This window comes from Coregonus lavaretus (genome assembly GCF_964263955.1).
Source record: "Coregonus lavaretus genome assembly, chromosome: 34".
NCBI classification, from domain to species: Eukaryota; Metazoa; Chordata; class Actinopteri; order Salmoniformes; family Salmonidae; genus Coregonus; species Coregonus lavaretus.
The window spans coordinates 1-72089 of NC_140021.1; the positions used below are offsets into that span (position 1 = coordinate 1).

The window sequence follows — 72089 nt, forward strand, 5'->3', positions numbered from 1 at the left end:
CAATTACACTGGATTCTCAATGTCTTCAAGGCCTGTCTCCTCCCTTTCATCTGCACTTGATTGAAATGGATTTAACGGTGGACATCAATAAAGGATCATAGCTTTCACCTGGAGTCACCTGGTCAGTCTCTATGCCATGGAAATAGCAGATGTTCCTAATGTTTTGTACATCAGTGTATAATCAACATAATCATTTCCTGTTGCTGCAGGATTCTTTTCTGCTGGAGCAAACTTTAAGATCCTACATCTGTTGTATTAACACCAGGTACACCCATAACCCTCCTCTCCTCTTCCGTCTCATCAGGTATGGTCATATTAACACCAGGTATACCCATAACCCTCCTCTCCTCTTCCGTCTCATCAGGTATGGTCGTGTCAACACCTGCCAGCGTCTGCTGGAGACCATCCCAGACTCCCGCCTGCTGAACGAGGGGGACGAGAGAGGCTTGACCCCGCTACACCTGGCCTCTGGAGGGGGACACACCAAGGTGGTGGACCTGCTGCTTCGTAAAGGAGCCCTCTTTCGCTGGTACCAACACTAACAACATCTGTACATTAATAGGCCTACTGTTCATAGTTATGAAGACAGTTGCTCTGGTTTTTTGGCACGTATTTTCAAATCAAATCAGATGTTATTTGCCACATGCGCCGAATACAACAGGTGTAGACATTACAGTGAAATGCTTACTTACAAGCCCTTAACCAACAATGCAGTTTATGACAATTTTTAAAAAGCAAATATTTAAAGAGCAGCAGTAAAATAAAATAACAGTAGGGAGGTTATATACAGGGGGTACCGGTACAGAGTCAATGTGCGAGGGCACCGGTTAGTCGAGGTAATTGAGGTAATATGTACATGTGGGTAGAGTTAAAGTGACTATGCATAACTAATTAACAGAGTAGCAGCAGCGTAAAAGGATGGGGTGGGGGGGCAATGCAAATAGTCTGGGTAGCCATGATTAGTTGTTCAGGAGTCTTATGGCTTGGGGGTAGAAGCTGTTAAGAAGCCTTTTGGACCTAGACTTGGCGCTCCGGTACCGCTTGCCATGCGGTAGCAGAGAGAACAGTCTATGACTAGGGTGGCTGGAGTCTTTTTAGGGCCTTCCTCTGACACCGCCTGGTGTAGAGGTCCTGGATGGCAGGAAGCTTGGCCCCAGTGATATGCTGGGCCGTATGCACTACCCTCTGTAGTGCCTTGCGGTCAGAGGCCGAGCAGTTACCATACCAGGCGGTGATGCAACCAGTCAGGATGCTCTCGATGGTGCAGCTGCATAACTTTTTGAGGATCTGAGTACCCATGGCAAATCTTTTCAGTCTCCTGGGGGGGAATAGGCTTTGTCGTGCCCTCTTCACGACTGTCTTGGTGTGTTTGGACCATGATAGTTTGTTGGTGATGTGGACACCAAGGAGCTTGAAGCTCTCAACCTGTTCCACTACAGCCCCGTCGATGAGAATGGGGGTGTGCTCAGTCCTCTTTTTTTCCCTGTAGTCCACGATCATAATTGGGTCTCTAACTGTTTGCAACCCACATTCAAGTCAATCTGTAAATATTGTCTTAGGAGTTGGGTCACCAACATTTCTGTAAATGTCCCAAAAGTCCCTGGTTATCCAGAAATCCCAGTTGGAATATTACTAGAATCAGGAGGGAATAAACAGAAAATCTGGCAATTCTTCAACCAGGATTTATGGGAGACCTGTGAATTTTGAGGAAGTTAGTTGACCATAGAAATAGAATGAATAGAACTGGTGTCCCCATTTAAGTCAATGATGGCATAATGGGTTGACTGGCGGTGTCACGATCGTCTACGAGAGAGGACCAATGCGCAGCGTTGCAGGCACACATACTCTTTATTGAGTGAAAACACGATCAAAACAAACAAAGACGGTAACGTGACAGTTCACGGTGAAACTAAACCAACTAGAAACAAGAACCCACAAAACCAAAGGAAAAACCGACAGATTAAATATGGCTCCCAATCAGAGACAACCAGCCGACAGCTGACACTCGTTGCCTCTGATTGGGAGTCACACCGGCAAACATAGAAAATAGACAACCTAGAACACCCACCAAAGAAACAGAAAACATAGAATGAACACACCCTGGCTCAACATAATGAGTCCCCGAGCCAGGGTGTGACAGGCGGCCATTGCAGTTACCCATAACTCTGAGTATGGCAAACTGCATACTTGGAGTGTGTCTGAAAGTGGGCGTTGCAAAAGAAGTGGGTGGATCAATAGTGATCGGTGTGACATCAGTGGGTGGATCAACAGTGATCGGCGTGACATCAGTGGGTGGATCAACAGTTATGTGTGTGACATCAGTGGGTGGATCAACAGTGATCGGTGTGACATCAGTGCTCCATTCTTGGTTAGACCGGCCATAGCCAGGTGCACCGCAGGTCAGCTTAATATTTATATAATAGGTTAAGAGAACTAACGTAGCAGGTTACATTTACATTTACGTCATTTAGCAGACGCTCTTATCCAGAGCGACTTACAAATTGGTGCATTCACCTTATAGCCAGTGGGATAACCACTTTACAATATGTATTTATTTTTTTTGGGGGGGTGGGGTAAGGGGGGGTAGAAGGATTACTTTATCCTATCCCAGGTATTCCTTAAAGAGGTGGGGTTTCAAGTGTCTCCGGAAGGTGGTGAGTAACTCCGCTGTCCTGGCGTCGTGAGGGAGCTTGTTCCACCATTGGGGTGGCAGAGCAGCGAACAGTTTTGACTGGGCTGAGCGGGAACTGTGCTTCCGCAGAGGAAGGGGAGCCAGCAGGCCAGAGGTGGATAAACGCAATGCCCTCGTTTGGGTGTAGGGACTGATCAGAGCCTGAAGGTACGGAGGTTGCCGTTCCCCTCACAGCTCCGTAGGCAAGCACCATGGTCTTGTAGCAGATGCGAGCTTCAACTGGAAGCCAGTGGAGTGTGCGGAGGAGCGGGGTGACCTGAGAGAACTTGGGAAGGTTGAACACCAGACGGGCTGCGGCATTCTGGATGAGTTGTAGGGGTTTAATGGCACAGGCAGGGAGCCCAGCCAACAGCGAGTTGCAGTAATCCAGACGGGAGATGACAAGGGCCTGGATTAGGACCTGTGCCGCTTCCTGTGTAAGGCAGGGTCATAGAAGGTTAGGATAATTAACGTGGCATGTTAGGAGAATGAGGTTAAGGTTAGGAAAAGGGTTCGCTAAAATGCTACAGTTGTCAACAATCGACTCGTTGTGCAGCCCAATCAGCCTCTCAAAACAGTTGAGTGGCAACAAATCTGCCCAGTTAGCTGATTCGCTTTCCATACACCCACTTCTGTTGACAAGCCCACTTCATTTGAACAAACATTCTACATTACCACGGAAATGATTGCATCACAATACCAGGCAGCCATTGGGACTTTACCCATGAGTTCACCAGTCAAACAGCCAGGGTTAGGGGCTCCAGTCTCCATTCTATGCATTTGATTTCTACAGTTGCAACCCCACATAGGAGGATGTCAGTGTGATATTGTAACTAAGTCCTGCTGTATTTGTCCTCAGTGCTGTCTGTATGTCTGTCTCTCTATTCCTTAGTGATTACAAAGGGTGGACCTGTCTACACCATGCCGCGGCGGAGGGGTACACTCGGACCGTGAAGATCGTCCTGGCAACCAACATCAAACTACTGGACAAGCTGGACGAGGATGGGGTTCGGACAACCTTTATGTTTCATTCAGACTACCTTTATGTTTCATTCAGACAACCTTTATGTTTCATTCGGACAACCTTTATGTTTCATTCAGACCACCATTATGTTTCATTCAGACAACCTTTATGTTTCATTCAGACCACATTTATGTTTCATTCAGACCACCTTTATGTTTCATTCAGACAACCATTATGTTTCATTCAGACCACCTTTATGTTTCATTCAGACAACCATTATGTTTCATTCAGACAACCTTTATGTTTCATTCGGACAACCTTTATGTTTCATTCGGACAACCTTTATGTTTCATTCGGACAACCTTTATGTTTCATTCAGACAACCTTTATGTTTCATTCAGACAACCTTTATGGTTCATTCGGACAACCTTTATGTTTCATTCAGACAACCTTTATGTTTCATTCAGACAACCTTTATGTTTCATTCAGACCACCTTTATGTTTCATTCAGACAACCTTTATGTTTCATTCAGACAACCATTATGTTTCATTCAGACCACCTTTATGTTTCATTCGGACAACCATTATGTTTCATTCAGACCACCTTTATGTTTCATTCAGACCACCTTTATGTTTCATTCGGACAACCTTTATGTTTCATTCAGACCACCTTTATGTTTCATTCAGACAACCTTTATGTTTCATTCGGACAACCTTTATGTTTCATTCAGACCACCATTATGTTTCATTCAGACAACCTTTATGTTTCATTCAGACCACCTTTATGTTTCATTCAGACCACCTTTATGTTTCATTCAGACAACCATTATGTTTCATTCAGACCACCTTTATGTTTCATTCAGACAACCTTTATGTTTCATTCAGACCACCTTTATGTTTCATTCAGACAACCTTTATGTTTCATTCAGACAACCTTTATGTTTCATTCAGACCACCTTTATGTTTCATTCAGACCACCTTTATGTTTCATTCAGACAACCATTATGTTTCATTCAGACCATCTTTATGTTTCATTCAGACAACCTTTATGTTTCATTCAGACCACCTTTATGTTTCATTCAGACCACCTTTATGTTCCATTCAGACAACCATTATGTTTCATTCAGACCACCTTTATGTTTCATTCAGACAACCATTATGTTTCATTCAGACAACCTTTATGTTTCATTCGGACAACCTTTATGTTTCATTCGGACAACCTTTATGTTTCATTCGGACAACCTTTATGTTTCATTCAGACAACCATTATGTTTCATTCGGACAACCTTTATGTTTCATTCGGACAACCTTTATGTTTCATTCGGACAACCTTTATGTTTCATTCGGACAACCTTTATGTTTCATTCAGACAACCTTTATGTTTCATTCAGACCACCTTTATGTTTCATTCAGACAACCTTTATGTTTCATTCAGACAACCTTTATGTTTCATTCAGACAACCTTTATGTTTCATTCAGACCACCTTTATGTTTCATTCAGACAACCTTTATGTTTCATTCAGACAACCATTATGTTTCATTCAGACCACCTTTATGTTTCATTCGGACAACCATTATGTTTCATTCAGACCACCTTTATGTTTCATTCAGACCACCTTTATGTTTCATTCGGACAACCTTTATGTTTCATTCGGACAACCTTTATGTTTCATTCGGACAACCTTTATGTTTCATTCAGACAACCTTTATGTTTCATTCAGACAACCTTTATGTTTCATTCGGACAACCTTTATGTTTCATTCAGACAACCTTTATGTTTCATTCAGACAACCTTTATGTTTCATTCAGACAACCTTTATGTTTCATTCAGACCACCTTTATGTTTCATTCAGACAACCATTATGTTTCATTCAGACAACCTTTATGTTTCATTCGGACAACCTTTATGTTTCATTCGGACAACCTTTATGTTTCATTCGGACAACCTTTATGTTTCATTCGGACAACCTTTATGTTTCATTCAGACAACCTTTATGTTTCATTCGGACAACCTTTATGTTTCATTCAGACAACCTTTATGTTTCATTCAGACAACCTTTATGTTTCATTCAGACCACCTTTTTGTTTCATTCAGACAACCTTTATGTTTCATTCAGACAACCATTATGTTTCATTCAGACCACCTTTATGTTTCATTCGGACAACCATTATGTTTCATTCAGACCACCTTTATGTTTCATTCAGACCACCTTTATGTTTCATTCGGACAACCTTTATGTTTCATTCAGACCACCTTTATGTTTCATTCAGACAACCTTTATGTTTCATTCAGACCACCTTTATGTTTCATTCAGACAACCTTTATGTTTCATTCAGACAACCTTTATGTTTCATTCAGACCACCTTTATGTTTCATTCAGACCACCTTTATGTTTCATTCAGACAACCATTATGTTTCATTCAGACAACCATTATGTTTCATTCAGACAACCTTTATGTTTCATTCAGACAACCTTTATGTTTCATTCAGACAACCTTTATGTTTCATTCAGACAACCTTTATGTTTCATTCAGACAACCTTTATGTTTCATTCGGACAACCTTTATGTTTCATTCAGACAACCTTTATGTTTCATTCGGACAACCTTTATGTTTCATTCAGACAACCATTATGTTTCATTCAGACAACCTTTATGTTTCATTCAGACAACCGTTATGTTTCATTCAGACAACCTTTATGTTTCATTCAGACAACCTTTATGTTTCAGTGGCGCAGTGGTCTAAGGCAATGCATCACTGTGCCACTAGATCCTGGTTCGAATCCAGGCTCTGTCGCAGCCGGCCGCGACCGGGAGACTCATGGGCGGCGCACAATTGGCCCAGCGTCGTCCAGGGTAGGGGAGGGAATGGCCGGCAGGGATGTAGCTCAGTTCGTTTCCCACGGGGGGCCAGTATAAAAAAATATGTATTCACTAACTGTGAGTCGCTCTGGATAAGAGCGTCTGCTAAATGACTAAAATGTAATTGTGTGTTTTGCAAAGTTCAGGACAAAACTATTTAGCATACGTAATTCCGTTTTTAACCACCATGTATACAAAATAAAACAAAACAATCATGATATGTAGCCTAGCCTGACATTCTAACAGCAATAAGCACCCTCTTTGGAAACAAAACTATTCTTCACACACTTCTTAATGAATGAATGGATAAACGTGCCTGGTGATTGTGTTGGTTTGGTGATGATTTGAATTCACAAATGGTGTTGTTGTTGTTGTTGTGATCAGAGCACTGCGCTGCACGTGGCAGCCAGGGAGGGCCATGTGGCTGCAGTCTCACTGCTGCTGCGGAGAGGGGCGGAGATCAGCCTCAACAAGAACCACGCCTCCTTCTTCCACGAAGCACTGCAACATAGGAGGAAGGACGTGGTTAACTCCATCATAGACAGTGACAGGTCGGTCCAGAAGACAAAATACTCTATCGATCCAGTCCACGGAAATTATTTATAATGTTCTTGGGTCCTTCCAGATAAAGATATGTTCATGTGTATGTGTTTGCTGTTTGTGTATTACAGATGTACTCACATCCTGAGGACGTTCAAACATGAAGCTGGCCAACGTTGTCCAGTGTTGGACCTGGTTGACTTGCTGCCAGAGTCTTGCAAGGTTTGCTCCGACTTTCTTGGTAAAATAGGGGTTAGTGATGATACGTTCGAGCATCGACTTTTTTAGGTAGGTGAAGGAAGAAAATATATTGAGAAAAGAGAGCAACGTAGCAATATGCCTACTGTATGTAGTTATCATGGGTGTCCTGAGAACAAATATATTAGATCCCCATGTCATTGCTGAAAACTAGAAGTTCAAGTTCTCAGTCAACTTACTTGATAAAATAAGGGTTCATGATAATATGCTTGTGCGTTGACTTTTGCAAATACATAAATGTGGAGGAAAATCCCAAGTGACCATTAGGTTAACCAGGTGATTAACCAGGCGATTAACCAGGTGATTAACCAGGTGATTAACCAGGTGATTTCACCTCATCTCCCTGTACCTGTTAAGCGCCTACTGGACCGCTGCATCAGAGAATCAGACGACGACATCAAAAGTCCTGATTACCACGTGAGTATATTCTACACATTTAATACCAGGGATGCAAAATGACAGTAACTTGAAAGAAATTCCCTGGTTTTCCAGAAATCCGGGTTGGAGGATTCCCTGTTTCCCCTGCCTATTCCCTCTAGATTCCGGGAATCTTCCAACCAGTATTTCATGGAAAACCTGAACAGTTTTGGGAAAGTGAATGGAATTTTGCAACCCTACTGTACGATTGCAGTTTGGACATTTCTTACAATTTGAAATGTTTTTTATTTTTTATTTTGTGTAGATCGAGTACAATTTCCAGTGGCTTCAGGCTCCAATAGCACTGAAGAAGCATGCGAAGATTAACAAAAGCCTGAAGATCCAGCCTCTGGCAACTCTGAATGTAAGAACAATACACGTACATTACACTATTTTACCTCAGCTTTACTGTAAAATCAAGCCTATACTGTTCAGAAACAGTGAGCTCCCGTGGCAGCGAGAGATCTAACGAGAACGAGTTTCACCTCGCTGTAAAACAGCCCGGTGAAGGTATATTAAGACAGAAATGTCGGGGGTACAAAAGATCCATTAACTGTTGGAAGCATCAAGATCACCAGTGTGCTGGAGTTTTCTTTTTAATTAAGAGAGAGATTATTATCCGATACAGTGATCCAAATAATCGCCAACCTGTTATTCTCTCTCTCAGGCCATGGTGAAATATAACCGCATAGAGCTCCTCTCACACCCCGTCTGCAAGAAATACCTGCAGATGAAGTGGTCAGTATTCAGAGTAATCTAGGACCCTGTTCCATATAGCAGGGGTCGGAACTGAAATTATTTTCCCAATCGTTTCGTTTTGAACAGAACCACCATTTTGTTCGTTCCTTTCCACTGTTCCGACCAGCAAAATAAAGTTATGAACTGGTTAGAACCCAAAAAAAAAAAGTACAGGTTTAAATCAGTCCTTTTTAATCTAGGAAATCATTTTTTAAAATTACATTTAGCTCATTAAACTACCTCAGCCAAGCTGGTTGTTTACATGCGTGATGGACAGACAAGTGTAGCCTATGGCGCAAGATGCGACTGACATTTTGAGGGTGGGTAGAGAGCGAGAGAGGGTTGAGGAGGAGGCTTGAAGCGCTGCGCATCTTGTTATGACATGCATTATCTGAATTAGGTCCACAGAATTATACCTTGGAGGAGCGGCTTCTATGGAGGAACTTTGAATGTCCTTTGAGCTAGCGAGCGAACAAGCTTGTGTGTGCAGAGCGGCACCAGAATTAAAAACACCTCTTACCTTTTTGTAGTTAATAAACTAGGACTATAGTATCCTTAACTAGCATTGAAAAAGTTAATCCCATTCTTCTCTAGCCAATAAAACATCTCCACATCTTCTGAATCACGATTATAACGTCAGTACAGTAGCCTATGCTTCGGAGGGGGGAGGGGCAGTTAGCCTAAACACGCACACACTGGCAAAGATTTTCAATTTGCAGACACTGGTTTTGCATAGGCGCTTTATTTCAATTTTTTGCGTGACTTTATGCCTGGAACGTTTTATTTATTTAGTATTTAACCTTTATTTAACTAGGCAAGTCAGTTAAGAACAAATTCTTATTTACACTGACGGCCTCCAAGAGGCAAAAGGCCTCCTGAGGGACGAAGGCTGGGATAAAAAAATAAAAAAGTAGGACAAAACACACATCACAGCAAGAGAGACGCCACAACACTACATAAAGAGAGACACCACAACACTACATAAAGAGAGACACCACAACACTACATAAAGAGAGACACCACAACACTACATAAAGAGAGACACCACAACACTACATAAAGAGAGACACCACAACACTACATAAAGAGAGACACCACAACACTACATAAAGAGAGACACCACAACACCACATAAAGAGAGACACCACAACACTACATAAAGAGAGACGCCACAACACTACATAAAGAGAGACGCCACAACACTACATAAAGAGAGACACCACAACACCACATAAAGAGAGACACCACAACACTACATAAAGAGAGACACCACAACACTACATAAAGAGAGACACCACAACACTACATAAAGAGAGACACCACAACACTACATAAAGAGAGACACCACAACACTACATAAAGAGAGACACCACAACACTACATAAAGAGACACCACAACACTACATAAAGAGAGACACCACAACACTACATAAAGAGAGACGCCACAACACTACATAAAGAGAGACGCCACAACACTACATAAAGAGAGACGCCACAACACTACATAAAGAGAGACGCCACAACACTACATAAAGAGAGACACCACAACACTACATAAAGAGAGACACCACAACACTACATAAAGAGAGACACCACAACACTACATAAAGAGAGACACCACAACACTACATAAAGAGAGACACCACAACACTACATAAAGAGACACCACAACACTACATAAAGAGAGACACCACAACACTACATAAAGAGAGACGCCACAACACTACATAAAGAGAGACGCCACAACACTACATAAAGAGAGACGCCACAACACAACATAAAGAGAGACGCCACAACACTACATAAAGAGAGACACCACAACACTACATAAAGAGAGACGCCACAACACTACATAAAGAGAGACACCACAACACTACATAAAGAGAGACGCCACAACACTACATAAAGAGAGACGCCACAACACTACATAAAGAGAGACGCCACAACACTACATAAAGAGAGACGCCACAACACTACATAAAGAGAGACACCACAACACTACATAAAGAGAGACACGACAACACTACATAAAGAGAGACACCACAACACTACATAAAGAGAGACACCACAACACTACATAAAGAGAGACACCACAACACTACATAAAGAGAGACACCACAACACTACATAAAGAGAGACACCACAACACTACATAAAGAGACACCACAACACTACATAAAGAGAGACACCACAACACTACATAAAGAGAGACACCACAACACTACATAAAGAGAGACACCACAACACTACATAAAGAGAGACACCACAACACTACATAAAGAGAGACACCACAACACTACATAAAGAGAGACACCACAACACTACATAAAGAGAGACACCACAACACTACATAAAGAGACACCACAACACTACATAAAGAGAGACACCACAACACTACATAAAGAGAGACACCACAACACTACATAAAGAGAGACACCACAACACTACATAAAGAGACACCACAACACTACATAAAGAGAGACACCACAACACTACATAAAGAGAGACACCACAACACTACATAAAGAGAGACCTAAGACAACAACATGGTAGCAATACAACATGACAGCAGCACGACATGGTAGCAGCACGACATGGTAGCAGCATGACATGGTAGCAGCACAAAACATGGTACAAACATTAGAGAATGTTATTGACCGGTTCCAATGCTTTTAAAATAACGTTTCTGTTCCGGAACAGTATGGATCACTTTCGTTCCAGGTTTCGTTCCTTGAAAAATGTTGTTATTTTTCCGGTTTTCGGTTCTGTTCCCTGAACCGGTTCCAACCCTTGCTATACAGTACACTGATTTTTGACCAGGGCCCATTAGGCTTTTATGATTCTTCTGTTCCCAACTGCAGGGTGGCCTACGGGAGCGCTGCTCACCTTCTGAACCTGTTCGTGTACCTGCTTGGCCTGCTTCCTCTCACCCACCTCATAGTGAGCCTGAGACTGGACTACACCGGCCCTGACAACACCACATCTGTCGCCATGGTGCCCATTTCCTTCAGAGAGGTACCGTACGCTGATACTCGCTGCATGGCTGTCAGATTCCAGGTGCTGTGGGCTCCGCTGTAATGGTATGCGTGTGTGTCAATTGTAATGAAAGGAGCAGATGCTTTGTGTTAACAAACAAAAGAAAGCGAGTGCATGGGGGAGACCTTGCCAAAAATGGATTGGCTAGTGAATAACACAACCTGTATCAATTTACTAGTGGAAATAAAAATGACCTGATTCTCACAATCGGCCTTAGTAAAGGTCTAGTGGTCAAACAGTTCAATGGAGGTGATTTGCATTATGCATTCGCTTGTATATTGTATATAAACAACACACTGTTGTAGAACAGGGTTTCCCAAACTTGGTCCTGGGGACCCAGAGGGTTGCACATTTTCGATGTTTACCCCGGCACTACACATCTGATTCGCTGAACGTTGCATCTGAACGCTGCTATAGAAAGACAGATTCCGTTTAGTCAAGGTTACAGGTTATTGAGGCGATTCGTACAGTACATTACAACTGTCCCTATGTATTGCACTATATAGGGAATAGGGTGCCATTCTCTGGTCTAAAGTAGTGCACTATATAGGGAATAGGGTGCCATTCTCTGGTCTAAAGTAGTGCACTATATAGGGAATAGGGTGCCATTCTCTGGTCTAAAGTAGTGCACTATATAGGGAATAGGGTGCCATTTGGGATGCAACCCGAAGGTCTCTGGTCAGGGCCCGCAGGTCTCTGGTCAGGGCCCGCAGGTCTCTGGTCAGGGCCCGCAGGTCTCTGGTCAGGGCCCGCAGGTCTCTGGTCAGGGCACGCAGGTCTCTGGTCAGGGCCCGCAGGTCTCTGGTCAGTGCACTATATAGTGAATAGGGTGCCGTTAAGGACACAGCCAGTTTGCCTTTGACAAGTTTGTACTTTTCCACCTAAAATATTTGTGATTATTGTATATCATTATTTTATGTAGCCGACTGCCACAGCAGCAGAGAGTTAGAGTCAGTTCATATGCATTGTCGCTGAAGTGCTTGCTACACACATGCAGTAATGTAAGGTTTGCTGCAGTAGTTTGTACATCGTATTTACTATTTCTAATTGCTACTAACCATCTTTTGCATCTCTATGTATCTTTTACCGGAAAACGGTTACATTTTTTTATTTATTATTTTACCTTTATTTAACTAGGCAAGTCAGTTAAGAACAAATTCTTATTTACAATGACGGCCTACACCGGCCAAACCCGGACGACGCTGGGCCAATTGTGCGCCGCCCTATGGGACTCCCAATCACGGCCGGTTGTGATACAGCCTGGAATCGAACCAGGGGATCTGTAGTGACGCCTCAAGCACTGAGATGCAGTGCCTTAGACCGCTGCGCCACTCGGGAGCCTTCTTCCCTTGATTTCCTTTATAAAGTGCAGCCAGGGATCGAACACCAGCCTGCTCCTACAACCGTCTCTGTTTCCACTTTGTATAACTAACTTTACCTGCGATATTCCTAACTCTATCAACTTTCGCACCAGCTCCTTCTCCCACCAAATAAAACTGACGTCAAGCTCCATTTAAGGGCATATTGTGACCAGAGTGTACCCCACGAGGGCACACATGCGCAGTTGTTACCCATCTCCACTGCTGTGGCAGTCAGCTACATAAAATAATTATATAAAATAATCGCAAATGTTTTAGGTGGAAAAGTACACATTTCCTGACTCAAAACCCATAGTACAAAAATAGCTAAGTCGGCCGCAAGCTTTCAATAAAACAATGAATTTGTCCACAGTCGCGGATTTGTGAATCATGCATTCACTGACAACGGAGCAGAGCGGGGTCCTGCATCCAGCAATGTCATGAGTCACATGACCCGTTTTTGCAGCTGTCTCAGTTCTGCACTCCAGGGAGAGAGAGAGGGGGAGGGGGCAAACTCATACTGAACTAGTTTCAATACATGGAATCACTTGGGAGTTTAGGTATTTTGGGTAAACTTCTCCTTTAAATCTGAAGACCTTTGACCTTTGTTGACCTTTTCCCCACAGCAAGGCTCCTTCCTGTTCAGCTGCATGGTGATGGTGCTGGTGATGAACATTTATTCCATGGGGAAGGAAGTGATGCAGATGTACCACCAGGTAGACCTCCATTTACATCTCCAGGCAGACATACAGACCATCGCTGTTGATGGATCAGGGGATCTCTTATTTAGACCTGTGACCACAGTAAAGATGTGCAAAAGACGAACGTTTACAACTGCAATGATACAGGTTACTGGTGCCAGTTACTGCCTGTAACTTGCTAGTTGCTATTTATTGGTGGTGTCAAGAACATTGTAGGGCTTTTATGCAGAAGGCGCTGGTTAAACAGTGGACTATTGTCAGTTCTTCCGTGTGTGATCAATTGGGCTAATACAAAAGCAACAATCTTTGCAGTAGGCTTCATAATTTGAATACTCACTCAGCTCAAGTAAAGTTTTGTCAGTCTTGCATTAAAGTCAATTGGAGGCTCGTTCTAAAATGAGAGTTCCAGCCGTGTACCTGACACTCATGTTTTCTCTCCATAGCGTTTGAGTTACTTCAAGGACCCCTTTAACTGTCAGGACTGGGTGGTGGCGGCCATCTTCTCTCTTCTCTTCGTCATCCCCCTGTACTTCAACGCTGAGGGGTCCTGGCACTGGCAGGCTGGGGCAATGGCAGTCTTTCAATCCTGGATTAGCTTCCTCCTCTATCTGCAAAGGTATTTACCAACTGTCCAAAAACAATGTAGCTGACTTTTCCTCGGTCTAGACTCTAGACTGACAATAATGTTTATTTTTATTTTTTGACTGTCGTTTTTTTGACTATTGTAAGTGGTGCACAAATCAATGGAGTTACTTGATTGATTGGTTGACATATCAAATGTTTTTAAAATCCTTCCTGCGTTTACTCTGTCCAGGTTTGAACACTTTGGGATCTACGTGGTGATGTTTAACGAGATTGCGAAGACATTGTGGAAAATCCTACTGCTGTTCCTCTTTCTGATGCTGGCTTTCGCCTTGGTCTTCCACGCCCTCATGCTCAACCAGGTGAGAAGAGACATCAGAAACACTGGTCCCACTTTAAATGACACAACGTTTTTTTAAAGGTCAACTGCCCTTGACAACCAACTTCTCCTTTTTGATAACGGCCTCGATGTGGCATCGATATGAGTCAGAAACATTTATTCTAGTGTCAAAAATTGACTAAAAAAGTGTAATAGGATAATTTTGGTCATTAAGTCAGCCTCGTCCAAAACAGAGTTTTGTAAGTGAGTTCATCACGACTTACTGGAGGGTTTGGGATTACTTACATACCCACTTTTGCCAACGATGACCAATTGCCAAGAGACAACACGTTGTCAAGTCTGCATAGGGGTGCAACGCACGCATATTCTCTCGGCAAATGGTCCTCTGTAGCTCAGCTGGTAGAGCACGGCGCTTGTAACGCCAAGGTAGTGGGTTCGATCCCCGGGACCACCCATACACAAAAAAAAAAATGGATGCACGCATGACTGTAAGTCGCTTTGGATAAAAGCGTCTGCTAAATGGCATATTATATTATTAAATAAGAGTGAAAATGGGCTTCCATAAACTTGGTGGAAACTTCCAATGCATTTCAACAATGTTGCCAGATGGCCAGTAATGGATTACATCCGACACGGTCAGTTCTGCTGCCTGTCAACCGTCAAGTTGTTATACAACATTTGATAATGCCAGCGAGCCAAGCTAGCTATGATACCACAGATGAAAGGAGAATGATACTGTAGCTATCTAAATACATCAAGCTAACATGTAATGTGATTTAGAATGTCAGAGGAAGATGTGCTTAGCTCACATTAGCTAGATGCCATGCTAACAACAGCTAACTGTAGCCCATTGGCATTTAGAGTCAATACAGGTCAGGCACTTGGATACTATATAGATTGCAAGCTAATCATAGGATGTAGCCAGCTTGCTTTCAATCATTTTTCAACTCGAACTGGCTAGCTAATGTTAGAAAGTTATTTTTCTCGCTAAATGTTTATTGAGTGATTATATATTTGATTTCATTCACAGGCTATGTACGGAACCTGGTGGGAACCCCTCTAGCATATCAGGAGCTGCCCCAGAAGACTGAGGCAGTAACCAGACACCAGACCCGCTTCAGAGTACTGGAGGACACCTGAATCAGGTTGGTCACATTTTGATCTGGTCAATGGTCAAAATACTATCTGTCCTGGAAATTACCTAACCGCCACTGATAATGTAATCAGTGCTGTGTGTGTGTATATGTGTGTCTTTGTATCTTGTAAGGAGGTGCCCCCTTCCACTGTGCCAATGGACAACTCCAAGGCAGAGTGAGTTATGCCAACCAGTCAGTGCCATGCTGGCACGTGTCCCTTGTGAATTAGCTGTGAATCAGGATCTCTGTTCAACCGTGTATTTACTGTTGGTCTCCATGACTGTATGGTGACAGCTGGGTCGGATATATGAGGCTCCTTCATGACCAGTATCTGCCGTGACGAAAGGGGCCTGAAGCTGATCTATGCTTCCATGCCCACCAGGCGAACACTTCAGAAGGGACAAAAGGCGATTACTAATAAGCCGTGTTGTGTTGGAGACCACCTAAAGCGAGACCGATTCAAGACCAAGACCGGAGGGAGGGGGAGGGGGGGGGGGGGACTAAGTCAAGACCGAGAGGGGGACGAGACGTCTGAGACCGAGTCAAGACCGAGAATAGAAAAATGCGAGTCCAATTCAAGACCATGACTGTAATTTTGTAAAATCGTCACCATAATAAATGTTCAAAATGTCCAGTATTTCTGTGTCCATATTTCAGAAGAACATTTGGATTCTTTAGACATTCAGAATGGTAAAATAATGCATGCGGAGGGTAAATTGAGCCACTACAAGTTGTTACTAACCCAAACACAGTGGGGAACAAGGAGGGCCTTCTACACTTTCAGAGAAAGGCTAATGATTTATACAATTATACAAATTATTATATTATTTTCAATTATGTTTTGATTTAATCTCTTCAGTTTTTGTTAGAAAGGAAAAGGTTAACATTAAAGAGAAAACAAATATCCAATCAGGATTTTTCTTTGGAGGTCTCTGGGGAGATAAATCTAACTAGCTAAGTCAGCCATTGGCTAGGCCAACAGAAGCTTGATAGAAGGCATCTGTCATTCAACTGTTTTAGGGCAAAATGTTGGAGTGAGTGGAATCAGCCAATCACATTGACTTGAAATGGCCAACATTTCGAAAGGCCAACAGGTCACTGTGCAATAGAGAGCAGTAGTTTTCCCACGGTCTAGCTAGCTGGCTTTTGATGTAAGCTAGTTTACAGCAGCTGCAGCAGGTGTTATCGAAGAGGATGTTGTTGCTAATTTGTTAGCTTCTCCCTTTTCAAGAATAACTTCAGCAAGAAGTTAAGTTTCAAATGATCATCATCTGGTGAGTGGAACTTTGTTTTTTATTGCAGCTCGCATTGCTGTTGTTAGCCATCTCTTTGAAAATAACTTGTGTGTGAAACATTGTTGCATTTAAACTTCAGATCACCGGTTACTTTGTGTGCTAAACGTGAAATGTGTTTTTGGGAAGTAATAGCTGTTTCTATTGGGAAATGTTTAGCCTAATGGTTGTGTTTTTGTATTCTTGTGATTGGGATCCACTGGCTTATTATGTCTGAGTTGATGGACTGCTGTCTTTCCATCGGCCCTTTGCCTGGAGAAGTGGATCCTGTGTGAAGGAAACACGCCCTATGTGAAAAATCTTGTTTTCCTATAGATTTTTCAGATATTCTCCAAACACTTTTTCAAATAAAGAAAATGACAAAGATGTTTTAAATCCACAACAAGCTTAAACCACATCAGGAGATCATTTTTGATCTGATGTTTTAAATCCACAACTAGCTTAAACCACATCGGGAGACCATTTTTGATGTGATGTTTTAAATCCACAACAAGCTTAAACCACATCAGGAGTTCAATAAATTGTGACAATAAAATAACAACAAAACGTATAAGCAGTAGAATGGCAAAAGTCTTACTAGACTTGATAAATATCCATCAAACAGGGTTTATTAAAAATAGACACTTACAAACAAATAAAAGAACATGTTTCAGTTTAATACAATATGCAAAAAAAATCTAGATTTATCAATAATGGCTGTTGATGCCGAAAAGGCTTTCGACCATCTTGAATGGCCTTTTCTATTCAAAACTTTGGAAGCTTTCAACATTCCAACTGAAATAATAAATGTAAAACAAATATTTTGTGTTAATGTCCTAAAGCTAAAATATACACAAATAATACATTATCTGATGAAATTGCTTTAGAAAGGGGCACAAGACAGAGATGTCCCCTCTCCCCCTCCTATTTGCCCTGGCAATTGTACCGCTTGCAGAAATAATTAGACAGGAGTCAAACGTAACAGAAATCATTATTGGTAAACATTAATCTAAACTAAACTTATTTGCAGATGATCTCCTGATATACCTGACCAATATTGAAAACTCAATGCCCCCTCTGCTAAAGATATTTTCAGAATACTCTAAAATCTCAGGATATAAAATGAATGTGGGAAAAAATGAAATAATGGCAATAGGAAAATATAAATAATAACTCATCTGATGATCTACAGATATCCTTAAGTGGACCACAACAAATATTAAATACTAAGAATACTTAATACAGTGGGGGAAAAAAGTATTTAGTCAGCCACCAATTGTGCAAGTTCTCCCACTTAAAAAGATGAGAGAGGCCTGTAATTTTCATCATAGGTACACGTCAACTATGACAGACAAACTGAGAAAAAAATATCCAGAAAATCACATTGTAGGATTTTTAATGAATTTATTTGCAAATTATGGTGGAAAATAAGTATTTGGTCAATAACAAAAGTTTCTCAATACTTTGTTATATACCCTTTGTTGGCAATGACACAAGTCAAACGTTTTCTGTAAGTCTTCAAGGTTTTCACACACTGTTGCTGGTATTTTGGCCCATTCCTCCATGCAGATCTACTCTAGAGCAGTGATGTTTTGGGGCTGTCGCTGGGCAACACGGACTTTCAACTCCCTCCAAAGATTTTCTATGGGGTTGAGATCTGGAGACTGGCTAGGCCACTCCAGGACCTTGAAATGCTTCTTACGAAGCCACTCCTTCGTTGCCCGGGCGGTGTGTTTGGGATCATTGTCATTCTGAAAGACCCAGCCACGTTTCATCTTCAATGCCCTTGCTGATGGAAGGAGGTTTTCACTCAAAATCTCACGATACATGGCCCCATTCATTCTTTCCTTTACACGGATCAGTCGTCCTGGTCCCTTTGCAGAAAAACAGCCCCAAAGCATGATGTTTCCACCCCCATGCTTCACAGTAGGTATGGTGTTCTTTGGATGCAACTCAGCATTCTTTGTCCTCCAAACACGACAAGTTGAGTTTTTACCAAAAAGTTCTATTTTGGTTTCATCTGACCATATGACATTCTCCCAATCCTCTTCTGGATCATCCAAATGCACTCTATCAAACTTCAGACGGGCCTGGACATGTACTGGCTTAAGCAGGGGGACACGTCTTGCACTGCAGGATTTGAGTCCCTGGCGGCGTAGTGTGTTACTGATGGTAGGCTTTGTTACTTTGGTCCCAGCTCTCTGCAGGTCATTCACTAGGTCCCCCCGTGTGGTTCTGAGATTTTTGCTCACCATTCTTGTGATCATTTTGACCCCACGGGGTGAGATCTTGCGTGGAGCCCCAGATCGAGGGAGATTATCAGTGGTCTTGTATGTCTTCCATTTCCTAATAATTGCTCCCACAGTTGATTTATTCAAACCAAGCTGCTTACCTATTGCAGATTCAGTCTTCCCAGCCTGGTGCAGGTCTACAATGTTGTTTCTGGTGTCCTTTGACAGCTCTTTGGTCTTGGCCATAGTGGAGTTTGGAGTGTGACTGTTTGAGGTTGTGGACAGGTGTCTTTTATATTGATAACAAGTTCAAACAGATGCCATTAATACAGGTAACGAGTGGAGGACAGAGGAGCCTCTTAAAGAAGAAGTTACAGGTCTGTGAGAGCCAGAAATCTTGCTTGTTTGTAGGTGACCAAATAATTATTTTCCATTATTGTGATTTTGTGATATTGTGATTTATTGTGATTTTCTGGAAAAAAAATTCTCAATATGTCTGTCATAGTTGACGTGTACCTATGATGAAAATGACAGGCCTCTCTCATCTTTTTAAGTGGGAGAACTTGCACAATTGGTGGCTGACTAAATACTTTTTTCCCCCACTGTAAGTGACAACAAGATATATATAAAGATAATAAATAATAATAATAATTAATAAATCTTACAGCTAGAATAAACCTCTTTAGAATGGCATGGCTACCAAAGTTTTTGTATTTATTTTAGGTAATACCAATTACCGCATCGAAGACATTCTTTAAACAAGTATACTCGGTGATAACTTACTTTATATGGGCAAATAAAATTCATAGAATAAAAATAAAAGTCTGAGGGTGATTTTTAACCTTCCACCCTTGGTATTGTATCAACTCGCTACCCAAGGCTTTTACTTGTGACATATAGTTAAATCCACTAAAGAGGAACAATGGGTAACATATTGAAGATGCGCATGCTCATCCCCAGTATCTTTTTACGTGTCTATTTTCAAAAGATAAAGCTTAGAACATTAACAACTTCACAGTTAAGAACACATTAACAATATGGAAGATAATGAAACATATTCTACAAGAACCAAAATCACTCCCTTAAAACACAACCTTATGGAACAATCCTTGGATAGTTTTTCAGAATTCACTGATAAATTGGTCCACGTGGAAAACTAAAGACATAGAAACCGTATATGACTTGCTAACAGGAAATATATTTATTTCCATGACAGAATTAAAAAGTAATTTTGGACTGACCAATGTAGATAGTTTCAAATAAAACTTAACAGTTACATATCACATTATTTCTATTTGAAATCTTTTGAACATCATAGCAACCTTGAGGGAATCCTATTTGAGTCAGAAAAGGATGCTCATATGATAGGGAAAATATACAAAACCTTGCAGACAGCATATCCAACTGACAATCTCTTAAAAAAAAAAAATATATATATATATATATATATATAACTATTGGAACCAAGACTTAAAAAGAACTGATGGCACAAGATGGAGGGCATGTTGGAACATAACTAACTAAATTACAGTTAACTAAAATGTACGCTTAATCCAGTATAAACTACTGTATAGAATTTATTATACAAGATACAAAATTCACAATTTCTACAGCACAACGGCAGAGTCATGTCTTAAGTGTAAAACTAATAATGACTCAATAATCCATGCTTTCTGGGAATGCTATAAAGTCCAAACGTTATGGGCGGAGCTAGAAAGTTGGCTGTCAGAAGTACTACAATCCGTCTGTCTGCATATTTCAAGACATGGCACATGGGGGTGTAGTGAGATAACCAATCGGCTGGATGATTCTTTTCTCATCATTCAACTAGAAAAAACATATACTAAGAACTAGGAAATCAATCAATCTGCAATCATTAACACAATGATTTTATTATTTTAATATTGAAATAGCATGGGCGACCGAGGGAAAAAAACAATTGTACAATTTAAGGCCATGTGGCAAACAACAATGCAGACATTAGTTATGGAGCTGTGAGCATGTGGGTCTGGGCAGGGATGGGGGGTGTGAGCATGCAGGTCTGGGCAGGGATGGGGGGTGTGAGCATGCAGGTCTGGGCAGGTATGGGGGGTGTGAGCATGCAGGTCTGGGCAGGGATGGGGGGTGTGAGCATGCAGGTCTGGGCAGGGATGGGGGGTGTGAGCATGCAGGTCTGGGCAGATGAGATGTAGTCATTGTTTGTGTGTGTCTGTAAGTTGTTGTTCGTATGTATAAGTTTGTATATGGAGTAATAAAATTAAAATGGGAAAAAAAAGGAAAGAAGAAAAAATATATTGAAAGAAACAAAACTAAAATATTGACACCATACAGAAAGGTATGACGACTGACATGTTTGGCAAGATAGCCCCAGCACCACCAGACAACATGTCGATAGGGTACAATATCTGTATTGGCTGTGAATGACAAAAGATGAAATAAAAGTGTCATATTTGCACGTTGTTATATTAGAGGAACTCTGCTTCTACAGTGTTATGTGAAGTATGCTCTATTCTACACCTGGTACACTTGAAAGTTATCAAAACACTTTGTTTAGAATATCTACATAAGTTCAGCAATTTCATTCTCATATGTCCCTGCAGGCTACTCGGTATGAGAAGAGGGCCATACCTGCTGGACCCATGGGTAGAAGCAAAGCTCGGTCATATCCAGGAAGGAGTGTCGTGCACATTTATATTTACGTCATTTAGCAGACGCTCTTATCCAACCCCTCCTGCCACCTGACTGAACCTGTCCATAACATTTACATTTACATTTACGTCATTTAGCAGACGCTCTTATCCAGAGCGACTTACAAATTGGTGCATTCACCTTATAGCCAGTAGTACAACCACTTTACAATGTTTGTTTTTACTTTTTATTTTTTAGGGGGGGGGGGGGGGGGTAGAAGGATTACTTTATCCTATCCCAGGTATTCCTTAAAGAGGTGGGGTTTCAAATGTCTCCGGAAGGTGGTGAGTGACTCTGCTGTCCTGGCGTCGTGAGGGAGCTTGTTCCACCATTGGGGTGCATTACATTGATGGAATGGGACTTCATCACCCACTGGAGACTTGAAGACAGACGAATCCTTAGATTTTGGGCAGATAGACCATAGAAATCTAAATTCCATTCTAGTTCTGGTTAGACAGCTGAAGTTGTACTCTACACATAACATTATTTTTATTTGTTATGTAAAGTGTGGTATACGGTCTATAAGCACATCAATTAGATAGCTACAACAGAACATGTTTTGTCTTTAACGCAAACATCGATTTTAGTTGTATCTACACTCAAGCTGGGCGATGTTTGTGCAATGTCCACATGTAGCCTACACCTGTAAGGATATTAGTTCTGGGATTATGTCAACATGTAGCCTACACCTGTAAGGATATTAGTTCTGGGATTATGTCAACATGTAGCCTACACCTGTAAGGATATTAGTTCTGGTATTATGTCAACATGTAGCCTACACCTGTAGGGATATTAGTTCTGGGATTATGTCCACATGTAGCCTACACCTGTAAGGATATTCGTTCTGGGATTATGTCAACATGTAGCCTACACCTGTAAGGATATTAGTTCTGGGATTATGTCAACATGTAGCCTACACCTGTAAGGATATTAGTTCTGGGATTATGTCAACATGTAGCCTACACCTGTAGGGATATTAGTTCTGGGATTATGTCCACATGTAGCCTACACCTGTAAGGATATTAGTTCTGGAATTATGTCAACATGTTGCCTACACCTGTAAGGATATTAGTTCTAGGATTATGTCCTCATGTAGCCTGTAATCTGTAAGGATATTAGTTCTGGGATTATGTCAACATGTAGCCTACACCTGTAGGGATATTAGTTCTGGGATTATGTCCACATGTAGCCTACACCTGCAAGGATATTAGTTCTGGGATTATGTCCTCATGTAGCCTGTAACCTGTAAGGATATTAGTTCTGGGATTATGTCAACATGTAGCCTACACCTGTAAGGATATTAGTTCTGGGATTTGTCCCCCAGGACAGATCTAACAGCAGACGTGAGGAGAGACAAGAGCAGTTATAGAATATTGTGCAAGGTGTTGTAGAACGAGTGTCTTATGAAACTCATTCCAGTCACTAGCTCTTACTATCTAGCCTTAACTGATTAATATAGACATAGAAATATAATCTAGATAGGATCAGGGCTGTGGCGGTTAACGAAATTTCGTCAGCCGGTGATTTGTCAAGCAAATAACTGTCGGTCTCACGGTAATTGACGTTAATGAACATAAAAACATTTTAGCATCTCCTGGCTTCCACACACAGTCTACAAGCCATTGATGCAGACCTTTGGAACATCTACATTTAAAATAGTCTAATAAATCCATGTAATATAGCCTACACCTTCACAATAAATCCATTGTTTATTTTAGACAGGTCTAAAGAAGCATGATATGAAGTTAATGTAGTCCATTTCAGAAGAACAGAATAGCATACTCTTGAGTTGTCCTGATGTTAGTTCCTTATCTGGCTATGCGGTTAACAAAGAAATAGGTCCTCCTATATGCTTAATTTAGAGTTATTAATGTAACTTTAGTTGTTCTACAAACGTTGGGCTATATGTTTTGATTTTTAATACATTGTAAGACTGCATGATGCGACTTATGATCATTTGAAAAAAGTCACTTGAAAGGAATGAGCGCTGCTTTGTTTTTTTCCACAGGCTGAACACACTTTATCAGTCTCTCATTCACAACTTGACAAGCATAATGATGATGCCTCGAATTTCACGGTGGCGTCCCCTTTGTGTGGCCGTAATGCACCATAAAAGAATCCATGCCTTTTGCGGCCAGTGGCTGTTGTGCCCTTGGCCCGGAGTGCTGCGTTATCATAGGACGGCCAAGCTACGCTAGCTAGCTGCTGTCCGCTTGGATAAACACAAGGTCAGCGCAGGCTTTAGCCTACACCAGGGTTATTCAATTCCGGTCCTGGAGGGCCGAAACACTTCTGTTTTTTATTTCTACCTGGTAGTTAATTGCACTCACCTGGTGTCCCAGGTCTGAATTAGCCCCTGATTAGAAGGAGAGGATGAAAAACAGAGGTGTTTCAGCCCTCCAGGACCGGAATTGAAGAACCCTGGCCTACACATAGAACTGACCATGTTGAGATGGGCGAGTCAGTCAGGAGGGGAGAAGTCCTCAACTTCAAAACTTTGTTCTCTCCATAGCAAAGCTAGTTTAGCTTACCTGGCCGTATTACCTGGCCGTATTACCTGGCCGTATTACCTGGCCGTATTCACTACTGAATGGCAAAGACACACCCAAGAAACCCCCCACATCAAGCCACACCCACAAGACAACTCTTGTTTGCCTTCAGTCATGGCCGCTAGCATTTTCTTAATGAGCATGGATGGAAAAACAAATCAGGAAGTGCAGTCGCTCTTTAAGGCCTAATGACGCATTCATTAAACCCTTCATAAGGCCTACATAGTTCATTTTGTAATTTCATCAAATCAATGAAGATATCTGAGCTGGAAGTAAGACCTGCTTATGTTAAGTCCTCTGTCATCACATTTCTCTTGCTCTCTTTTGTTGTTTCAGAAAGAGTTTGAGCGACTGGACCTGTCTGTGGTCCAGATCTTTGTGATGATGGTCGGAGAACTGAATTACCAAAGCAACATTCTGGACAAATACCTAGACGACAAACTTCCATTTCCCTTCCTCACTTTCCATATGTTTGTGATGCTTGTTATCCTCATGCCCATCCTGCTGATGAACATGATGGTAAGCATCTCCATGACCTAAAGCGTGTCCAGCTCATTCACTGGAGGGACCAATGTCTCAGGGTTTTCACTCCTCCCGTGTACATGATTGGAACTCCCCTCACCTGGTTATTTAGGTCTTAATTAGACACAAATTGAAAAGAAATAACAAAAAACAGCACACACACGGCCCCCCTCCATGGAATGACCTTGACACCCCTGGTCCATCTCAACAGTCCAAAATGGCTTCCCTCTCCTTGTCTCCTTTCCTGTTGACGAATGGAAGGAAGGATGAGGCGAGAAAGCCACTTCAGATTATTGAAATGCAGCCTCACATTTCACAGGAAAGAGGGTTCTTATTTGGTTGTGTTGTAGGCAGGTCTATTGGGATGTCTTATCCTGGAGGCAAAACTGAGCTATTTCCACTAGATGGGTCAGCTGCAAAGTCAAAATTGGATATATTGTAAAAATTCATGAAAACAAAAACTAGCTTTTTGGTCTTCATTTAAGGTTAGGGTTAGGCATTAGGGTTAGCAGTGTGGTTAGGGTTAGGGTTAGGTTTGTATGACTTTGTGGCTGTGCCAGCTAATGACCACTCTGCAGAGCTGCCTCCATAAACAAGATTCATGACTAAAAACGCTAACCTACGTGTTGTAGATCGGTTTTGCGGTCGGAGACATCGCTGAGGTACAGAGAACCGCAGCTCTGAAGAGAATAGCCAGGCAGGTATGTAGCTGACCCTCAGTCCTTTTATTAAGATAAAATTACACACAGAATACATAACATCTAATGGATTCTTGTTCAGTGTGTTGCATCTTTCCTCAAAGTCCTCATTTTATCAAATCCCTTTAGATGTTCTTCACTGACGTGTATTGTAGTATTGTAAAGTTGTTCTGATGGGGTCAATATCACTTCATCATACTGTAGCTAATTATAGACTTCAAAATATTCCTTAACCTTTCTTCAATATAACAAAATGCCATTCTTCCTGATTTTGTTGACTGAAGGCGTTGATGTATTTATGTCAGATTGAGCTCCACACCAATCTGGAGGAAAAGATGCCATACTGGTTGTTGAAGAGAGTGGACCAGTCATTCATCACCATCTACCCCAATCACAAGTGCTCCAAGTTGGGTATGGCTCCTGGTTAGGGTTTCAAAACGCTGGTAACTTACCCAAAATTCCCAGGTTTTCCAGAAAACCTGGTTAAAACATTCGAGGAATCAGGAGGGAACAAGCAGGATTCTTCAACCAGGATTTTGGTCAAGTTACCGTCATTCTGCAACCCTATTACCTGGTGCTTACCAGTGATGTGGTGGAAAGAAAAAGGTTGGTAGGAATAAATGCTGATCACCGTTTGAGGTGAATAAAGCAATGCTCCCTGTCTTTTCAATGCATTTTTACGCTCGCACAAAATACAAAAAATTGTGTAAACAGCGTTCACCATCCCAGTGTGGAAACTAAAACAGTGTTCACCCTCTACCAACATAAGTGAATGGTGTGTAGATTGATGTCACCCTCCAATATCCCACTATAGGTGAATGGTGTGTAGATTGATGTCGATTGGTGTCTATGTCAATATAGAGATAGAGGTTGGTATATATATATACAGTATACTGTATATAGTGTATATATAAGACTTACTGTGCTCAATCTCTATGCTAAATAATAACAGAACTGTGTAGAAGGCAGGGTTTGGAGTGATCAATGGTTCCTTGTTCTTTTTTCAAAAGGCCTCAATACTTAATTATTTCTGGAGTCAAGGAGAAGCAAACGAAGTGCGTACTCGTCTAATGACCAACTCATCAAATTCAACCCCTGTCGAAGCTCAACTACGCAAACACAAGTACAGGTGAGTCGCACACACACACGATCAGAGATCTGGATTGTTTTGTATGGTGCGTCAGCAGCCTCTAGTGGTCTAATGTAAAAACCAGTGTCTCTCTTCGAGGTAGACTATAGCCACAGCACAGGTTGATTTGACCAAATGTTGCTTTTTATGTTTGACCTGTTTTTAAAAGCAACTCAGTTTGTAAGAAAGGGCATGTATGCTGTTAACACTAAGAGTATTGTAACTAAGCAGAGCAACAAGGAAAGCTTCCTTACTGTAACTAAGCAGAGCAACAAGGAAAGCTTCCTTACTGTAACTAAGCAGAGCAACAAGGAAAGCCTCCCTACTGTAACTAAGCAGAGCAACAAGGAAAGCCTCCCTACTGTAACTAAGCAGAGCAACAAGGAAAGCTTCCCTACTGTAACTAAGCAGAGCAACAAGGAAAGCTTCCTTACTGTAACTAAGCAGAGCAACAAGGAAAGCCTCCCTACTGTAACTAAGCAGAGCAACAAGGAAAGCCTCCCTACTGTAACTAAGCAGAGCAACAAGGAAAGCTTCCTTACTGTAACTAAGCAGAGCAACAAGGAAAGCCTCCCTACTGTAACTAAGCAGAGCAACAAGGAAAGCTTCCTTACTGTAACTAAGCAGAGCAACAAGGAAAGCTTCCTTACTGTAACTAAGCAGAGCAACAAGGAAAGCTTCCTTACTGTAACTAAGCAGAGCAGCAAGGAACGCTTCCTCACTGTAACTAAGCAGAGCAACAAGGAAAGCTTCCTTACTGTAACTAAGCAGAGCAACAAGGAAAGCTTCCTTACTGTAACTAAGCAGAGCAACAAGGAAAGCTTCCCTACTGTAACTAAGCAGAAACCTTGAGAAACCAGTCAGACTGCTAAAACCACACGTTTCTATATGTTCCAAACTGAAGGAGATACCCAATGTGTAAGTTTCTATGTTCAAAACCATATGTATATTTCCATATAATCCTATACAGACTAAAGGAGATATCCAGTGTGCTGGAGAAGCAGCACGACCTGATAAAGCTGATGATCCAGAAGATGGAGATCACCTCGGAGGCAGACGAACATGACGGGCCCACAGAGGTCAAAGGTAACAGGCAGAGGTCAAACTGGGGCCAAGCAAAGGGCTCCAACTGGATCCCGCTGATGAAGGTCCTCGAGCGCAAGAAAGTTTGAGTCCTTCACCTTACTGGTGACTAGGGTTGCAAAATTCCATTCGTCTGTTTTTCAGAAATCCTGGGTGGAAGATCCCCGGGATTTGAAGGGAATAAACAGGAAAATCAGAATCCTCCAACCAGGATTTGTGAAAACCAGGGGAATTTTGGGAAAGCCCAGAATTGCGCATCCTTATTGATGACCATCTGACAACTAAGATATTAATGCTAGTCAACATAAGCCATATTATTAAAGAATACTTAAAATACAGAAAATTGTCATCTTTATATATATACAATACTTGAACTGATATTGTTTTTAAAATGTACTGTAGAAAACTATGATTAGCATGAATGACTTATCAGTAGGGATACTAGTGCTGATGCACTTTTGATGATTAATTATGGAACTCTCTCTCTCTCTCTCTCTCTGCAAACGCTATACTTGTATTTTTCAATGCGTTGATAGATTTTTGTATGCATGTAAGAATAATTGCATGTGATTGAAATAATTTGAATATTCTCTGTATCTTTTATCTTATAGTCTGAAACGTATTGGAACTGAATGGTTGTATTTTGGATGGAACCAATAAAACAAAAATCAAACCATGCTTATATATGTGTGAGGAAATCACACGACAGAACTATTATCCACAAACTAGTCAGCAGCATAAACACATTTCTTATAGACCTAGTGTTGCAGAAATCTGATAACTTTTCCAAAATTTCCAGATTTGACAGAAATCCTGGTTGTAAGATTCCTGGAATCAGCATGGAATAAGCAAGAACTCTGGGAATCCTCCAACCATGATTTCTGGAAAACCTGGGAATTTTGGGAATTTTTGCAATCCTATAACACCCCAGAAACTTCCTCCAAAAGGGACAGGCCTTGGTTTTGTGTGTATAATGAGATTAGGGGGAAGCCCATGAGGAAGATATGGATATAGGTCAGCAGTCCTGTGTGACCGATGGGCCTTCTCCGGGCAGATTGAAAGAGGAAAGCCTTAAACCGATCCACACTAACCACAGCAGCCTTAAACAGATCCACACTAACCACAGCAGCCTTAAACCGATCCAAGCTAACCACAGCAGCCTTAAACCGATCCACACTAACCACAGCAGCCTTAAACCGATCCACACTAACCACAGCAGCCTTAAACCGATCCACACTAACCACAGCAGCCTTAAACCGATCCACACTAACCACAGCAGCCTTAAACCGATCCACACTAACCACAGCAGCCTTAAACCGATCCACACTAACCACAGCAGCCTTAAACCGATCCACACTAACCACAGCAGCCTTAAACCGATCCACACTAGCCACAGCAGCCTTAAACCGATCCACACTAACCACAGCAGCCTTAAACCGATCCACACTAACCACAGCAGCCTTAAACCGATCCACACTAACCACAACAGCCTTAAACCGATCCACACTAACCACAGCAGCCTTAAACCGATCCACACTAACCACAGCAGCCTTAAACCGATCCACACTAACCACAGCAGCCTTAAACCGATCCACACTAACCACAGCAGCCTTAAACCGATTCACACTAACCACAGCAGGAACACATTTACAATAACTCCTGAGAAGAGTATCTCTCTCTCCCTCTGTGTGTGTGTGTGTGTGTGTGTGTGTGTGTGTGTGTGTGTGTGTGTGTGTGTGTGTGTGTGTGTGTGTGTGTGTGTGTGTGTGTGTGTGTAAAGAAACACTGCTCTGCTGAGGGAACCTCTCAACACTTTCTTTTGAAGCGAGGGATGTGAAAAAGAAAAGAGAGAAAAATAGAAAAACCTTGTACAAACAAGATCAGATTAGCCTTTACCCAGCCCTACTCAAAACCCAACATGCTAACAGACTAGCCTTTACCCAGCCCTACTCTAAACCCAACGTACTAACAGACTAGCCTTTACCCAGCCCTACTCTTAACCCAACATGCTAACAGACTAGCCTTTACCCAGCCCTACTCTTAACCCAACATGCTAACAGACTAGCCTTTACCCAGCCCTACTCTAAACCCAACGTACTAACAGACTAGCCTTTACCTAGCCCTACTCTAAACCCACCATGCTAACAGACAAGCCTTTACCCAGCCCTACTCTTAACCCAACATGCTAACAGGCTAGCCTTTCTTTACACCAGCCCACACCCCCTGGCTCTCACCCAGCTCCAGTCTTAACCCAACATGCTAAAAGGCTAGCCTTTCGCTACACCAGCCCACACCCCCTGGCTCTCACCCAGCCCGGCTCTGAAGTGTGTGAGAATAGTAGCACTCAACAACTGTGTCAAGGCTCTGGAATTAGACCGGATTCTCACACGCACACACCCCCAAAACCAAAAGTGGTTCACACACAAAGTAGGCAAATACATGAAGACGTGTCTTTGGCAATTGTAATGAGTTTTTATCAGGAAAATAGTTCATTCAGATGTTTGGCTTACATCCTTCTACAGTGTGAAATGCTCAACATCTGTGTGTAGGGTTTCTCTTTGTCAGACCCCCTCGAACCAACCTGACCCTTAAACACAGAGTGAGTCCTCAAACCGGGATTGCTGTGAACCCTGGGAATGTTGGTAAAGGTACAATGTAACATATTAAGTGGTTTGTTAAAAAATAGATTGGTCAAAGCACAATACATCTTAAAGTTGACGACTAAACCATTTAAATCTACATCAAAAATAGCTTGGTCAAAGCGTAATAGCTACATCTTAAAGTTGACTACCAAACCATTTTAAATCTGGTCTCTAACACAGGATGACTCTGTTAAAATGAGTTGCAGATATCCTCCTCACTGATTCCATGGCTGGGACCTAAATGACACCCTATTCCCCATAGAGCTATTCCCCATAGAGCTATTCCCCATAGAGCTATTCCCCATAGAGCTATTCCCCATTGAGCTATTCCCCATAGAGCGAGCTATTCCCCATAGAGCGAGCTATTCCCCATAGAGCGAGCTATTCCCCATAGAGCGAGCTATTCCCCATAGAGCTATTCCCCATTGAGCTATTCCCCATTGAGCTATTCCCCATAGAGCGAGCTATTCCCCATAGAGCGAGCTATTCCCCATAGAGCGAGCTATTCCCCATAGAGATATTCCCCATAGAGCTATTCCCCATAGAGCTATTCCCCATAGAGCGAGTTATTCCCCATAGAGCGAGCTATTCCCCATAGAGCGAGCTATTCCCCATAGAGCTATTCCCCATAGAGCTATTCTCCATAGAGCTATTCCCCATTGAGCTATTCCCCATAGAGCGAGCTATTCCCCATAGAGCGAGCTATTCCCCATAGAGAGAGCTATTCCCCATAGAGCTATTCCCCATAGAGCTATTCCCCATAGAGCTATTCCCCATAGAGCTATTCCCCATAGAGCTATTCCCCATAGAGTAGTGCCCTCTAAAAGAGAATAGGGGGACATTTGAAGACGCATCCCTTCTCTCTTATGGCCGTGCGTTTAGCTGTTGTCACACATCATTCGTTCCACCCTGCAGCTGTGAAACCACCTCGGTGACCATGGAAACCAAGAGTCGGTTGGTGGGAGGGAAAAACACAAAATGGCCACAGCTGATGTCATAGCCTGGGAATTGCACCTGTCTCCTCCATCTATCAGGCACACTACATCGAGTGGACTGGCCTGTGTCCCAAATGACACCCTATTCTGTTTACCACCCTACTGTCGATAGGGCTCTGGTGAAAGGTAGGGAATTTGAGACGCACAAAAGGGCTTCGATGGAGGTCACAACCTCTGAGAGACCATGTTGATGGACAAATGCTAAAATGTCCCCTTCAAGCCATGATTCCCATGGCCAAAACAATAAGCATGTAGTCATCCATTATCCGGATGGTTTGGGACCGTATTTGAGGGATTATTTAGAGTTATTATTGTTTTTTTTTACTTGACTAAATAGAGTAACAAATGATAAATGCATTCCACATGGTTTCAGATAGCCTTATGACGTCGCTCTCTGACTGGAATGAATGTGTGCATCCCAAATGGGCCCTGGTCAAAGGTAGTGCACTATATAGGGAATACACTCTCAGAAAAAAAGTTGCTATCTAGACCCTAAAAGGGTTATTCGGCTGTCCCCCTATAGCCTAACTCTTTCTATAATCCTTTTTGGTTCCGGGTAGAACCCTTTCCAAAGAGGGTTCTACATGGAACCCAAAAAGGTTCTACCTAGAACCAGAAAGGGTTCTACCCGGAATCAAAAATGCTTCTCCTAGGGGGACAGCCAAATAACCCTTTTGGAACCATTTTTTCCTAAGAGTGTATGGTGCCAGTTGGGACAGAGACAAAGTTGTGCTTGGGCTGAAATATGCTCCTTGTAGCCAATACCTTTTCAAGCTATTTTGAAAAATATGACAGTGAACCAGATGATACATAAATCCTATTATAAAAGATGAAATCCCAGCTTGCACTTCTCTGGTTGAGTCAGTGTGTTGAATCCCTGACCCGGTGGATGGATGGTCCTGGTGGAAGACAGACTGCAGGACAGACGGTCTACCAAGGACAGAGGAAGTCAATGTCTCACCATGATATACAGACATAGGGTCAGATGTTTTTTATTCCCAAAAAACGTTAACCTATTCATGTTTCACTATGTATAGCAGGGATGGGCAACTCCAGTCCTCGGGGGCCTGATTAGTGTCACAGTCTTGCCCCAGCCCCAGCTAACAAACCTGACTCCAATAATCAACTAACTAATCATGATCTTCAGTTTAGAATGCAATATGTAACTTTTTGAAGTAGTAGATCTGTTCTATGTGCCCTAATTTCTATGCTTCCCTTTCTTTGAATCTTCTACTTTAGGTTTTGTACTCTAGCTTCAAACAGCTAAAAAGACAATATCTTTGGTTATTGAAAAAAATATATTTCACAGCGGTTTAGATGGTACAATGATTCTTGCTTGTTTTGCCACATAAACTGAAATTAGGCTATAAGAATTTTAGCAACCAGGAAACAGCAGAGAGATTTCTGCTCATTGCACCTTTTTAAATCAGCTGTGTTTGCTAGGGATGAGGAAAAAGGGTGATACCACACCGGCCCCCTGAGGACTGGAGTGGCCCATCCCTGAGCTGGGTGTAGAGCAGAATCACAACGTGACGTACAGACATAGGGTCAGGTTTAGCAGTCGCTAAGTGAACAACCCCTATTCACTTGTCACTATGTTTAGCTAGATGCATAGCGGTATGATAGAGAATTACAGCAACACTTATTCACTTGTCACTATGTTTAGCTAGATGCGTAGCGGTATGATAGAGAATTACAGTTAATAACACCTCTATTCAGGATTTAGATTGGAGCTATTGTGAAGGGAAGGGAATTGAACACTCTACATTCAACTCAGCCATCAGGTCCAGAATAGGAGGAAGCGTCAGAGAGTAGGATCAATTCCCCCCTGTCCATGTCTAATCTTATTAATCTAATTAAGCCTAATCTTATTCTTTACAATCTAAAAGGCAAAACCGATCCTAGATCAGGCTTTATGAACACGGGCCCAGAATCAGGAACGTGTCATGTTAATGTTCAAGGGTGAGCTGGACAAACGATATTCCCGAAGGTCCCTGCTGATGGGAAGTTTTCATGTGGAAAACGGTCCCTGCTGATGGGAAGTTTTCATGTGGAAAACGGTCCCTGCTGATGGGAAGTTTTCACGTGGAAAACGGTCCCTGCTGATGGGAAGTTTTCATGTGGAAAATGGTCCCTGCTGATGGGAAGTTTTCATGTGGAAAACGGTCAGAGAATAAGTAGGGTTAACGGAAGCATGGGAATGGTCCTGGATTAAGGAACATTCCTGACCAATGAGAGAGAGGGAAATGTGAGAAATACAAAGTGGAGGGAGAGAGATGGCAGGAAACGTATGCCCTCTCATTGATACCATGAATGAATATGTGTGGTGACCTTGGAGACAAAAGGACAACATGACTGTATATAGGCCTAAAGGGCAGGAATAGGGTTGACAATATTATTTTTGGGGGGGCTACCGGAATTTTACAAACTCTAAAACAAATGTTTACACTAACACTGTGTTGCTCTGTGAAGTTCCTATGTTCCCAATGGAACGCTCTGTCACAAGAGGCAATTCACTGGTACATTGGAGAAAATAAAGGAACTGACAGCAACCACTCACATAGGCTTAATTAATGAATGGTGTGTCTATGAATTCATCCGACTGTATTTTAACCTATACAAGTACAGATAAATTAGATCCAGATACAGTGGGGAAAAAAAGTATTTAGTCAGCCACCAATTGTGCAAGTTCTCCCACTTAAAAAGATGAGAGAGGCCTGTAATTTTCATCATAGGTACACGTCAACTATGACAGACAAATTGAGAAAGAAAAATCCAGAAAATCACATTGTAGGATTTTTAATGAATTTATTTGCAAATTATGGTGGAAAATAAGTATTTGGTCACCTACAAACAAGCAAGATTTCTGGCTCTCACAGACCTGTAACTTCTTCTTTAAGAGGCTCCTCTGTCCTCCACTCGTTACCTGTATTAATGGCACCTGTTTGAACTTGTTATCAGTATAAAAGACACCTGTCCACAACCTCAAACAGTCACACTCCAAACTCCACTATGGCCAAGACCAAAGAGCTGTCAAAGGACACCAGAAACAAAATTGTAGACCTGCACCAGGCTGGGAAGACTGAATCTGCAATCGGTAAGCAGCTTGGTTTGAAGAAATCAACTGTGGGAGCAATTGTTAGGAAATGGAAGACATACAAGACCACTGATAATCTCCCTCGATCTGGGGCTCCACGCAAGATCTCACCCCGTGGGGTCAAAATGATCACAAGAACGGTGAGCAAAAATCCCAGAACCACACGGGGGGACCTAGTGAATGACCTGCAGAGAGCTGGGACCAAAGTAACAAAGCCTACTATCAGTAACACACTACGCCACCAGGGACTCAAATCCTGCAGTGCCAGACGTGTCCCCCTGCTTAAGCCAGTACATGTCCAGGCCCGTCTGAAGTTTGCTAGAGTGCATTTGGATGATCCAGAAGAGGATTGGGAGAATGTCATATGGTCAGATGAAACCAAAATATAACTTTTTGGTAAAAACTAAACTCGTCGTGTTTGGAGGACAAAGAATGCTGAGTTGCATCCAAAGAACACCATACCTACTGTGAAACATGGGGGTGGAAACATCATGCTTTGGGGCTGTTTTTCTGCAAAGGGACCAGGACGACTGATCCGTGTAAAGGAAAGAATGAATGGGGCCATGTATCGTGAGATTTTGAGTGAAAACCTCCTTCCATCAGCAAGGGCATTGAAGATGAAACGTGGCTGGGTCTTTCAGCATGACAATGATCCCAAACACACCGCCCGGGCAACGAAGGAGTGGCTTCGTAAGAAGCATTTCACGGTCCTGGAGTGGCCTAGCCAGTCTCCAGATCTCAACCCCATAGAAAATCTTTGGAGGGAGTTGAAAGTCCGTGTTGCCCAGTGACAGCCCCAAAACATCACTGCTCTAGAGGAGATCTGCATGGAGGAATGGGCCAAAATACCAGCAACAGTGTGTGAAAACCTTGTGAAGACTTACAGAAAATGTTTGACCTGTGTCATTGCCAACAAAGGGTATATAACAAAGTATTGAGAAACTTTTGTTATTGACCAAATACTTATTTTCCACCATAATTAGCTAATCAATTCATTAAAAATCCTACAATGTGATTTTCTGGATTTTCTTTTCTCATTTTGTCTGTCATAGTTGACGTGTACCTATGATGAAAATTACAGGCCTCTCTCATCTTTTTAAGTGGGAGAACTTGCACAATTGGTGGCTGACTAAATACTTTTTTCCCCACTGTACAACAATGCTAATTTTCTTGAAGCAAATAACAAGTAAAAACATGCAGGCAAAAGGTGCTTCAGTAGAGTCCTAATAATGCGTCCCAAATCATACCCTATTCCCTATTTAGTGCACTACTTTTGTCCAAGGCCCATAGAGATCAAGCTAAGTGGTCAAAAGTAGTGCACTGTGTAGGCAGTACGGTGCCATTTTGGAAGTGGGACGCAACTCTGGTGCGAATTAGACATCCTCCATTCAGCTGTCTGGATGCTGTGGAGAGCAGTGGTGTACAGTAGCTCTCCTCCCTCCCTCCCTCCCTCCCTCCCTCCCTCCCTCCCTCCCTCCCTCCATCCATCCCTTTCTCTTTCTAGTGAACTTGGCATGACCCCACCACCAGAACGGAGCATGGATCTCAGCTGCGCCGTTAGATAATCGCTGGCCCAAAGTTACTGTTGTAATAAAAATCACAATTTCACCCTAACCACGGGGAATGACTAGGCCTACTCATAGCTGTCAGATGTACTGGGAATATTCCTTAGAACATGGAGGAGTATTCTGACTGTGCTGCCGTGGCAATAGGTTATCTCCGCTAAACTTGGGAGAGAAATTGTATTTTTTTTTTTTTATCTGAGTCCAGATAAGTAGTTAGGGGCAACTTCAGCCTCGACCTGAAAGGTGGGGTTGAGGAAGGGTTGCACTGCTTAGGAAGGGAAACAAGGATAGGAAGCATCCCAAAATGTCCCCCCCATAGGGCTCTGGTGAAAAATAGTGCACTATATAGGGAAGAAGGTGCCATTTGGGACGCAAACCAATGCTGCATCCCCATCCCCTGAGAAAGTGGAGGGTCCCCCCCCCCGCCACGCCCCTGTCATGCCAGCGCTCCAGATGTCATGGGAAACGCTGACAGCTGTGACCGAAGCATGTGGGCAGCGTGTGAAAGGACACTACATCTGCAGAAACCCTATCCCTCTGTGAAAACGCACACAGGATTAGCCACTTTTGATAAGGTCTTCGGACATTTCAATTCACCAAAAGGGAACAGGATGTGTGAGAGAGGCACACTCGACCCAGTGGATCGTGCTGTAGACTGCCATGTAGCTAGCATGAGGAGGAGAGGATGACAAAACTTTTTCTGTGAATGAAGTAGTCTGCTGTAAAAATAAAATGACTGTTTACAAGACAATGCGATAGCTGATTTAATAATAATAATGTGCCATTTAGCAGACGCTTTTATCCAAAGCGACTTACAGTCATGCGTGCATACATTTTTGTGTATGGGTGGTCCCGGGGATCGAACCCACTACCTTTTTATTTATATATTTTTTTTATTTCACCTTTATTTAACCAGGTAAGCCAGTTGAGAACAAGTTCTCATTTACAACTGCGACCTGGCCAAGATAAAGCAAAGCAGTGCGATAAAAACAACAACACAGAGTCACATATGGGGTAAACCTTGGCGTTACAAGCGCCGTGCTCTACCAGCTGAGCTACAGAGGACCACATGATTTACATGGGTGAATGAAGTAGTCTGCTGTAAAATAAGAGACAATAAGATAGCTGATTTACATGGGTGCGTCGCCTGGTCAAAAGTATTTCACTATATAGGGAATAGGGTGCCTTTTGGGACACTAAAATGGTACAGTAGGTTTTCGCTTTGCCCCTGACCCAGTAGATAAAAATCAACCTCAAATGTAACCTTATCATTACACTACAGTGCAGTAGGTTACAGTGTGTCCTTAGATCAGGGGTTTCCCAAACTCGGTCCTGGTCATACATTGTTTATCGATGACTAATAAGTATCAAAGAAGTAACTAGTCATCCCCACAGTATGCTGGATGAGAGGTCCCTCTGGTTTGGCGAGAGAGCGAGAGAGGGGGGGGGGGGCTTTTCCTGAAAACACTGTCGCCCTGCTAATTCCAGGACACTTAAATTAGCCGGGTGAGAGAGCGGGCAGGTTTCAGTTTTACAGAGACTTGCTATAGAGAAGGTAAGAGAATACACACTTAGTTCTGAACTAAACTTTAGATCTACTGGCATGGAACAATGGCTATATTCCTAAACTAGGAATGACATACTGAAATCTGAGTATGAGATGGATCAACTATAGGGACTTTTTTAAATATGTTTTATTTTATTTTAATTTTGGTTGAAGAAGCAGCCTTCACACTCCTGGAGCAGAAGAAGTGGAACATCTATTTCTAAACCACCTATACACAGACACAGCATCAAAGTAGAGAGTCTATTGTTGAGGTAGTTCAATCAGTTATATCTCACCTGTACCTCTCCAGTGACTCCTCTGTCCTGCTACAGGGCACAGGTGAAACTGACAGACATGTCCACCGGCTCAGTAAGCGATGGAGAGGACATTGAGACGCATCACAAACGGACAGATGCACCGTTCGACAGCAGCAAAACCAAACGGAACATTGCACAGAGCCACTACACTTCCGCCGAGTACTCAGACAACGAGTTCGGTAACGATGGCAGTTATGAAGTCAAGACCAAGCGAGCGCGCGTCACTGCTGCCGGAGGAAAACAACTTGTGAAGGGGCGGCAGACGCAAAGGAATGCTGCAAACGCCAGAGAGAGGGCGAGGATGAGGGTGCTGAGCAAAGCGTTTACCAGACTGAAAACGAGCTTGCCGTGGGTACCGGCCGATACCAAGCTGTCCAAACTGGACACGCTGCGTCTAGCATCCAGTTATATTTCACACCTCCGACAGCTATTACAAGACAACGTCTTCGAGAGCAGCTTCGTACACCCTGTCAACCTGGTATGAAGCATTATATTATTAAACTTGACCCTGTAAACTTGACCCTGTAAACTTCGGTATGAAAGACACACATTTACATTTTTACATTCACATTTTGGTCATTTAGCAGACGCTCTTATCCAGAGCGACTAATTCAATTGTGTGTAGAAAAATGTGCAGTGTAAAGTGTGTAGAAAAATGCAACAAACAAATGATGTAGCTATGCATGTTTTTCAACTTTTGCAAGTTGCATCCATTGCCTTTTGATTATGCTGTGAAACGGTGTGGTGAGAGTCAGACCATTTATGACCCATAATGACAATGTGGAATTATGTTTTCAGAAATGTTTACAATTTAATTAAAATTGGAAAAGCTGAAATGTCTTGAGTCAATAAGTATTCATTACACCCAGTCACTTCAAAGATACAGGTGTCCTTCCTAACTCAATTTCAGGAGAGGAAGGAAACCGCTCATGGACGTCACCATGAGGCCAGTGGTGACTTTAAAACATTGAAGATGGATCAACAACATTGTATTTACTCAACAATACTATCCTAAATGACAGAGTGAAAATAAGGAAACTTGTACAGAATAAAAATATTCCAAAACATCCATCCTGTTTGCAATAAGGCACTAAAGTAATACTGCAAAAAAATTGGCATAGAAAGTAACTTCATGTCCTGAATACAAAGCATTATGCTTGGGGCAAATCCAACACATCACTGAATACCACTCTTCAAATTTTCAAGCATGGTGGTGGCTGCATCATGTTATGGGTATGCTTGTCATCGGCAAGGACTAGGGAGTTTTTTAGGATAAAAATAAATGGAATAGAGCTAAGCACAGGCAAAAAATCTAGAGCAAAACCTAGTTCAGTCTGCTTTCCACCAGACACTGGGAGACAAATTCACCTTTCAGCAGGACAATAACCTAAAACACAAGGCCAAATCTACACTGGAGTTGCTTACCAAGACAACATGGGATGTTCCTAAGTGGCTTAGTCACAGTTTTGACTTAAATCGGCTTGAAAATCTATGGCAAGACTTGAAAATGGCTGTCTAGCAATGATCAACAACCAACTTGACAGAGCATGAAGATTTAAAAAAAGAATAATGTGCTAATATTGTACAATCCAGGTGTGCAAAGCTCTTAGAGACTTACCCAGAAAGACTCACAGCTGTAATCACTGCCAAAGGTGATTCTAACATCTATTGACTCAGAGGTGTGTATACTTATGTAAATAAGATATTTCTGTTTTTCATTTTCAATAAAGTTGCTAACATTTCTAAAAACATGCTTTCACTTTGTCATTATGGGGTATTGTGTGTATATTAGTGGGGGAGGGGGAAGTATTTATTCCATTTTTAATTCAGGCTATAATACAACAAAATGTTGAATAAGTAAATGGGTATGAATACTTTTTAGCAGGCACTTTAGGCTAAGATACCATAATAACATGCCTATAAATAAAATAACATAATTAATAAAGAACGTATGATCCCTATTCCTGCTGCTTTTTTTTTTTGCTATATGTATTCACATATCCTGTGTATTTATTACATCTATCTCTCCGTCTGTCCACAGACTTGGCCATTTGTTGTAGGTAGATCAGAGGACAACAAGGACATCTCTACAGACAGACTCTGTGGCGCTACATCATAGGACAGGAGGGACTGTCTCTCTGCTGGGACTGTCTCTCTGCTGGGACTGTCTCTCTGCTGGGACTGTCTCTCTGCTGGGAGTGTCTTCTTCTACCACTACAGTACTGCACTATATAGGGAATAGGGTGGATGCCATTTGGGACAAATTCCAAGTATTTTTTTTGTCCTATGTCTAATAATATTAGGCTATTCCATATCGGTGATTTCTTTATGGACTTTTATGGATCATTTTATTGTCTTAGATTGGCAGGTTGATGTTGCTTTCATATCCAGTCCAGACAGTGATGAGGAAACAGGACAGTGGAAAAATAAGACTAACAGCATTGATCTCTCTCTCTCTCTCTCTCTCTCTCTCTCTCTCTCTCTCTCTCTCTCTCTCTCTCTCTCTCTCTCTCTCTCTCTCTCTCTCTCTCTCTCTCTCTCTCTCTTTCTCTCTCTCTCTCTCTCAACTGAAAACAACAGTGACAACAATAACAATAGTAGATGTAATACTAATTAATATGTAAAACAAATAAATAAACATTAAAATGGCTGGTGCTCTACACTGAGTGTACAAAACATGAAGAACATATTCCTAATATTGAGTTGCACCCCCCCTTTTGCCCTCAGAACAGCCTCAATTAGTCGGAGCATGGACTCTACAAGGTGTCGAAAGCATTCCACAGGGATGCTGGCCCATGTTGACGCCAATGCTTCCCACAGTTGTGTCAAGATGGCTGGATGTCCTTTGGGTGGTGGACCAATCTTGATACACATGGGAAACTGTTGAGTGTGAAAAACCCAGTAGCGATGCAGTTCTTGAAACACTCAAACCCGGTGCACCTGGCACCTACTACTATACCCCGTTCAAAGTACTTAAATATTTTGTCTTGCACATTCACCCTCTGAATGGCACACATACAAAATCCATGTCTCAATTGTCTCAAGCCTTAAAAATCCTTCTTTAACCTGTCTCCTCCCCTTCATCTACAACTGATTGAAGTGGATTTAACAAGTGACATCAATAAGGGATCACAGCTTTCACCTGGATTCACCTGGTCAGTCTATGTCAAGGAAAGAGCACTCAGAGTATATTGTCTATGATTTATAATCCATGGAGAGAATAGTACATGATGTTTCCTCCCTTAACTTGTCATACTGTGCTGCCAACTCTATCACATCACATCAGACCTTTCTCCCAAAACTATACAAAGTTGATCTTTGTTTGATTGTTTTGTGAATGTATAACTTTTCATTTTGAATTTAGGGAAGAAGGAGTCTCTAATTAATATATGGGGCAGGTGATTAGAAAGTGTTGTTCATTTTGAGCCTGTCCTCTCTTGCTAACCACGCTACGATCACTATTTTCGGTATTTGGTTAAGGTTTTTCTTTTGTTTGGGGTCTTTTACACAGGTTAAGTATTCAGCTAAAGTGAAGTCTCTTTCAAATGTTCGACAGCGTTCCATCTTTTCTCTGACCTTCGACCTCACTCCGCCAATAGTTGATGTATCTGTTCTCATTATTCACCTGTAGCTGTTTACATTTTGCCCTTGGAGCCAGATCACTTGTGTTCATTTCAATCTTGTGTTTCTGGGCCAGTTTTGTTAAGGGGTCACAACTCTCTGGGTGGAGATTGTTGTCCATAAATGCTCTTTGTTTTGTACGACCGTTCATTTGATTGGGCTACGGGCACCCAGAATTTGCCTGCCCTTTTTATCAGTGGGCAGTAGAAGAGGTAGTATTGCTAGTTCTGCCCTGCATGCGTGGTTAGTGGAATTTCTGTGTACATGTAGGATGTTTTTGCTAAATTCAAGGGGCAGTTTTTCTGTGGGTGTTTTGTAACATGATGTGTATTTTGACTGTAATAGTGGGCCCCATATTTCATACAGGAGTATTGGTTGGATTATGCAGTCAAATATTTGTAGCCAGATGTTGATAGGAGGGTTAAATGTGTCTATTGTTTTTATTTATTGAGTAGTATGCTCTCCTTGCTTTCTCTGACAGTGTTTTGATAGCAGTGTCAAACCGCGCTGATGTTAAGACTGAGGTAGGTGTAATCAGTGGTGTGGTCAAGTTTGGACTCTCCTAGGGTGAACTGGTATTTATTTCCTTGAAACCTGTTCTGTTGGAGACATCTAACACTGACAGGTTATGATGTAACCCCCGTTCTGTTGGAGGCATCTAACACTGACAGGTTATGATGTAACCCCCGTTCTGTTCGAGCTGTAGATCGCTACAACTGTTTTGCAAATTCATCAATATAGATATTAAACCATGTCGGGCTCAGATTGGTGACCCCTTGCCCATGTGTGAATTTTTTAAAACATATTTATTTTAATTGTACATTGATTTAATAACTTTATAGGTTCTTTCTCTAATTCCACTTTGTGTGAGTTTGAGAAAGAGTCCTTTATGCCAGATGGCAGGCCAATATTTGACCCTTGGTGGATTGATAAGGGTGTAGATGTGGTCAGATGTTATTTGTTTCGGTAGGAAGCCAATTTGACATGCACTTAAAACACTGTTTTCATTGACATGCTCTTAAAACACTGTTTTCATTGACATGCACTTAAAACACTGTTTTCATTGACATGCACTTAAAACACTGTTTTCATTGACATGCACTTAAAACACTGTTTTCATTGACATGCACTTAAAACACTGTTTTCATTGACATGCTCTTAAAACACTGTTTTCATTGACATGCACTTAAAACACTGTTTTCATTGACATGCTCTTAAAACACTGTTTTCATTGACATGCACTTAAAATACTGTTTTAATTGACATGCACTTAAAACACTGTTTTCATTGACATGCACTTAAAACACTGTTTTCATTGACATGCTCTTAAAACACTGTTTTCATTGACATGCACTTAAAACACTGTTTTCATTGACATGCATTTAAAACACTGTATTCTAGTATTTATTATACTGCGGAAACCTCCCCTAGATTGCTGGTCATGCAGGCACTGCAATACTTTTTAGGGTCATATTTGTCTTCACTTTTGAATATGGTTCTTTATTCCATATTTCTGGAAAGTATCCTACATTCAACACCTCGCTCTTCTCTCTCTCTCTCTCTCTCTCTCTCTCTCTCTCTCTCTCTCTCTCTCTCTCTCTCTCTCTCTCTCTCTCTCTCTCTCTCTCTCTCTCTCTCTCTCTCTCTCTCTCTCTCTCTCTCTCTCTCTCTGTCTCTCTCTCTCTCTCCAGAGTAGGCTATTCGCTTTGAACTCTATTTCTAGTTTTAATGCACTGAGGAGAGTCTTTGTGAGCGTGTTCATCATCTTATAATAAATCTGCCGATAAGAGTCCAGAATGGCCACCTTCTTCAAAGCGACAGAGGGGACACTCTTAAAGCAAGATATGAGAAAGGTCTATTTGGAAGAGGAAACAGCTGTTTTTATATGGTTGTTTCATTGTTATGCGGCGTCTGTTCTGTTAGTGGTCCAAGCACAGTCCTCTGTGTTTTGTTATTTTAAACCATGCCGTAAATAGTACCGAACAATAATGCTTTACACTAGATGCAGTTTTGTGTTTTATTTCCATTCATGTGGAGAACAGAGAATAAGGAACTATATCATACAGTTACAGATTGTTGATGTCCAATACCATACAGACTCCCAAGAGATATTGCAATTTCCAGTGTCCAATAGTGATAACCATTAGCTAGATATACAGCGGGTGGGGTTGGCACTTTCCCAGTGTCAGTTCGCCTGTGTGAAAGAGTTAAAGTCTTCCAATCTGAGTTATATTTGTTTCACGTAATAAAAGTACCTTCATGCTGTCACAGTACATCTGTGCATTCAACCGTTCTGCAATCAATTATATCCTCCCAAAGCCTTTTAGACGCAGCCCAGTTTCACGGACTACGACAGAGGGCACTCTCTATCAAAGAGTTATCCACATTGTCTGCGTTCCAAATGGCACCCTATTTCCCTTTAGCCTGTTCTGCACTACTTTCAACCAGAGAGACGATATGGATCTAGTCAAAAGTAGTGCACTTTAAAGGGAAAAGATTTGGTACACATACCCATCATGGTTATTATATCTTATGGGACCAGCTAGACACATAAACCCATCTATCTTGAAGTGGGCCCTAGGTTTCATTTAATAGGTGGAGTCTATGATGATGATGTGGTGAGGTCTATGATGATGTGGTGAGGTCTATGATGATGATGTGGTGATGTCCATGATGATGATGTGGTGAGGTCTATGATGATGATGTGGTGAGGTCTATGATGATGTGGTGATGTCCATGATGATGATGTGGTGAGGTCTATGATGATGATGTGGTGAGGTCTATGATGATGTGGTGAGGTCTATGATGATGTGGTGAGGTCTATGATGATGATGTGGTGAGGTCTATGATGATGATGTGGTGAGGTCTATGATGATGTGGTGAGGTCTATGATGATGTGGTGAGGTCTATGATGATGATGTGGTGAGGTCTATGATGATGTGGTGAGGTCTATGATGATGTGGTGATGTCCATGATGATGATGTGGTGAGGTCTATGATGATGATGTGGTGAGGTCTATGATGATGTGGTGAGGTCTATGATGATGTGGTGATGTCCATGATGATGATGTGGTGAGGTCTATGATGATGATGTGGTGATGTCCATGATGATGATGTGGTGAGGTCTATGATGATGATGTGGTGAGGTCTATGATGATGATGTGGTGAGGTCTATGATGATGTGGTGATGTCCATGATGATGATGTGGTGATGTCCATGATGATGATGTGGTGAGGTCTATGATGATGATGTGGTGAGGTCTATGATGATGTGGTGAGGTCTATGATGATGTGGTGAGGTCTATGATGATGATGTGGTGAGGTCTATGATGATGTGGTGAGGTCTATGATGATGATGTGGTGAGGTCTATGATGATGTGGTGAGGTCTATGATGATGATGTGGTGATGTCCATGATGATGATGTGGTGAGGTCTATGATGATGATGTGGTGAGGTCTATGATGATGATGTGGTGAGGTCTATGATGATGTGGTGAGGTCTATGATGATGATGTGGTGATGTCCATGATGATGATGTGGTGAGGTCTATGATGATGATGTGGTGAGGTCTATGATGATGATGTGGTGAGGTCTATGATGATGTGGTGAGGTCTATGATGATGTGGTGATGTCTATGATGATGATGTGGTGAGGTCTATGATGATGATGTGGTGAGGTCTATGATGATGATGATGTGGTGAGGTCTATGATGATGATGTGGTGATGTCCATGATGATGATGTGGTGAGGTCTATGATGATGATGTGGTGAGGTCTATGATGATGATGTGGTGAGGTCTATGATGATGATGATGTGGTGATGTCCATGATGATGATGTGGTGAGGTCTATGATGATGATGATGTGGTGAGGTCTATGATGATGATGTGGTGATGTCCATGATGATGATGTGGTGAGGTCTATGATGATGATGTGGTGAGGTCTATGATGATGATGTGGTGATGTCTATGATGATGATGTGGTGAGGTCTATGATGATGATGTGGTGAGGTCTATGATGATGATGTGGTGATGTCTATGATGATGATGTGGTGAGGTCTATGATGATGATGTGGTGAGGTCTATGATGATGATTTACATGTACGTCATTTAGCAGACGCTCTTATCCAGAGCGACTTACAGTTAGTGAGTGCATACATTATTTTTTATTTTTTCATACTGGCCCCCCGTGGGAATCGAACCCACAACCCTGGCGTTGCAAACGCCATGCTCTACCAACTGAGCTACATCCCTGCCGGCCATTCCCTCCCCTACCCTGGACGACGCTGGGCCAATTATTCGCCTCCCCATGGGTCTCCTGGTCGTGGCCGGCTACGACAGAGCCTGGATTCGAACCAGGATCTGGCCTTAGACCACTGCGCCACTCGGGAGGTATGTGGTGAGGTCTATGATGATGTGGTGATGTCCATGATGATGATGTGGTGATGTCTATGATGATGTGGTGAGGTCTATGATGAAGTGGTGAGGTCTATGATGATGATGTGATGTATATGATGATGTGGTGAGGTCTATGATGATGATGTGGTGAGGTCTATGATGATGTGGTGATGTCCATGATGATGATGTGGTGATGTATATGATGATGTGGTGATGTCTCTCTGGGTGTTACAGGGACTGGGTGTATAGGATACAGGATTAATTGCAGTGAGATAGCCTATTGATTCTGAGTGTTCTCATGTTGCAAAATACACACACATACAAGATTAAAGGGTGATTGTCCCTGACCAATCATGTTATCAGAATAAAATGTGCATTACTACAATTATTTTTATACCAGCAATCTGCGATTTGCAAGTATTTTACATAGTCCCCCCCCCCCCTCTATCTATCACCTTCTCCCTCCCTCCCTCTCTCTCTCGCTCTCTCTCTCCCTCTCTCTCCCACAGTCCTTCTGACTAGGTCACAGTCCTCCTGACTAGGTCAAAGCACTCCTGACAAGGTCACAGCCCTCCTGACTAGGTCACAGTCCTCCCGACTAGATCACAGTCCTCCTGACTATGTCACAGTCCTCCCAACTAGGTCACAGCCCTCCTGACTAGGTCACAGTCCTCCCGACTAGGTCAAAGTCCTCTTGAGTAGGTCTCAACTCTACTGACTAGGTCACAGCCATCCTGACTATGTCACAGTCCTCCCAACTAGGTCACAGTCCTCCTGAGTAGATCTCAGCTCTCCTGACTAGGTCACAGCCTTCCTGACTGTGTCACAGTCCTCCCGACTAGGTCACAGTCCTCTTGAGTAGGTCTCAGCTCTACTGACTAGGTCACAGCCCTCCTGACTATGTCACATTCCTCCCGACTAGGTCACAGTCCTCCTGAGTAGGTCTCAGCTCTCCTGACTAGGTCACAGTCCTCCGAATAGGTCTCAGCCCTCCTAAGTAGGTCTCAGCTCTCCTGAGTAGGTCACAGCCCTCCTGACTAGGTCACAGTCCTCCCGACTAGGTCACAGTCCTCCTGAGTAGGTCTCAGCTCTCCTGACTAGGTCACAGCCCTCCTGACTAGGTCACAGTCCTCCTGAGTAGGTCACAGTCCTCCTGAGTAGGTCTCAGCTCTCCTGACTAGGTCACAGCCCTCCTGACTATGTCACAATCCTCCCGACTAGGTCACAGTCCTCCTGAGTAGGTCTCAGCTCTCCTGACTAGGTCACAGCCCTCCTGACTAGGTCACAGCCCTCCTGACTAGGTCACAGTCCTCCCGACTAGGTCACAGTCCTCCTGAGTAGGTCTCAGCTCTCCTGACTAGGTCACAGCCCTCCTGACTAGGTCACAGTCCTCCTGAGTAGGTCACAGTCCACCTGAGTAGGTCTCAGCTCTCCTGACTAGGTCACAGCCCTCCTGACTATGTCACAGTCCTCCCGACTAGGTCACAGTCCTCTTGAGTAGGTCTCAGCTCTCCTGACTAGGTCACAGCCCTCCTGACTATGTCACAGTCCTCCCGACTAGGTCACAGTCCTCCTGAGTAGGTCTCAGCTCTCCTGACTAGGTCACAGTCCTCCGAATAGGTCTCAGCCCTCCTAAGTAGGTCTCAGCTCTCCTGAGTAGGTCACAGTCCTCCTGACTAGGTCACAGTCCTCCAGACTAGGTCACAGTCCTCCTGAGTAGGTCTCAGCTCTCCTGACTAGGTCACAGCCCTCCTGACTAGGTCACAGTCCTCCTGAGTAGGTCACAGTCCTCCTGAGTAGGTCTCAGCTCTCCTGACTAGGTCACAGCCCTCCTGACTATGTCACAGTCCTCCCGACTAGGTCACAGTCCTCTTGAGTAGGTCTCAGCTCTCCTGACTAGGTCACAACCCTCCTGACCATGTCACAGTCCTCCCGACTAGGTCACAGTCCTCCTGAGTAGATCTCAGCTCTACTGACTAGGTCACAGCCTCCTGACTAATACACAGTCCTCCCGACTAGGTCACAGCTCTCCTGACTAGGTCAAAGCCCTCCTGACTATGTCACAGTCCTCCCGACTAGGTCACAGTCCTCTTGAGTAGGTCTCAGCTCTCCTGACTAGGTCACAGTCCTCCTGAGTAGGTCTCAGCTCTCCTGACTAGGTCAAAGCCCTCCTGACTATGTCACAGTCCTCCCGACTAGGTCACAGTCCTCTTGAGTAGGTCTCAGCTCTCCTGACTAGGTCACAGTCCTCCTGACTAGGTCTCAGCTCTCCTGACTAGGTCACAGCCCTCCTGACTAGGTCTCAGCCCTCCTGAGTAGGTCTCAGCACTCCTGACTAGGTCACAGTCCTCCTGAGTAGGTCACAGCCCTCCTGAGTAGTTCTCAGCTCGCCTGTCTAGGTCACAGCCTCCTGACTATGTCACAGTCCTCCCGACTAGGTCACAGTCCTCTTGAGTAGGTCTCAGCTCTCCTGACTAGGTCACAGCCCTCCTGACTATGTCACAGTCCTCCCGACTAGGTCACAGTCCTCTTGAGTAGGTCTCAGCTCTCCTGACTAGGTCACAGTCCTCCGAATAGGTCTCAGCCCTCCTAAGTAGGTCTCAGCTCTCCTGAGTAGGTCACAGTCCTCCTGACTAGGTCACAGTCCTCCCGACTAGGTCACAGTCCTCCTGAGTAGGTCTCAGCTCTCCTGACTTGGTCACAGCCCTCCTGACTAGGTCACGGTCCTCCTGAGTAGGTCACAGTCCTCCTGAGTAGGTCTCAGCTCTCCTGACTAGGTCACAGCCCTCCTGACTATGTCACAGTCCTCCCGACTAGGTCACAGTCCTCTTGAGTAGGTCTCAGCTCTCTTGACTAGGTCACAACCCTCCTGACCATGTCACAGTCCTCCCGACTAGGTCACAGTCCTCCTGAGTAGGTCTCAGCTCTACAGACTAGGTCACAGCCCTCCTGACTATGTCACAGTCCTCCCGACTAGGTCACAGTCCTCCTGAGTAGGTCTCAGCTCTCCTGACTAGGTCACAGTCCTCTGAATAGGTGTCAGCCCTCCTAAGTAGGTCTCAGCTCTCCTGAGTAGGTCACAGTCCTCCTGACTAGGTCACAGTCCTCCTGACTAGGTCTCAGCCCTCCTGAGTAGGTCTCAGCACTCCTGACTAGGTCACAGTCCTCCTGAGTAGGTCACAGCCCTCCTGAGTAGTTCTCAGCTCGCCTGTCTAGGTCACAGCCCTCCTGACTATGTCACAGTCCTCCCGACTAGGTCACAGTCCTCTTGAGTAGGTCTCAGCTCTCCTGACTAGGTCACAGCCCTCCTGACTATGTCACAGTCCTCCCGACTAGGTCACAGTCCTCTTGAGTAGGTCTCAGCTCTCCTGACTAGGTCACAGTCCTCCGAATAGGTCTCAGCCCTCCTAAGTAGGTCTCAGCTCTCCTGAGTAGGTCACAGTCCTCCTGACTAGGTCACAGTCCTCCCGACTAGGTCACAGTCCTCCTGAGTAGGTCTCAGCTCTCCTGACTTGGTCACAGCCCTCCTGACTAGGTCACGGTCCTCCTGAGTAGGTCACAGTCCTCCTGAGTAGGTCTCAGCTCTCCTGACTAGGTCACAGCCCTCCTGACTATGTCACAGTCCTCCCGACTAGGTCACAGTCCTCTTGAGTAGGTCTCAGCTCTCTTGACTAGGTCACAACCCTCCTGACCATGTCACAGTCCTCCCGACTAGGTCACAGTCCTCCTGAGTAGGTCTCAGCTCTACAGACTAGGTCACAGCACTCCTGACTATGTCACAGTCCTCCCGACTAGGTCACAGTCCTCTTGAGTAGGTCTCAGCTCTCCTGACTAGGTCACAGTCCTCCTGACTAGGTCTCAGCTCTCCTGACTAGGTCACAGCCCTCCTGACTAGGTCTCAGCCCTCCTGAGTAGGTCTCTGCACTCCTGACTAGGTCACAGTCCTCCTGAGTAGGTCACAGCCCTCCTGAGTAGATCTCAGCTTGCCTGACTAGGTCACAGCCCTCTTGAATATGTCACAGTCCTCCCGACTAGGTCACAGTCCTCTTGAGTAGGTCTCAGCTCTCCTGAGTAGGTCACAGCCCTCCTGACTATGTCACAGTCCTCCCGACTAGGTCACAGTCCTCTTTAGTAGGTCTCAGCTCTCCTGACTAGGTCACAGCCCTCCTGACTATGTCACAGTCCTCCCTACTAGGTCACAGTCCTCCTGAGTAGGTCTCAGCTCTCCTGAGTAGGTCTCAGCTCTCCTGACTAGGTCACAGCCCTCCTGACTAGGTCTCAGCCCTCCTGAGTAGGTCTCAGCTCTCCTGACTAGGTCACAGTCCTCCTGAGTAGGTCACAGCCCTCCTGAGTAGTTCTCAGCTCGCCTGACTAGGTCACAGCCCTCCTGACTATGTCACAGTCCTCCCGACTAGGTCACAGTCCTCTTGAGTAGGTCTCAGCTCTCCTGACTAGGTCACAGCCCTCCTGACTATGTCACAGTCCTTCCGACTAGGTCACAGTCCTCCTGAGTAGGTCTCAGCTCTCCTGAGTAGGTCTCAGCTCTCCTGACTAGGTCACAGCCCTCCTCAGTAGGTCTCAGCCCTCTTGAGTAGGTCTCAACTCTCCTGACTAGGTCACAGTCCTCCTGACTAGGTCTCAGCTCTCCTGACTAGGTCACAGCCCCCCTGAGTAGGTCTCAGCCCTCCTGAGTAGGTCTCAGCTCTCCTGACTAGGTCACTGCCCTCCTGAGTAGGTCTCAGCTCTACTGACTAGGTCACAGTTCTCCCGACTAGGTCACAGCCCTCCTGAGTATGTCACAGTCCTCCTGACTAGGTCACAGTCCTCTGAATAGGTGTCAGCCCTCCTAAGTAGGTCTCAGCTCTCCTGAGTAGGTCACAGTCCTCCTGACTAGGTCACAGTCCTCCCGACTAGGTCACAGTCCTCCTGAGTAGGTCTCAGCTCTTCTGACTAGGTCACAGCCCTCCTGACTAGGTCACAGCCCTCCTGACTAGGTCACAGTCCTCCTGAGTAGGTCTCAGCTCTCCTGACTAGGTCACAGCACTCCTGACTATGTCACAGTCCTCCCGACTAGGTCACAGTCCTCTTGAGTAGGTCTCAGCTCTCCTGACTAGGTCACAGTCCTCCTGACTAGGTCTCAGCTCTCCTGACTAGGTCACAGCCCTCCTGACTAGGTCTCAGCCCTCCTGAGTAGGTCTCTGCACTCCTGACTAGGTCACAGTCCTCCTGAGTAGGTCACAGCCCTCCTGAGTAGATCTCAGCTTGCCTGACTAGGTCACAGCCCTCCTGACTATGTCACAGTCCTCCCGACTAGGTCACAGTCCTCTTGAGTAGGTCTCAGCTCTCCTGAGTAGGTCACAGCCCTCCTGATTATGTCACAGTCCTCCCGACTAGGTCACAGTCCTCTTTAGTAGGTCTCAGCTCTCCTGACTAGGTCACAGCCCTCCTTACTATGTCACAGTCCTCCCGACTAGGTCACAGTCCTCCTGAGTAGGTCTCAGCTCTCCTGAGTAGGTCTCAGCTCTCCTGACTAGGTCACAGCCCTCCTGACTAGGTCTCAGCCCTCCTGAGTAGGTCTCAGCTCTCCTGACTAGGTCACAGTCCTCCTGAGTAGGTCACAGCCCTCCTGAGTAGTTCTCAGCTCGCCTGACTAGGTCACAGCCCTCCTGACTATGTCACAGTCCTCCCGACTAGGTCACAGTCCTCTTGAGTAGGTCTCAGCTCTCCTGACTAGGTCACAGCCCTCCTGACTATGTCACAGTCCTCCCGACTAGGTCACAGTCCTCCTGAGTAGGTCTCAGCTCTCCTGAGTAGGTCTCAGCTCTAAACTAGGTCACAGCCCTCCTCAGTAGGTCTCAGCCCTCTTGAGTAGGTCTCAGCTCTCCTGACTAGGTCACAGTCCTCCTGACTAGGTCTCAGCTCTCCTGACTAGGTCACAGCCCCCCTGAGTAGGTCTCAGCCCTCCTGAGTAGGTCTCAGCTCTCCTGACTAGGTCACTGCCCTCCTGAGTAGGTCTCAGCTCTACTGACTAGGTCACAGTTCTCCCGACTAGGTCACAGCCCTCCTGAGTATGTCACAGTCCTCCTGACTAGGTCACAGTCCTCTGAATAGGTGTCAGCCCTCCTAAGTAGGTCTCAGCTCTCCTGAGTAGGTCACAGTCCTCCTGACTAGGTCACAGTCCTCCCGACTAGGTCACAGTCCTCCTGAGTAGGTCTCAGCTCTCCTGACTAGGTCACAGCCCTCCTGACTAGGTCACAGCCCTCCTGACTAGGTCACAGTCCTCCTGAGTAGGTCTCAGCTCTCCTGACTAGGTCACAGCCCTCCTGACTATGTCACAGTCCTCCCGACTAGGTCACAGTCCTCTTGAGTAGGTCTCAGCTCTCCTGACTAGGTCACAGTCCTCCTGACTAGGTCTCAGCTCTCCTGACTAGGTCTCAGCCCTCCTGACTAGGTCTCAGCCCTCCTGAGTAGGTATCAGCTCTCCTAAGTAGGTCACAGTCCTCCTGAGTAGGTCACAGCCCTCCTGAGTAGGTCTCAGCTCGCCTGACTAGGTCACAGCCCTCCTGACTATGTCACAGTCCTCCCGACTAGGTCACAGTCCTCTTGAGTAGGTCTCAGCTCTCCTGAGTAGGTCAAAGCCCTCCTGACTATGTCACAGTCCTCCCGACTAGGTCACAGTCCTCTTGAGTAGGTCTCAGCTCTCCTGACTAGGTCACAGCCCTCCTGACTATGTCACAGTCCTCCCGACTAGGTCACAGTCCTCTTGAGTAGGTCTCAGCTCTCCTGAGTAGGTCTCAGCTCTCCTGACTAGGTCACAGTCCTCCTGAGTAGGTCTCAGCTCTCCTGACTAGGTCACAGCCCTCCTGACTAGGTATCAGCCCTCCTGAGTAGGTCTCAGCTCTCCTGACTAGGTCACAGTCCTCCTGAGTAGGTCACAGCCCTCCTGAGTAGTTCTCAGCTCGCCTGACTAGGTCACAGCCCTCCTGACTATGTCACAGTCCTCCCGACTAGGTCACAGTCCTCTTGAGTAGGTCTCAGCTCTCCTGACTAGGTCACAGCCCTCCTGACTATGTCACAGTCCTCCCGACTAGGTCACAGTCCTCTTGAGTAGGTCTCAGCTCTCCTGACTAGGTCACAGCCCTCCTGACTATGTCACAGTCCTCCCGACTAGGTCACAGTCCTCTTTAGTAGGTCTCAGCTCTCCTGACTAGGTCACAGCCCTCCTGACTATGTCACAGTCCTCCCGACTAGGTCACAGTCCTCCTGAGTAGGTCTCAGCTCTCCTGAGTAGGTCTCAGCTCTCCTGACTAGGTCACAGCCCTCCTGACTAGGTCTCAGCCCTCCTGAGTAGGTCTCAGCTCTCCTGACTAGGTCACAGTCCTCCTGAGTAGGTCACAGCCCTCCTGAGTAGTTCTCAGCTCGCCTGACTAGGTCACAGCCCTCCTGACTATGTCACAGTCCTCCCGACTATGTCACAGTCCTCTTGAGTAGGTCTCAGCTCTCCTGACTAGGTCACAGGCCTCCTGACTATGTCACAGTAATCCTGACTAGGTCACAGTCCTCCTGAGTAGGTCTCAGCTCTCCTGAGTAGGTCTCAGCTCTCCTAACTAGGTCACAGCCCTCCTCAGTAGGTCTCAGCCCTCTTGAGTAGGTCTCAGCTCTCCTGACTAGGTCACAGTCCTCCTGACTAGGTCTCAGCTCTCCTGACTAGGTCACAGCCCCCCTGAGTAGGTCTCAGCCCTCCTGAGTAGGTCTCAGCTCTCCTGACTAGGTCACAGCCCTCCTGAGTATGTCACAGTCCTCCTGACTAGGTCACAGTCCTCTGAATAGGTGTCAGCCCTCCTAAGTAGGTCTCAGCTCTCCTGAGTAGGTCACAGTCCTCCTGACAAGGTCACAGTCCTCCCGACTAGGTCACAGTCCTACTGAGTAGGTCTCAGCTCTCCTGACTAGGTCACAGCCCTCCTGACTAGGTCACAGCCCTCCTGACTAGGTCACAGTCCTCCTGAGTAGGTCTCAGCTCTCCTGACTAGGTCACAGCCCTCCTGACTATGTCACAGTCCTCCCGACTAGGTCACAGTCCTCCTGAGTAGTTCTCAGCTCGCCTGACTAGGTCACAGCCCTCCTGACTATGTCACAGTCCTCCCGACTAGGTCACAGTTCTCTTGAGTAGGTCTCAGCTCTCCTGACTAGGTCACAGCCCTCCTGACTATGTCACAGTCCTCCCGACTAGGTCACAGTCCTCCTGAGTAGGTCTCAGCTCTCCTGAGTAGGTCTCAGCTCTCCTGACTAGGTCACAGCCCTCCTGACTAGGTCTCAGCCCTCCTGAGTAGGTCTCAGCTCTCCTGACTAGGTCACAGTCCTCCTGAGTAGGTCACAGCCCTCCTGAGTAGTTCTCAGCTCGCCTTACTAGGTCACAGCCCTCCTGACTATGTCACAGTCCTCCCGACTAGGTCACAGTCCTCTTGAGTAGGTCTCAGCTCTCCTGACTAGGTCACAGCCCTCCTGACTATGTCACAGTCCTCCCGACTAGGTCACATTCCTCTTGAGTAGGTCTCAGCTCTCCTGACTAGGTCACAGCCCTCCTGAGTAGGTCTCAGCTCTCCTGACTAGGTCACAGTCCTCCTGAGTAGGTCACAGCCCTCCTGAGTAGTTCTCAGCTCGCCTGACTAGGTCACAGCCCTCCTGACTATGTCACAGTCCTCCCGACTAGGTCACAGTCCTCTTGAGTAGGTCTCAGCTCTCCTGACTAGGTCACAGCCCTCCTGACTATGTCACAGTCCTCCCGACTAGGTCACAGTCCTCCTGAGTAGGTCTCAGCTCTCCTGAGTAGGTCTCAGCTCTCCTGACTAGGTCACAGCCCTCCTGACTAGGTCTCAGCCCTCCTGAGTAGGTCTCAGCTCTCCTGACTAGGTCACAGTCCTCCTGAGTAGGTCACAGCCCTCCTGAGTAGTTCTCAGCTCGCCTGACTAGGTCACAGCCCTCCTGACTATGTCACAGTCCTCCCGACTAGGTCACAGTCCTCTTGAGTAGGTCTCAGCTCTCCTGACTAGGTCACAGCCCTCCTGACTATGTCACAGTCCTCCCGACTAGGTCACATTCCTCTTGAGTAGGTCTCAGCTCTCCTGACTAGGTCACAGCCCTCCTGACTATGTCACAGTCCTCCCGACTAGGTCACAGTCCTCCTGAGTAGGTCTCAGCTCTCCTGAGTAGGTCTCAGCTCTCCTGACTAGGTCACAGCCCTCCTCAGTAGGTCTCAGCCCTCTTGAGTAGGTCTCAGCTCTCCTGACTAGGTCACAGTCCTCCTGACTAGGTCTCAGCTCTCCTGACTAGGTCACAGCCCCCCTGAGTAGGTCTCAGCCCTCCTGAGTAGGTCTCAGCTCTCCTGACTAGGTCACTGCCCTCCTGAGTAGGTCTCAGCTCTACTGACTAGGTCACAGTTCTCCCGACTAGGTCATACCCCTCCTGAGTATGTCACAGTCCTCCTGACTAGGTCACAGTCCTCTGAATAGGTGTCAGCCCTCCTAAATAGGTCTCAGCTCTCCTGAGTAGGTCACAGTCCTCCTGACTAGGTCACAGTCCTCCCGACTAGGTCACAGTCCTCCTGAGTAGGTCTCAGCTCTCCTGACTAGGTCACAGCCCTCCTGACTAGGTCACAGCCCTCCTGACTAGGTCACAGTCCTCCTGAGTAGGTCTCAGCTCTCCTGACTAGGTCACAGCCCTCCTGACTATGTCACAGTCCTCCCGACTAGGTCACAGTCCTCTTGAGTAGGTCTCAGCTCTCCTGACTAGGTCACAGTCCTCCTGACTAGGTCTCAGCTCTCCTGACTAGGTCTCAGCCCTCCTGACTAGGTCTCAGCCCTCCTGAGTAGGTCTCAGCTCTCCTAAGTAGGTCACAGTCCTCCTGAGTAGGTCACAGCCCTCCTGAGTAGGTCTCAGCTCGCCTGACTAGGTCACAGCCCTCCTGACTATGTCACAGTCCTCCCGACTAGGTCACAGTCCTCTTGAGTAGGTCTCAGCTCTCCTGAGTAGGTCACAGCCCTCCTGACTATGTCACAGTCCTCCCGACTAGGTCACAGTCCTCTTGAGTAGGTTTCAGCTCTCCTGACTAGGTCACAGCCCTCCTGACTATGTCACAGTCCTCCCGACTAGGTCACAGTCCTCTTGAGTAGGTCTCAGCACTCCTGAGTAGGTCTCAGCTCTCCTGACTAGGTCACAGTCCTCCTGAGTAGGTCACAGCCCTCCTGAGTAGTTCTCAGCTCGCCTGACTAGGTCACAGCCCTCCTGACTATGTCACAGTCCTCCCGACTAGGTCACAGTCCTCTTGAGTAGGTCTCAGCTCTCCTGACTAGGTCACAGCCCTCCTGACTATGTCACAGTCCTCCCGACTAGGTCACAGTCCTCTTGAGTAGGTCTCAGCTCTCCTGACTAGGTCACAGCCCTCCTGACTATGTCACAGTCCTCCCGACTAGGTCACAGTCCTCTTTAGTAGGTCTCAGCTCTCCTGACTAGGTCACAGCCCTCCTGACTATGTCACAGTCCTCCCGACTAGGTCACAGTCCTCCTGAGTAGGTCTCAGCTCTCCTGAGTAGGTCTCAGCTCTCCTGACTAGGTCACAGCCCTCCTGACTAGGTCTCAGCCCTCCTGAGTAGGTCTCAGCTCGCCTGACTAGGTCACAGCCCTCCTGACTATGTCACAGTCCTCCCGACTAGGTCACAGTCCTCTTGAGTAGGTCTCAGCTCTCCTGACTAGGTCACAGCCCTCCTGACTATGTCACAGTCCTCCCGACTAGGTCACAGTCCTCCTGAGTAGGTCTCAGCTCTCCTGAGTAGGTCTCAGCTCTCCTGACTAGGTCACAGCCCTCCTCAGTAGGTCTCAGCCCTCTTGAGTAGGTCTCAGCTCTCCTGACTAGGTCACAGTCCTCCTGACTAGGTCTCAGCTCTCCTGACTAGGTCACAGCCCCCCTGAGTAGGTCTCAGCCCTCCTGAGTAGGTCTCAGCTCTCCTGACTAGGTCACAGCCCTCCTGAGTATGTCACAGTCCTCCTGACTAGGTCACAGTCCTCTGAATAGGTGTCAGCCCTCCTAAGTAGGTCTCAGCTCTCCTGAGTAGGTCACAGTCCTCCTGACTAGGTCACAGTCCTCCCGACTAGGTCACAGTCCTCCTGAGTAGGTCTCAGCTCTCCTGACTAGGTCACAGCCCTCCTGACTAGGTCACAGCCCTCCTGACTAGGTCACAGTCCTCCTGAGTAGGTCTCAGCTCTCCTGACTAGGTCACAGCCCTCCTGACTATGTCACAGTCCTCCCGACTAGGTCACATTCCTCTTGAGTAGGTCTCAGCTCTCCTGAGTAGGTCTCAGCTCTCCTGACTAGGTCACAGCCCTCCTCAGTAGGTCTCAGCCGTCTTGAGTAGGTCTCAGCTCTCCTGACTAGGTCACAGTCCTCCTGACTAGGTCTCAGCTCTCCTGACTAGGTCACAGCCCCCCTGAGTAGGTCTCAGCCCTCCTGAGTAGGTCTCAGCTCTCCTGACTAGGTCACAGCCCTCCTGAGTATGTCACAGTCCTCCTGACTAGGTCACAGTCCTCTGAATAGGTGTCAGCCCTCCTAAGTAGGTCTCAGCTCTCCTGAGTAGGTCACAGTCCTCCTGACTAGGTCACAGTCCTCCCGACTAGGTCACAGTCCTCCTGAGTAGGTCTCAGCTCTCCTGACTAGGTCACAGCCCTCCTGACTAGGTCACAGCCCTCCTGACTAGGTCACAGTCCTCCTGAGTAGGTCTCAGCTCTCCTGACTAGGTCACAGCCCTCCTGACTATGTCACAGTCCTCCCGACTAGGTCACAGTCCTCTTGAGTAGGTCTCAGCTCTCCTGACTAGGTCACAGTCCTCCTGACTAGGTCTCAGCCCTCCTGACTAGGTATCAGCCCTCCTGAGTAGGTCTCAGCTCTCCTGACTAGGTCACAGTCCTCCTGAGTAGGTCACAGCCCTCCTGAGTAGTTCTCAGCTCGCCTGACTAGGTCACAGCCCTCCTGACTATGTCACAGTCCTCCCGACTAGGTCACAGTCCTCTTGAGTAGGTCTCAGCTCTCCTGACTAGGTCACAGCCCTCCTGACTATGTCACAGTCCTCCCGACTAGGTCACAGTCCTCTTGAGTAGGTCTCAGCTCTCCTGACTAGGTCACAGCCCTCCTGACTATGTCACAGTCCTCCCGACTAGGTCACAGTCCTCCTGAGTAGGTCTCAGCTCTCCTGAGTAGGTCTCAGCTCTCCTGACTAGGTCACAGCCCTCCTGACTAGGTCTCAGCCCTCCTGAGTAGGTCTCAGCTCTCCTGACTAGGTCACAGTCCTCCTGAGTAGGTCACAGCCCTCCTGAGTAGTTCTCAGCTCGCCTGACTAGGTCACAGCCCTCCTGACTATGTCACAGTCCTCCCGACTAGGTCACAGTCCTCTTGAGTAGGTCTCAGCTCTCCTGACTAGGTCACAGCCCTCCTGACTATGTCACAGTCCTCCCGACTAGGTCACAGTCCTCTTGAGTAGGTCTCAGCTCTCCTGACTAGGTCACAGCCCTCCTGACTATGTCACAGTCCTCCCGACTAGGTCACAGTCCTCCTGAGTAGGTCTCAGCTCTCCTGAGTAGGTCTCAGCTCTCCTGACTAGGTCACAGCCCTCCTGAGTAGGCCTCAGCCCTCCTGAGTAGGCCTCAGCTCTCCTGACTAGGTCACAGTCCTCCTGAGTAGGTCTCAGCTCTCCTGAGTAGGTCTCAGCTCTCCTGACTAGGTCACAGCCCTCCTGAGTAGGCCTCAGCCCTCCTGAGTAGGTCTCAGCTCTCCTGACTAGATCACAGTCCTCCTGAGTAGGTCTCAGCCCTCCTGAGTAGGTCTCAGCTTTCCTGACTTGGTCACAGTCCTCCTGAGTAGGTCTCAGCCCTCCTGAGTAGGTCTCAGCTCTCCTGACTAGGTCACAGTCCTCTTGAGTAGGTCTCAGCCCTCCTGAGTAGGTCTCAGCTCTCCTGAGTAGGTCTCAGTCCTCCTGACTAGGTCTCAGTCCTCCCTGAAGTCCCTACTACCCTCTCCAGATGGTATGTTAGTTAGGCTATCCCACAGTCAGTCCCAGTCCAACCATAATACACCACTTCAACAAACTCTTTGAACCTTAGTCAGTGTTCCAGGCCTGAATTAAACTCAGCCTACGTAAAAAACACTGCACCCAAACATGACAGGGATCTCTTGATCTACCAGCAGTTTATTTGGTATAATCCCCAAATTATACATGTTGGGACGCATACAAATACGAGCACACACACACACACACACACACACACACACACACACACACACACACACACACACGCACAGTGATAATTAGAACTATTGCAGACTTAGGAGAGGAAAAGAGAAGAGAGGAGAGAAGAGAGAAATACTTGATCGGGCTCCTGGAGGATTGCAGCTGTTGGGTGGTTGGTGAGTTTCCCAGGGCTGTGAACCGGTCCCATGGGACAGATGAGGCACTCTACTGGGCTTGGCCAGCTAATGAGCCAGCCTCTCACATTCACCCCCTGGTTCTTCCTCACACCAACCATCCACAGTGGATATGTATAATAACAAGGGAAACAAAGCTAGATGTAACTATGGGATTTACATTAACCTCCTGAGTGGCGCAGTGGTCTAAGGCACTGCATTGCAGTGCTAGCTGTGCCACTAGAGATCCTGGTTCGAATCCAGGGTCCAGGGTAGGGGAGGGAATGGCCGGCAGGGATGTAGCTCAGTTGGTAGAGCATGGTGTTTGCAACGCCAGGGTTGTGGGTTCGATTCCCACAGGCAGACAGTATAAAAAAATAAAAAATAATGTATGCACTCACTAACTGTAAGTCGCTCTGGATAAGAGTGTCTGCTAAATGAAAAAATAAAAATAAAAATGAAATGGGGTTGCTATTTAATCAAGATTTTTATAGGCATCACCACCAAGCGTCAACAGGTCCTCATCTGCATTGAGGCATCACCACCACCAAGCATCCACAGGTCCTCATCTACATTAAAGTTGCATCCACTTTTCAACCTAATTTTTCAGTATCTCCAGCACCATACCGGCAGGGTGGGAAAATATGTTTTGGGTCCACCAGCCACAGTGGCAGGTAGATAAAACACATCTACCAGACAAAATTGGTTTTTCGCCATAAGGGGGGTCATGTTTTTTTTCAATTTCAGTCAGGGGGAGGGTTTACATTTTTAATTTTTTTAGTCCAGGGGAGGGTCATGTAATTTGTAATCGATTAAATGTCATATTGCTCAGGGTTTGAGAATACGTTTCTTATTATAGTATCTCACGTGTGCCCGATGATGCCACTTATCCCTGATTCCCTGCTGGGTGCCCAATTTCAAGTGGGCCTATTGTGGTGTCAATAATATTATCCATACAGTGCCTTTGCAAAAGTATTCATCCCCCTTGGCGTTTTTCCTATTTTGTTGCATTACAACCTGTAATTTAAATGGATTTTTATTTGGATTTCATGTAATGGACATACACAAAATAGTCCAAATTGGTGAAGTGAAATGAAAAAAATAGTAAAGGCCCCATATTGATCGGTGCCTTCAAATCTTTGTTGTGACTTACTACCATATATGGGCATACGAATTTATAAGGGCAGGGCGAGCCGATTACCTCATTCCAAGATGGCTGCTACCTACATTCCGGTTAGCATTGTGAAGCATAAAGGAAATAAACATGGAATACGTTGATACACACCGAAAGCCGGGACTCCACAGATCATGAAGAGGTCTTATTTGTCTGCCTGTGACCTACTGTTATTGATCACCAGCCCAGAGAGTCAAAATGTTTATTTTACACAACGTTTTCACCAAACAGCAAACATCTTGCAAGGTAAGCTTAGATTTGGTCTGTGTTTGAGATATAGCTACAATCCTTAGGTTGGTAGGAACAAATCTAGCCTATTGCCAATGTTATCTGATGATGTATGACTTAATGGCAGCATCGAATGTCAACCGAGTGACTATATCTTTGCGCATCAAAAATAAGACGTTGCTGAAGGCATCCACTACACAGGGGATTGGCTACTATGGCACCTTGACAGTCTTGTAGCCAATGAGAAGCTTTCCAGGCATATGCAGTTGACCTGGGTTGGACAAAGCAAGACCTAGAACCTTTTATGCGTAATGCGAACTATTGCTACCTGGCTCAGAGACGAGACGCACCGAACACGCTACGTTGCATTGTAAACAGATTTCATCGCTTTAGCATAAAAGATGGCTTCTAAAGGGGTGTAAAAAAAGTTAAAAACTAAGAATATTGAACAGGAAGCTAAAAAGAAGGCAGCTATGAATAAGTATACCAACATAGAAGCTTTGAATAAAATACTGGAGTCGGACTCGGATCAGGGGAGCGATTTGGACAACGAGGATTTCGACTTGGCTGACGAAGAAAATTATTTTCATTACTATATATAGCTAAAATGTATTTCATTTTTAATAAGCTTTGGATTTAGTTTACATAGGCCTATGTAACAGGTCATTTCAATGTTATATAAGTAGTTATTGCCTATGTTTCATATTAGTTCACTGTTTGCTGTTCTAAGTTTCATCCTTGTAACTTTGGAGACGCCACTAATCTCTCATGGCCATTGTTTATTTGTGGTTCTCACCTCTGCCTTTGTCTCCAAAGTGTTTCTGTTTGCATTGTGTGTGCTTCACACCTTCTATGTAAGTCACTGTACAGATAAAGTTCAGGCTTGGTGTTTTTTCTTTACAGTAATGTCGTTTTGTAAATTTAGTCAACTGTAATTCTGTGTGTCTTACAACAATATATCCCTTAATTTTTTTCACCACAGAGTGGAGGATGCAGAGGATTTGGATGATGACGTTTGGGAGCTACCCCTCCTCAGCAAGCGCCCCCGCCGGTCAAGGTCTTCATCCCCCCCCACTGCTATGTCAATCACCCCGTCTGTTTGTTCTACATACACTACTCCGCAAATTTTTATTTATTTTTATTTATTTTTTTATTTTTTTGTCATTTAGCAGACGCTCTTATCCAGAGCGACTTACAGGCGCAAAGACCCCACTCCTCTTCAACCACCCCCACTGCAGGCCCTGGCACCACTCCCCTCTCTCTTTCTGCAAGTTCATCTGGAGGTGTGGGGGCAGGGAGGAGATCTAGGCCTCAACAGAGGAGAGGGAGAGGGAGAGGAAGCAGCACAACAGAGGAGAGGGAGAGGAAGCAGCACAACAGAGGAGAGGGAGAGGGAGAGGCAGTGGAAGCAGCACAACAGAGGAGAGGGAGAGGCAGTGGAAGCAGCACAACAGAGGAGAGGGAGAGGCAGTGGAAGCAGCACAACAGAGGAGAGGGAGAGGGAGAGGCAGTGGAAGCAGCACAACAGAGGAGAGGGAGAGGCAGTGGAAGCAGCACAACAGAGGAGAGGGAGAGGCAGTGGAAGCAGCACAACAGAGGAGAGGGAGATGAAGAGGCAGTGGAAGCAGCACAACAGAGGAGAGGGAGAGGGAGAGGCAGTGGAAGCAGCACAACAGAGGAGAGGGAGAGGCAGTGGAAGCAGCACAACAGAGGAGAGGGAGAGGCAGTGGAAGCAGCACAACAGAGGAGAGGGAGAGGCAGTGGAAGCAGCACAACAGAGAAGAGGGAGAGGCAGTGGAAGCAGCACAACAGAGGAGAGGGAGGGGGAGAGGCAGTGGAAGCAGCACAACAGAGGAGAGGGAGAGGGAGATGCAGTGGAAGCAGCACAACAGAGGAGAGGGAGAGGCAGTGGAAGCAGCACAACAGAGTAGAGGGAGAGGGAGAGGCAGTGGAAGCAGCACAACAGAGTAGAGGGAGAGGGAGATGCAGTGGAAGCAGCACAACAGAGGAGAGGGAGAGGCAGTGGAAGCAGCACAACAGAGGAGAGGGAGAGGGAGAGGCAGTGGAAGCAGCACAACAGAGGAGAGGGAGAGGGAGAGGCAGTGGAAGCAGCACAACAGAGTAGAGGGAGAGGGAGATGCAGTGGAAGCAGCACAACAGAGGAGAGGGAGAGGCAGTGGAAGCAGCACAACAGAGGAGAGGGAGAGGCAGTGGAAGCAGCACGACAGAGGGAGATTAAACTGAGGACAGGTGGCACACGGTCCTTGAAGATGAGGAGGAGACAGAACAATTTAGGTTTAAACCCCAACGACCTGAAGGCCCACAGTTGGTTAGTGATGAAAACATACACCCCCTTTCAGCTGTTTCAGCTGTACTTTACCACCGCTGTACTGGGAACACTAATTAGTCATACCAACAAGTATGGGGACAAGAAGCAGCAGGGGGGAAGGAAGAAGTCCTGGAAACCTGTCACCATGGGTGACATGCTCAACTACGTTTCCTTGGTGATTTACATGGGACTGGTAAAGGTTTCAAGACTAGTTGACAACTGGAGCAAGTCCCGACTCTATCAGTTGGAGTTCCCCACCTCCATCATGAGTGAAAACCGATTCTTGGCCATCAACCGTACTCTTCACATGAGTGACCCACAGAGGGATCAGGAGAATGTCCAGAAGAAGAGGACTGCAGGGTATGATCGTCCTGTAAGAGTCAAGACCCATATGAGAGTTGTTTATACGAACGAGACATGACATGATGGATGCATGCAAAACGTGCTTAGTTATGACTGTCATTCAGCTGATGGACATCCCCGTACTTGGCAGTGGGTACAAGCTCTTTGTGGACAATTTTTATACTGGTCCCTAGCTTTTCATAGACCTCTTGAAAAAGAAAATAGGGTAATGTGGTACCATTCGTCCTAACAGAATCGGTTTCCACAAGACCAAGGTAAACCACATGACAAAGACAGCGGAGAGAGGGACCATACGTTGGATAAGGACTAACAAGACCCCCCACTCAAGGTGAGCGCCACTATCCAACACACATGCCAAAAGACAAAAAGACTGAACTGCAAGCATTGCACAAAACACAGGGGGGGAAAAAAGGGTGAAATGCCAGATCTTCTGTCCGAAATGCCAGTTCCCTTTTTGTTTCCTGGCAGAGAGGGACTGCTTCAAAGACATATCACGACATGCACAAGCTACGGTGAAAATGAAATCTAATAATCTACACCTGGTGTGTAAAACGAACACGATGCCATTTTGTAAATAGTTCCGCTTATTTCTATTTTTGCACCTTTTTTAGTGAAGGACACGTGCATAACCAAGTTTGTGTTTGATAAGACATTTGAATATATATTTTTTAATGTATATCTGTTGCTTTTATATTGTTTTTGTAAACAGTTCATTTGTATGTGGGACCAATACATTGGATATGCCTAGGCTAAACGTTCAGGCACTTTGGAGAGGATGAAAAAACACTTTTATATCCCCTGTATGTCCCCCGACACCACCACAATGTTTGAGAGAGGTTGGTGTTGTAGAAATTTAGTTTTTATAGTGAACAATAACTTTTAGGCACATCCAGTGTGCAAAAACAGTGCAATTACCACATTCTGACACTTTGGAGAGGTTTAAAGGACACTTGAATGTACCCTGGATACCCCATAACACCACCACAATGTTTGAGTGAGGTTGATATGGTAGAAATTGTGATTTTATACTAAACAAATAGCATTTAGGGATTGCAAATATGTAATAGCACTGGAATTATCTAATTTAGACATCTGCCACTTTGGCGAGGTTTAGGGACACTTGGAAACGTCCCGTGACCACACCTGACACCACTTACTGTTACCGTGGTAACTTGGGCAGTCGCTTGTCTGTGTTGAACAAAATCTCAGACTGCATGTCTTCCTAGCAGAAGACAGTTGCAGCAAACTCAAACTAAAACTGGAAAAACAACAGAACAAGAGAACAAAGTATTTTTTAGTTTAGTAGCCATTCTTGTCAATTCGACCAACTTCTACATGTGGCCTTTGTAGAAGAAAAACTGTTCCCAAATGCTCTGTGTGACCACCCACCAATATTTCTATGACAGCATATTGGATCTGTCATTCATATTCCTATCCATCCAGTTCAATGTAACAGCGATAAGTTTAGGCTACTACATGATACTCTACTGTTCCCTGTACCCATCATGAGGTTGCTACAACCTAGCCTATGAATTAAAGTTTACAACGTAGGTGCACAGGTCGAGAGACAGATTTGAGGTGACAGACAGTGACACATGGACAGACAGGGACACATTCAATACCGCCTTGCACACTCTTGCCTGCATCTAGCTGATCTAGGGTGTAATCATTAGTCCAACAGTTGCAAACAAGAGTTTCTGTTGGACAAATTCAGGTGTAAACACAGTTCACTTTCATAGCAGCCGCGTTGTATTCCTTCTCGCATCTATGCGCTCTCCTCCTTTCACCTTTTCCCTTCGCTTGTGGACTTCAATGCACAACACATCAGCTGTATGTGACCAGGCGAAAAAACTTTTCCAAGCCAAACCATATCAAACCTGCTACACACAGCCTACATCGTTGTCACCATTTTATCTAAAGTAACGTCATTGTCAGCATAGCTAATATAACTAACGAGTTAGTAAACCCGCTACAATCACGCAGTAACGTTACAGTGTACAGTCAGTAAGCAGTTACACCGGCGGGCCCCGGTGGCAATACATTTGTAAAACCAAAACCTTACCTTGACTTGGAAGAGTTCCAGTGTTGTGTTGGATAGTCATAGCCAGCTAGCTAACATAGCATCCCTCTGTTTGAGCCGGTTGTTTGAGTAACTAAACTAGCTAGCTGCATTTGCTAGCTATGTAAGTGAAACTGAAAGTGTAAAATTAATTACGAAATCTCTCTCTCAATTTCTCTCTTGCTTCTCCTTCATTTTGGAAGAAACTAATTGAAAAACTGTTCAACTACTGTCTTTCTCTCTCTTTGAGTAAACTACTCACCACATTTTATGCACTGCAGTGCTAGCTAGCTGTAGCTTATACTTTCAGTACCAGATTAATTATCTGATCCTTTGATTGGGTGGACAACATCTCAGTTCATGCTGCAAGAGGACGTTGGAGGACGTCCTCTGTAAGTTGTCATAATTATTGTGTAAGTCTATGGAAGGGGGTGAGAACCATGAGCCTCCTAGGTTTTGTATTGAAGTCAATGTACCCAGAGGAGGACGGAAGCTAGCTGTCCTCCGACTACACCATGGTGCTATCCTACAGAGTGCTGTTGAGGCTACTGTAGATCTTCTCTGCAAAATAGTGTGTTTTAATCAATTATTTGGTGACGTGATTATATTTAGTATAGTTTTATCTAAAAAGGATAACTTCTTTAAAGTTTTACCATTTTTATTTTTATGAAATTCAATGAGGAGGATGGTTCTCCCCTTCCTCCTCTGAGGAGCCTCCACTGTTATACATACTGTATGTTGAAATGGCCTTTTCTATGATCTGTGGTTTAAAAAAAGAAGAAAAAAGGTCCTGAAAAAAATGCTTATCTGTGACATCACAGGGTAGCATTAAAAGTAAGAAAAACAATGATTTTCAAAACCTGGAAGGAGTTTCGAGCCAGAGGAAGGCTATTTTCTTGCTCCCCACATCACCGTTTTTAAAATGTTTTAACTTTTGATGGTGGGGTCATCAGGTGGAACTTTTTAACCTGATATTTTTTTTCTACAAAATGTATGTAGATATGTAGATATTGGTATTGTGCTGGAGATAATGAATATGAGGTTGAAACGTGGTGGAGTTGCCCTATTATAAAGAATAAAGGCTGCAGTAATTAAGGGAATCTTATGAAGCCATGTGGCTTGGTTTTCCATATAAATAAAGATTTACATTTTGACCTTTTATTCATTTAGATCCTAACAGACGCTCTTTTCCAGCCCAAAATAGCTAGATGCAAGTGTCTGGGATGTACTATAAAAGGACCTGTCAGTACTATAGAAAGACCTGCCAGTACTATAAAAGGACCTGTCAGTACTATAGAAAGACCTGCCAGTACTTTAGAAAGACCTGCCAGTACTATAGAAAGACCTGCCAGTACTATAGATGGACCTGCCAGTACTATAGAAGGACCTGTCAGTACTATAAAAGGACCTGCCAGTACTATAGAAAGACCTGCCAGTACTATAGAAAGACTTGCCAGCACTATCGAAGGGCCTGCCATTACTAAATAAGGACCTGCCAGTTTCCTTACAATGCAGTTTGTCATTAATCAAAAATGACTGTCACAGCCATGTATTTGTCTGTCTTTGGCAATGCTATTATTTACAGGGGCTGAACAGTTTCTCTAGACCCACAATGTTGCCAATGTTCCGGAATATACAGTACTAGGCCTGGGACCGAATGCCTTCCAAACTGCTATAACAGCACCATCTAGTGGAAGAGGTAGCTCCGGCAAAGGGGAAATATCCTTTTCCACCTGTATGACATACTTTTTACAGCCAGGACCCCGAGTCAGTTAACCTAAAGAGGAGTGCTAATATAAACAGATAAAACAGCCTTTCCTTACCTCGTAAAATAAGATAGCAAGATGATCAACTACCTTGTTGAGCAATCAGGTGTTGTGATGTTGTCCTGCTGCTGTGCTGAAACAAAATCCTGCATATTCCTATACAGAGCCAGGGCAAAGATGTTTGAACACTGTAGTAGTGACCCAGTGGCATGAAAATGGGATTGAATGCATCTATAGAGATATTTATAAAAGGAACCAGTAAATACTCTTTGATAGTCCCTACACCCAAACGAGGGCATTGCGTTCATCCACCTCTGGCCTGCTGGCTCCCCTTCCTCTGCGGAAGCACAGTTCCCGCTCAGCCCAGTCAAAACTGTTCGCTGCTCTGGCACCCCAATGGTGGAACAAGCTCCCTCACGACGCCAGGACAGCGGAGTCACTGACCACCTTCCGGAGACATTTGAAACCCCACCTCTTTAAGGAACACCTGGGATAGGATAAAGTAATCCTTCTAACCCCCCCCTTACCCCACCCCACTCCCCCCCAAAAAATAATAATAATAATAATTGTAAAGTGGTTATCCCACTGGCTATAAGGTGAATGCACCAATTTGTAAGTCGCTCTGGATAAGAGCGTCTGCTAAAGGACGTCAATGTAAATGTAAATATTACTTTTGTATATTTCTTAGCCAGTAGTTCTGAAAGTAGCCTTCACGAGCCAAAAGTGGTCCCTGAAGATTGAGTACTACGTCACAAACGTGCAGATATGTGCGCCACGTCATTGCTCTCTCTCTCTCTCACTCTGTGTGAATCTTGCTAGCTGTCACTCAAATTGCGAGGGGCTGAAGCTCATTGGTTAAGACTCTAATTGCTAGGGGGATGGTCCACGTGGGGGGAAATCAAATCAAACTTTATTTGCCACATGTGCCGAATACAACAGGTGTAGACCTTACCGTGAAATGCTTACTTACAAGCCCTTAACCAACAATGCAGTTCAAGAACAAGTTAAGAAAACATTTACTAAATAAACTAAAGTAAAAAAAACTATAAAAAGTAACACAATAAAATAAGAATAACGAGGCAGAGGGAGGTGTTTAGGACCCTGGACTTCCTGACGGGCCGCCCCCAGGTGGTGAGGGTAGGAAACAACACATCCGCCACGCTGATCCTCAACATGGGGGCCCCTCAGGGGTGCATGCTCAGTCCCCTCCTGTTCTCCCTGTTCACTTATGACTGCATGGCCAGGCACGACTCCAACACCATCATTAAGTTTGCTGATGACACAACAGTGGTAGGCCTGATCACCAACAACGACGAGACAGCCTATAGTGAGGAGGTCAGAGACCTGGCCGTGTGATGCCAGGACAACAACCTCTCCCTCAACGTGATCAAGACAAAGGAGTTGATTGTGGACTACAGGAAAAAGAAGAGGACCGAGCACGCCCCCATTCTCATCGACGGGGCTGTAGTGGAGCAGGTTGAGAGCTTCAAGTTCCTTGGTGTCCACATCACCAACAAACGGACATGGTCCAAGCACACCAAGACAGTCGTGAAGAGGGCACGACAAAACCTATTCCCCCTAAGGAGACTGAAAAGATTTGGCATCGGTCCTCAGATCCTCAAAAGGTTCTACAGCTGCACCATCGAGAGCATTCTGACTGGTTGCATCACTGCCTGGTATGGCAACTGCTCGGCCTCCGACCGCAAGGCACTACAGAGGGTAGTGCATACGGCCCAGTACATCACTGGGGCCAAGCTTCCTGCCATCCAGGACCTCTATACCAGGCGGTGTCAGAGGAAGGCCCAATAATTGTCAAAGACTCCAGCCACCCTAGTCATAGACTGTTCTCTCTGCTACCGCACATCAAGCGGTACCGGAGTGCCAAGTCTAGGTCCAAGAGGCTTCTAAACAGCTTCTACGCCCATGTCATAAGACTCCTGAGAGTTTGCCCTCCTCTCTGCCAATAACAGCTAGTTTTCAGGTTACATATCCCTCCACTCCAATTAGGCCCCTCACTGAGGCCATTCCCAGATAGTCCTGGCAAAATTCTTGCTTGGGAAATTGCTTGTTGCTAATAAGCTATTTTTTGTTTCTTTTTGACAATTATAATTGAAAACAATCACAGTAAGGTACTTACTTAATTGTTACCCAGAAATGATTTGATATTTGTCACGTCTCCTCCCGTTGCTCCCCTCCGGCGCTCTGATTCGCCGGTCTACTGAGCCACCGGTCTGAGCGCACCACCTTGGCAATCACAGGAATGGAAACCCAACGCACCCTAATCACCTCCAGCGCACCTGCGCCTCATCATCTCATCACCACCCCTATAAAGCCCTGGACTGTTAGTTCATTGTTGTGTGTGATTGTTTAGCTTCGTGTCGTTTACTCTCTCTTTGTTATTTCTCTTTCTCATTATTAAGTAAACCTTGACCTTGTTAATTCCTGCGTCTGCGTCCTGCCTCTTCGTATATCAGTACTCATCACAGAATCCCACACCTCACGAAAATGGATGCAGCAGGAGTTTCCCAGTGCCTCGACCAGCAGCAGCAGCAGCTTGCCCAGTTGAACGTCGCCATGCAGGAAGTGCTCCAAACTCTGCATAATCTGCCCAGCGCTCCGGTTCCACCTCAGGGAGCGGCGAATGCACCCAATCCACCTGTTCCCGTGCTATCACCCACTTCTGAGGGAACCCTCGCCCTACCGGAGCGCTATGACGGTAAAACTACTAAATGTAGCGGCTTCCTGCTACAGGTTTCCCTTTATCTGGCGCGTCAGCCTGGGGCATGTCCATCTGACCAAGCCAGGATAGCGCTGGTGATTTCGCTACTTAAAGGAAAGGCACTGGATTGGGCCACGGCAGTCTGGGAAGGAGAGGAGGCAGTGGCGCTTCCCTACCCCACCTTCCTCGCTCAGTTCAGGGCGGTGTTTGATCATCCCACGGAGGGAAAGGATGGGGGTGAGCGTCTCCTCCAGCTACAACAGAGAGAGAACAGCGCACGGCCTTCAGGAGAGGCTTACGGGCGGACATTAAGACGGAACTCGCATGTCGGGACGACGAGATGGACCTTGATACCCTCATCACCACGTCCATCCGTCTTGACGACATGTTGAGAGAGAGACGGCGTTCCCAACACCTCCCAGAGCCTCGACGCTCACCCCATCTGACCTATGGAAGCCGTCCTGCCTCAGAGTCCTCACCATGGAGGTGGGCAGCACCCCCTACACCACCACAGACCACAGATTTCCTGGCAGCTCCCTGTCTAGGCGGTATGACTCCCGTAGCCGCTCCGTGAGTGTTACGTCATCTCCTATCACAAAACCATTGTTTTTAGTTCCCATAACGGTGACTGGTTATTCCTTCTCTTCCATTTCTACTGCAATGATATATTCCGGATCAGCGGGGAACCTTATAGATAGGAGGCTGATCTCTGAATGGGGGTTGCCCACTGTGTCAGTGCCATCTCCGCTACACGTCACCTCACTGGACAATAAACCCCTTGGATCAGACACCATTACGCACGTCACTCTCCCCATCACCATCACCATTCCCACACTACCGGAGCACCACGAGGAGCTGTCATTCCACATCGTCACATCACCCCTTCACAGGATCGTCTGTGGATTGCCCTGGCTCAGACTACACAACCCCACCATCAATTGGATCACCAAGAGGATCACAGCCTAGTCCACCTCATGCCGGAAGACCTGCCTGCCGGTGGTTTGTTGTTCCACGTCAGTGGAGAGTCCAGAGTCCGCCCTCCAGCCCAACATTCCACGTGAGTTTGCAGATCTCTCCGATGTCTTCTCTTCATTAAAGGCTACGTGTCTCCCTCCTCACAGGCCCTGGGACTGCGCCATTGACCTGCTAGAGGGACAACACCCCCCGACGCGTCACATTTACCCCCTTTCCATGGCGGAGACTGTGGCCATGGAGAAGTATGTGGCGGAGACCCTGAAACAGGGGTTCATCAGACGCTCTACCTCTCCTGCCTCCGCCAGCTTCTTCTTCGTGGCCAAAAAAGACGGAGGACTGAGACCATGCATTGACTACAGGAGGCTGAACACAGTCACCACCAAGTACCAGTACCCCCTCCCTCTGGTTCCGTCGGCCATCGAGCAGCTACGAGGGGCCCGGTACTTTACCAAGTTGGACCTGAGGAGTGCCTACAACCTGATCCGAATCCGGGAAGGAGACGAGTGGAAGATTGCATTAAGCACTACCTCAGGCCACTATGAATACTGCGTCATGCCCTACGGCCTCGCCAACGCACCTTCTGTGTTCCAGTCCTTTGTCAATGATGTGTTCCGGGACATGCTGAGTAGACAGGTGGTGGTGTACATCGATGATATCCTGATCTACTCGGCTACGTTCGAGGAGCACGTCAGGGACGTCCGAGCTGTCCTACTCCGCCTCCGAGAGCACAGACTGTTGGTGAAGGGGGAGAAATGTGAATTCCACCAACAGGCCATCTCCTTCCTGGGATACAGGATCAGTCCTCAGGGGGTGTTCATGGAAGGAGTGAAGACGGACGCCGTCAGGTCATGGCCAGTCCCCAACACCATCAAGGGCCTACAGAGCTTCCTGGGCTTCGCCAATATCTACCGGCGTTTCATCAGGTCCTTCAGCTCCATAGCCGCCCCGCTCACCTCTCTCCTTAAGGGTGGGTCTCAGAAGCTGGCCTGGAACCCTGAGGCTGACACTGCCTTCAAGAGGCTGAAGGAGAGGTTCACCACAGCGCCCATCCTAAAACACCCAGGTCCATCTCGTCCTTTCAT

The 72089-nt window shown here is 45.2% G+C and overlaps 2 protein-coding genes across 2 annotated transcripts; both read left to right on the top strand.

Moving 5' to 3' along the window:
• Nucleotides 1–364: 364 nt before the first annotated feature.
• LOC311109206 (transient receptor potential cation channel subfamily A member 1-like) lies at nt 365–27862 on the top strand (the record flags this gene model as incomplete). Its single annotated transcript, XM_084152054.1, has 16 exons — nt 365–529; nt 3564–3678; nt 6881–7047; nt 7168–7258; nt 7652–7711; nt 7977–8075; nt 8379–8449; nt 11311–11464; nt 13470–13559; nt 13988–14160; nt 14359–14488; nt 24678–24860; nt 25496–25564; nt 25867–25967; nt 26589–26690; nt 27661–27862. Coding segments are annotated over 16 exons (1972 nt in total), but the record flags the coding sequence as incomplete, so codon positions are not given.
• Nucleotides 27863–37972: 10110 nt separating this feature from the next.
• LOC311109376 (musculin-like) lies at nt 37973–40054 on the top strand (the record flags this gene model as incomplete). The annotated part of the gene is made up of 2 exons (XM_084152230.1): nt 37973–38413; nt 39977–40054. The coding sequence occupies 2 exons, from the start codon at nt 37973–37975 to the stop codon at nt 40052–40054; spliced, it is 519 nt and encodes a 172-aa protein (XP_084008356.1).
• Between the last annotated feature and the right edge of the window lie 32035 nt (nt 40055–72089).